The sequence below is a fragment of the Lactuca virosa genome, chromosome 4 (assembly GCF_052849685.1).
Source record: "Lactuca virosa cultivar CGN04683 chromosome 4, Lactuca_virosa_CGN04683_v6, whole genome shotgun sequence".
Lineage (NCBI taxonomy): Eukaryota > Viridiplantae > Streptophyta > Magnoliopsida > Asterales > Asteraceae > Lactuca > Lactuca virosa.
The window spans coordinates 285,018,151-285,090,239 of record NC_136429.1 but is presented as its reverse complement, the minus strand read 5'-3'; the positions used below and the strand labels follow the sequence as shown (position 1 = coordinate 285,090,239).

The 72,089-nt window shown below is 41.9% G+C and overlaps 3 protein-coding genes across 4 annotated transcripts; 1 reads left to right on the top strand and 2 right to left on the bottom strand.

Annotated features, from left to right (window-relative positions):
* Nucleotides 1–44,179: 44,179 nt before the first annotated feature.
* Nucleotides 44,180–45,062, bottom strand: LOC145168861 (thioredoxin H-type-like). 2 transcript variants are annotated; one of them, XM_079087532.1, is made up of 3 exons: nt 44,882–45,062; nt 44,527–44,649; nt 44,180–44,434 (listed from the first exon to the last, which is right to left on the bottom strand). In XM_079087532.1, exons 1-3 carry the CDS (start codon nt 44,966–44,968, stop codon nt 44,285–44,287), a joined length of 360 nt encoding a protein of 119 aa, XP_078943658.1. In that variant the 5' UTR covers nt 44,969–45,062; the 3' UTR covers nt 44,180–44,284. The 2 variants fall into 2 exon arrangements, with proteins under 2 accessions (XP_078943658.1, XP_078943659.1); XM_079087533.1 differs by having other exon boundaries at nt 44,548–44,649.
* A 16,046-nt stretch (nt 45,063–61,108) lies between these two features.
* On the bottom strand, nt 61,109–61,537 carry LOC145105944 (uncharacterized). Its single transcript, XM_079043003.1, has one exon. It carries the CDS (start codon nt 61,535–61,537, stop codon nt 61,109–61,111), a length of 429 nt encoding a protein of 142 aa, XP_078899129.1.
* Nucleotides 61,538–65,775: 4,238 nt separating this feature from the next.
* Nucleotides 65,776–66,761, top strand: LOC145105943 (uncharacterized). The gene is made up of 2 exons (XM_079043001.1): nt 65,776–66,156; nt 66,243–66,761. Exons 1-2 carry the CDS (start codon nt 65,776–65,778, stop codon nt 66,759–66,761), a joined length of 900 nt encoding a protein of 299 aa, XP_078899127.1.
* Nucleotides 66,762–72,089: the final 5,328 nt, after the last annotated feature.

Sequence of the window (72,089 nt, the reverse complement as noted above, 5' to 3'; positions counted from 1 at the left end):
CAAAGTGAATGTAATGGGAAAATGAAATAGTACTGTAGTGTTGTATTAAGTAACTACTGTTGTACTAACTACCTTAAACCAATTGTTATTTAAAGTACCATGTGATCGGCCTGTACCATACTACTGACTATAAACACGACGATGTAAGACGTCGGAAGAAATGAGGTTTGGTACCCGTAGACTTGTAAGTCCCACTGTAGCGAGCAGCAAGGTGTAGGATAGTCAATCCAGTATAGATCTATACACAAACTCAACGCTCTCCATTTAAGGAGATTCTGGATACAAAACAAGCCATGACAGGTGATGCCATGCCCCGTTACGTGGCTCACATAACTGTATTAGTGCATTTGTGAATGTATTGTATGTACTAGCTGTATTGTATGTTCTCTCTCTATCTAGTATGTGTGTATGTTCTCTCTGTATGGTATTGTTTGTTTCTCCTCATAGTATTCTCTATCTATATGTTATGTTCTCTCTGTATGGTATTGACTCATGTATGAACTGACTCATTGTATGTCTCACTGTTCTAGTAATAGTATTAGTATCTTCCTAAACTACACCTATTATAGTTTACTAGTAATGTTGTTTGAATGCATGAACATGTTTGTATACCTTTGCTACCCAAAGGTATTGAATAGAATAAAGGAACTTTTATATCTACATACATATACATAATATATGACTAGGATTCAAACAACCTTCAGATAAATAACCGATACCCTAAGTCCACAACCAAACAAGGAACAGGAGGCAAGGTGAGCTATCAGTCCTAAGTCCTTTCAATCCTACTTATATAACTATATCTACATAGATACACATTTAACATAATATAAGTTTAAAAGAGTTTAATAAAAGTATTTGACATGTAATTGAGTTTGTAAAACAGTTTAAAGTAGTTTGTTTGATAACACTGTTTGAAAAGTAAGAAATCCACTTGTTTGGTAGTTATTAATCACATGTGATTGACATAATAACTATAATAGTTCAACTTGTATCCCCCCTCCATAAAAGCATTTAAAATCATTTAAAAGGTTGATTAAGGGGTATGAACTCACCTGTAGTGAGTGGTTTGGATGAACGGATGGTATAGGATGCTAAGTGTCAAGTGAAGACTTGAACACACAAGGATCCTAGTTAACATATAATAACACATATATGTATCCAATTAGTCATTTAACAACTAATTAACCAAGTTAAGACATCCTAGGACATGAAAAACACTTGATTTAAGTGCTATAAGTACTAAGGATTGCATCTAAGGGTTGTAGGGCTTGGCTTTTGAGTTTAGGGTCCAAGGGTAAACTCTTTATGAGTTTACGGCTTTGGGACCAACTCCCTTGGAGTTTACGGTCGTAAACCCATGAGTTTACGGCCGTAAACTCATGGTACTTATACCATGTTGTGTTTTGAAGTCTTTATGGTCATAAGGAAGCATCCTAACTTCAAGTCTAAGCCTTAGGAAGTGATTAGGGCAACATTTCACCCCTTTGTAGAGTTTACGGCCCATGGACGACTTCTCCATGAGTTTACAGCCGTAAAATCTAATGGTCCTTGATGTTTTCGATGTTTAAGGTCCTATACACTTCAAGGATGTGATCTAGACTAGTATCCAAGGCTTGGTAAGGGACTAGGGCACACAATGGCCCTTTCATTAGGGTTTACGGTTCAAGAACATGCTTGGACCGTAAACACCTTTGATCTTGTGTTTCATTGTGTTTTCTAGTTGATTAATAAGTGTAACAAGCCTTATAACACACTAGGGTAAGAGTACTTACAATAAAGGAGCTTGAAGGGTGTTAAAAGTCCAAGAACACTAGTGTGTGTTCTTGGTGAAACTAAGAACACTTGAAGATCTACACAAATGGAATGATTTCACGGATGAAATCATGTAAGATCACTAGATTAAGTAAGATATCAACTAATTAGGGCAAGAAACACTTACAAAGTTGGAGATCAAGAAGGAAAATCGGATGATACTTGAGAGGATTTCGAGTTTTAGCTTTTGAAAGTGTGAAAAAAATGAATAAAATGACTAAGTGTCGTATTTATACTCTTTGGAGTTTACGGCCGTAAACTCCATGTTTAGGCCGTAAACTCCAAACTCTTGGATTTTTGAGACCTTACTGATGCACAATTAAACCCTAGAGCATCCTCTCTCGAGTTATCTCTTGAAGTACTAAGCTTTAAAACACTCAAACTGACTCTACACAGCTCAAAAGTTAGCAGAAACAGTTCTGACTTCTATTGAAGTGAATGGTTGTACAGAATAGAAATTTCAGGTTGTCACAGTTGGGACCTTGGATCCCACTGGAAAGGACTGAACACAAAAGGACTAAAGGAACTCGTCGAGTCCCTTAGTCGACTCGACGAGCCGGGTAGGGTTTACCTGTTTTTGAGATTCTAAATGAGTGTGGTGAAGGATTAGAGTTTTGGTCTGCATGAACTTTTGGTTTTTTGGACATTTGATGAACTTGACGAGTCACTTAGGTGACTCAGCGAGTTGACTCGGGATTCAGTGGAATCGACTCGGGAGGAACTCGACGAGTTGCTGGATGCACTCGACGAGTTGAGGTCAACATGGACTGTTGACCTTGACTGTTGACTTTGACTTTGACTTTGACCAGGGTTGAATTTGAGCGCATTTATGGTATTTCAGGATTTGTGACAAGTTAATCACATGATGATTATAGGCAGTTGAGTTGGAGCAGTGCGTGGGACTTATCCGATTTTATCTTGTCAGTTTAGCATTCGCGAGGGGTGAGTCTTCGCGCTATACCAATGGGTCTAAGGCACCATGGTCGGCCCATTTTATGATATGTGGATTATCGATTAATTATGTGTTATGTTATTATGACATTTTCATGGAAGACCCCGGGGGGTTCCCGTGGCAGTAGACTGAGACCACGTGGGGGTTCCCGTGGCATTTGGTGTAAGACCTTGGAGGGTTTCCATGGCATCCCAGTATATTTGCATGTTTAGTTTTTATGATAATTGCTTGGTAGTGAAGACCATGTGGGGGTTCCTATGGCAGTTAGTGAAGACCATGTGGGGGTTCCCATGGTAGGAAGACCGTGTGGGGATTCCTATGGCAGGTAGTTAAGACCATGTGGGGGTTATAGTGGCACTAGGTATAAGACCCTAAAGGGTTTCCATGGCTTCCTATATGTTTGTATGCATGGCTTATGTGGTATATGTAGCTTTTATAGCTAATATGATATATGTTTATGTGGATTGTATGTGGGGTATGCTTTGGAGAACTCACTAAGCATTAGCTTACAGTTTGTGGATTTGTTTCAGGTACATCGGAGCCCAAGGGCAAGGGCAAGGCTTGATAGCATGTCATGCACTCTTTCTCCGACATTTTTATGGGACACTCTGATGATTTGCAATAATATTGTTATTGTTAAGAATTTGAAAACAATTGTATTGATATTTTATGGTTTATGGAAAGTATTTTTGACTATTTAAAAATGAAAATTTTCTTTTGAAAATCGGGTCGTTACAAGTTGGCATCAGAGCCTTGGTTTGAGGGATTCAAGCACACTCTTGGGTGTGTCAGGACTCAGACTAAGGAAACGGTAAAATTGTTTTCAAAAATAAAAGTTAAAAACTTTTTAAGAATGGAAAAGAGGAGAGTGCAATGCGCGTGATCGGCTGAGCCAAGTAAGTAGTTCCGCAATATGTTAGCCATGTTATACTGATATTTGAGATATGATAATCGTATGGATCTTGTTGTGTGTATGCTTTTAAAATTGTATACGGTTAGGAGCTTATAGCCTTAGAATGATTGATTTAGCCTTGTTTCCTGTTCCTTGTTTGGTTGTGGTCCTAGGGTAGAATCACTTATTCGAAAGTCTATTTGATCCTTTTCTGTGTATAATTAGCATGCATAAAGGCAACCTGTTATGATTGGTCTGATTGTTGTGGGTTGAGCAAATCTTAGGATAACCAAGGATTTGAGTGATGATTGTAGCTTGTAGGATACATTGTTTTATGGGATGAATTGGAGTTATCGGATAGAGCCTTGGGGAAGGTAAAGGCATGTGTTGAAGGTAGTATTGGGCCCGTACTACTGAAAGCAGATGACCTGTAATGTTAGATCTGGAAGCTCTAAGGAGGACCGGTGTGGGAGGATCCCCTTTTTGGATATCCTGATCATTATGATTTATGACATTGAAGTTTAGTATGGTTGTGACATGACATGGAGTTGGGGGATCAGGATCGGGATCTGGATTTGGGTCGGGCGATGGTATCGAGCCCATTGACGAGAGGCTGCGTGAGTTCATCGCAACCGAGGTTACGAGGGGCATCCTTGACGGTACCCCGGTTATCTTGGGACAGTTAAGGAGGGTATGATGGAGATCATGGAGGAGAGGCTCAGGGCATTCAGAGCCGAGATTGCTGCGGGCCAGGTCGGGGCCCGAACTCCCTCGTTCCGGGAGTTCAAGGCGTGTAGGGCGCCAAAGTTTTTCAGGGGCAGGGACCCCATTGTTACCCGACGCTGGGTGGCGGATATAGAGAATGCCTAGCGTACGAGTTCTTGCCCTGATGCGGAAAAGGTGGGTTTTGCTTCATATATGCTGAGAGACAAAGCCCGAGACTAGTGGGGAGAGGTGACTAGTCATGTGGGAGCAGCCAGTGTAGCGCTGAAATGACATGGGCTGAGTTTATTCGACGATTTGATTTGAAGTTTGCACCAGCTCTTGAGGTGCAACGGTTGGTGAGGGAGTTCCAGGAGCTCCAGCAGACCACCGAGATTGTGGCGGAGATTACCGCCAAGTTTTAGGAATGAGCACTGTTGATCCCACAGTATGCTACAGACGAGGATATGAGGCGGACGAGGTATCATTCCATGCCGAGGGATGATATTCGGGAGTTTGTGAGCCTCACAGGGTGTAAAACCCTGAATGAGATGGTGGAGAAGGCCCGTGAGCGGGAGATGGAGTTGGACATCCGCACAAAGCTGAAGCCTGAGCAGGCACAAACAGCAGTAGGTCAGGCTAAAAAGCCTAAGACCTCGGATTCATCCATTAGGGGCCAGCAGGGTCGTGGCCGGTGTACCAAATGTGCGAGATCTCATGGTGGAGTTTGCCAGGGGACGGGCCCGGTATGTTATACGTGTCGTCAGTCGGGCCACGTGAGCAGGGAATGCCCCAAGAAGGACCTGATTTGTTTCCACTGCAACCAGACTGGGCATAACAAGGCCGATTTTCCGAGGTTGCAAGGAAGGGGAGGAGCAGTGGCGGTACCTGCACCCGCCACGTTGAGGATTACTGATGGCCGCCCTGCTAAGGCGGATGCTCCTATGGTGAAGAGCTGTGCATTTCAGTTGACCACCGAGGAGGCTCGGGCAACGCTAGACGTTGTGGCTGGTATGTATTTTATCTTCTTGCTCTATATTTATTGCATTGCTTATGTGTATATTGTGCTTATGTATAGGGACATTTTTGGTCAATGGTATGTTTCCCCACATTTTGTTCGATGTTTGTATCTCTAGCACTTACCAACAACTTTCGGGATGCGCCGGGGACTTTGCATTCCCCTCTTGAGGTGGAGATTGTGGACGACCGCACTGTGAGTGCTACGAGGGTGTATCGGGACTGTGTTCTGAATGTGCATGGGGAGAGGTTCTGTGTTGATCTAGTCCTGATACCGTTGCGAGGGCTGAAGGTGATTGTCGGGATGGACTGGTTGGGGGCCAATGGAGCCATGATAGATTGCGAGTCCCAGTTGGTGAGAGTTCGAACCCCAAGTGGGGGAGAACTGTTTATTCATGAGGAGAGGCCATCACCGGGGCCAACCCTCTGTTCAGCTGCGAGGGCTAAGAGATTTCTGCAGCAGGGTTGTATGGGATTTCTGGAGTATATATCGGATACGAGAATTGAGACCCCGAGGGATTTGGAAAGTGTACCGGTTATACAGGAGTTTCAGGATGTCTTTCCCGAGGAGTTACCCAGAGTGCCTTCGGAGAGGCAAGTGGAGTTTCGCATTGATTTGGTGTCGGGTGTCACTCCGTTAGCCAAGGCACCATATCGGCTAGCTCCGCTCGAGATGCAGGAGCTATCTACGCAGCTTCTGGAGCTGCTAGACCGAGGGTTTATCCGTCCGAGCAGTTTCCCGTGGGGAGCTCTGATCATGTTCGTGAAAAAGAAGGACGAGTCCCACAGGATGTACATTAATTATCGAGAGTTGAACAAATTAACGGTGAAGAACCGTTACCCACTACCGAGGATCGATAATTTGTTCGATCAGCTGCAGGGTGCGTCTTGGTTTTCCAAGATTGATCTTCGGTCAGGGTACCACCAGATGAGGATTCAGGATGAGGATATACCGACGACAACTTTCAGCACCCGGTGCGAGCACTATGAGTTTGTGGTGATGCCATTTGGGCTCACCAATGTCCCAACAGCATTCGTGGACCTCATAAACAGAGTGTGTAGACCGATGTTGGATCGGTCGGTGATCATATTTATTGATGATATCCTGGTCTATTCTAAGACCAAGGAGCAACATGAGCAACATCTGAGGGATGTATTGGAGACACTGAGAATGGAAAGGCTTTATGCCAAGTTCTCAAAGTGTGATTTTTGGTTGCGTGAGGTGCAGTTTTTGGGGCACATCATCAACCAGGATGACATTTCGGTTGATCCGGCCAAAATTGAGGCTGTGATGCGGTGAGAACTACCGAAGAACACATCTGAGATTCGTAGCTTATTGGGTTTAAAGGGGTATTATCGGAGATTCATCCAAGATTTCTCCAAGATCGGCGTGCCTTTGACCCGCTTAACCAAGAAGAATGTGACATTCCGATGGGGAACAGATTAGCAATTAGCTTTTGAGAACCTGAGACAAAGGTTATGTGAGGCTCTGATTCTAGTACTACCTGAGGGGTTGGATGATTTGGTAGTGTACTGTGATGCATCGATCTCAAGGTTAGGCGCGATACTGATGCATAGAGGACATGTGATCGCGTACGCTTCAAGGTAGTTGAAGCCACACGAGGCGAACTAACCCACTCACAACCTGGAGTTAGGGGCAGTAGTGTTTGCCCTCAAGATTTGGAGGCACTACTTGTATGGAGTGTGGTGCACTATTTATGCTGATCATAAGAGTTTAAAGGATCTGATGGATCAGAAGAACCTCAATATGTGGCAGGGAGGTGGTTGGACGTGCTGAAGGATTTTGATTGTGAGATCTTGTACCACCTAGGGAAGGCCCAACGTGGTGGCCGATGCTTTGAGCAGCAAGATGGCGGGTTCCCCGATTTGGAATGTTTGTTTGAGGATGAAGGTGATCTCTCTATTATTGGATATGAACAAGGAGGCTCAGGTCGAGGGTGTGAAGAAAGAGAATTGGAAGATAGAGCGGATATGGGGTCAGTATCCCTTGTTTCTTTGGGATAGTCGAGGTCTTCTGACACAATGTGGACGGGTGTGGGTACCGGTGATTGGAGGAGTGAGACATAAGATATTGGAGGAGGCACACAAATCCAAGTTCTCTATACATCCGGGGGCTACAAAAATGTATAGAGATATGAGACTGAGCTATTGGTGGCCCTGCATGAAGCGGGAGATCGCTTGGTTCGTGGAGCAGTGCTTGACCTGCAGGAAGGTCAAGGACAAGCATCAGCGGCCTCATGGAAAAGTTCATCCGCTAACCATTCCCATATGGAAGTGGGAGAAGATCACTATGGACTTCATCACGAAGTTACCGAGGATAGCGAGGGGTGTGGACGCCATATGGGTGATTGTGGACATATTGATGAAGAGTGCCCACTTTATTCCGATCTCTGAGAGTATATACGCTGAGAAGTTGGTGGATATTTATGTCCAAGAGGTGGCGGTGCGAGAGGTGGCAGCTAGACACGGGGTGCCAGTGTCGGTAGTCTCTGATAGAGATGTTCGATTTACATCTAGATTCAGGAAGAAGTTCCACGAGGAACTGGGCACTCAGTTGCATTTTAGCACGACGTACCACCCCCAGAAAGATGGCCAGAGTGAGAGGACGATCCAGACACTTGAGGATATGCTTCGGGCATGCGTGTTGGATTTTGGAGGGAGTTATGATATATACCTCCCGCGAGCAGAGTTTTCATTCAATAATAGTTTTCATGCTAGTATTGACCGACCAGCATTTGAGATGTTGTATGGTTGGAGGTGTAGGACCCCTGTTTGTTGGGGCGAGGTAGGGCACCGGGTCATGGGGAACACCGAGGTGGTGCTCAAGACGACCGTGATGATTCAGCAGGTGCGTGACAGGCTACGAGTCGCAAAGAGCCGTCAGAAAGCTATGCTGACCGACGGCGATCGGATCTTGAGTTCCAGGTGGGGGATTTTGTGTTACTGAAAGTGTCGCCATGGAAGCGAGTCATCAGATTTCGGAAGAGGGGCAATTTGGGGCCCCGATATATTGGACCGTTCAGAATTACGGTCCGGGTGGGCAAGGTGGCCTATCGCCTGGATCTGCCGGAGGAGCTTAGTCAGATTCACAACACCTTCCATGTGTCACAGCTTCAGAAATGTGTCACCGACGAGGCCTCGGTCGTTTCCCTGGATGACATTAGGGTGGACGAGAGCCTAAACTACATTGAGAGGCCTGATGCGATTCTAGATAGGAAGACTAAGGTTCTTCGGAACAAGGAGGTGAAGCTAGTGAAGGTGCAATGACAACACCGAAGGGGCTCTGAATGGACATGGGAGACAGAGGATGAGATGCGAGATCACTACCCGGACTTATTTGGGTCAGCAAACTTCGAGGACGAAGTCTAGTTCAAGCGGGTGAGATTTGTAACACTTGTTCCAGGTATTATTTAGTTTATGTAATTTTTTATGGTTTTGTGCTCCAACTCGTCAAGTAGAGGTTACTATGAGGACGTGGGACTTCAGACCTACTCGACGAGTCGTAGGACCCGACTAGACGAGTAGGCACTGTAAAGAGAAACCCTAATTTTCAGGGGTTTGTACCCTATTTAAAGAACTTATGGCTTATTTGCAGCCTCTTCTATCGTTCCTACATCCAGAGAAACCCTAGTTTGAGCCTTTCACCTTCTTGAGTGATAGAGAGAGAGAGAGAGAGAGAAAGAGAGAGCTTTTGAGAGTGATTTTGTTGTGGTTGTGAAGGATTTTGGAGCTTGAAGAAGAAGGAGCAAGGAGAGAAACAGTAGATCCGACATCTACTATGTATTAGCAACCATCTTGAGGTATACAATCACTATCTTGATCTTTAGTTGCTTAGATCCCTTTTCTTTGAAGTAAATGGTCACTTTTTCTGCCCAAAAGGATGTCATACTCGGATTTGGACTTATCACAAGGATATGGTTCCAGACCTGGACATCTCTAGGTCCTCAATGACATAAAGTTACTCACTTTATCCATCTTAGGCCCTTTTCATGCACTAAAACCTTGTAGGAACCTTAGTTTTGGTGTTCTAGCCTTGTGAGGCCTTGCATGCACGTAAAGTTTGCAACTTTACGTGGTAACTACACTAGGAGAAGTTGGATCTGAAGTTTGTGACCTTGGATCCCACTGGAAAGGACTGAAGGAACGCGTCAAGTCCCTTAGTCAACTCGGCGAGCCGGGTAGGGTTTACCCGTTTTCGAGATTTTGAATGAGTGCGGTGAAGGATTAGAGTTTTGGTCTGCATGAACTTTTGGTTTTCTGGACATTTGATGAACTCGACGAGTCAATTAGGTGACTCGGCGAGTTGACTCGGGATTCGGTGGAATGGACTCGGGAGGAACTCGATGAGTTGCTGGATGCACTCGAGGAGTTGAGGTCAACATGGACTGTTGACCTTGACTGTTGACTTTGAGTTTGACCAGGGTTGACTTTGAGGGTGTTTATGGTATTTTGGGATTTGTGACAAGTTAATCACATGATGATTATAGGAAGTTGAGTTGGAGCAGTGTGTGCGACTTATTTCATTTTATCTTGTCAGTTCAGTATTTGCGAGAGGTGAGTCTTCTCACCATACCAATGGGTCTAAGGCATCTAGGCCGACCCATTTTATGATATGTGGATTGTCCATTGATTATGTGTTATGTTAGTATGACATTTGCAGGGAAGACCCCATAGGTTCTCGTAGTAGTAGACTGATACCACGTGGGGGTTCCCGTGGAATTTGGTGTAAGACCTTGGAGGGTTTCCATGGAATCCCAGTATATTTGCATGTTTAGTCTGTATGATATTTGCTTGGTAGTGAAGACCATGTGGGGGTTCCTATGGCAGTTAGTGAAGACCATGTGGGGGTTCCCATGGCAGGAAGACCATGTGGGGATTCCCATGTAAGGTAGTTAAGACAACGTGGGGGTTCCTGTGGCACTAGGTGTAAGACCCTGGAGGGTTTCCATGGCTTCCTATACGTTTGTATGCTTGGCTTATGTGATATATGTAGCTTTTATAGCTAATATGATATATGTTTATGTGGATTGTATGGGGGGTATGCTCTCGGAGTTCACTAAGCATTAGCTTACAGTTTGTGGATTTGTTTCAGGTACATCGGAGCCTAAGGGCAAGGCTTGATGGCGCGACATGCACTCTCTCTCCGGCATTTTTATGGGACACTCTGATGATTTGCAATAATAGTGTTATTGTTAAGAATTTGAAAACAATTGTATTTAGATTTTATGGTTTATGGAAAGTGTTTTTGACTATTTAAAAATGAAAATTTTCTTTTGAAAATCGGGTCTTTACAGAATTTGGAGTTCTTGGATCATCTCGGGGCCTTTCGGGCCGAGGTTGTGCTGGGGCGGTTGGGGGCTCGTCTGGAGCCCAAAGCTTCTGGATCCCTAGAATCCTTCAGGAAAGAGGATCCTATTGTTAGTCCTTGTCATTTGAGGTCAGAGAAGAGTATTTCACCATATCCTCAGGGAGAGGAAGTCAGGATTCCTTCAGATGCTTTTGTGGGTATGGTATCTTCAGCTTCTTCAGGGTGGTTATCGGGAATTTGTATTGCTTTGGAATTTTGATGGGGTTTGAATAAGTTTTCTCTCGGGTCGGTTATCTGCGATTGTCTGGGTTATCGAGGATTTTTATATATATGCCTTTCTGCATGCCAAGAGTCTTCAATGAATCATCAGAGGGTCGTATCTTGTTGAGCGAGTTTCAGCGTGTTCAGTTGCGGATCTGGGTCTATGTCGATCAATTCAGGGGTATTGCTTGGAGGATTTTTGGTCAGGATTAGTGGATTAGTTCTCCAATGAAGTCGGGCTTAGTTGTTTTATCTTTTGATCTGGTGGGATTGGTAGTCGCCTCTGAAGGAACTTTTGGGTTCAAATCTTACCGTTGCCTGGGGAGGAGCGGTAGCAAGAATATAGTGGTGTCAGTTGCATGAGTTGTTGATCATTGGATGTGTCAAGGGAGTTGTATATTCGCATGGGTTGAAGTCGGTTGGAATTCAGTGACTCTTTAGGAATGGAAGTTGGGATAAAGATTTGTCGGTTCAGGGCAAAGGTTATTGTTGTTAGTCGCCATCATAAGAACTCAAGGAATTGGTAAGGTATCATGGGAGGTGATTTGGATTATCAGACTGGTTAAGATTTCAAGGGTATTCGTCAGGATTTTAGAAGTTGGGTAATCACTGAGTTTGGGTAGTAATGGAATGCTAGTTTTGGTAAGTGCAGGTCATAGGCGGTTCATGCTATAGGAGGTTTGATGGGTTGGGAATCCATCAGACTTATGGGAAGAAAGATCTTCGTCGAATACAAGTGGGGAAGAATCGACCCGAATTTTCAGGAGTTGGATCGGGTGTGGAACTAGGGCAAGTTTCACATCCTGGTCAGGAATAAAGACGACCTAAGTGGCCTTTTATATTGAGGTTTCATAAGTGGAGGTTCAGGAAATTTCCAACCATTGGTCGGCGTCTCCTTTACTATGCATAGTATGCTTGTGGTTGAGTCCCGGTTGGGGGCTTTGGAATTCGAGGGATAACTCGAACACCTGAATGGATGCAGTTGGATGCAGGTTTCAGGTCAGGATGCGTGGGGTTGTGATGGTTAGGATATGGTAAGGCCATGGGTGGTAACCATGGTTGGTAAGAAGTGTTGTAAGACTGCGATGGGATCGTAGCTTTCACTAGTCTGAGGTAGACTATCGATGGAGGTGGTCATGAGTGTAAGGGGGAATCAGTTTGCGCCTTGGGCACGCCAGTCAGGATTGTCGATGAGTATTTCAAAGTGTTAGATTGAGGACCATTAGGGTCTGAGACGGAGTCGGGCCTGTGTAGCTCTAGATGGGTGGGACCCGTGGGCAAGGCCCGTGTGATTATGGCAATACAGGTGGCATATGGTAGAGACCATTGGGTCAAGGTTTCGGATCTTGAGTTGCAGGATTAAGTGAGTATCAGTGTGTGATGCAGAGGGGTTATAGGTTGGGTAGCTTTGTTATTTGGACTCTTGGGAACCTAGTGGTTGGACCATGTAACGCCCGTAGATCAGGGCTAGTCAATTTAGAGACAATGAGCATCAAAATTGACTTTTTGATAGAAGATTATTTAGAATGAATAATCTTAACTAAGTTGTAGTGGTCGTCACAAGGATTCCGGATATATAAAGAATGCCGAAATCCGAGTTATAACAAAGAACGTATGACCTGTCGAAGTTTCGCGACAGAACCGGCACGACACATCGTGATGTAAATAGTGAATTTACGTTAGAGTAATATTTGGCCTTAGCGATCTAAATGAAAGTTGTAGAATACGTTAAACCGAGAGCGTGCATACAAAGAACGTCCAAATCTGACTTCGTATGAGGAAGTTATGATTTTTCTAAGTTTCAGCTTAGTAGTATGCAGTCCGAAGTTCGAATATGAGATCGAGGGATTTCTAGCCGAAACAATCTAAACGAGAATCGAAGATCTCGTCGATAGTAGTTGAACGGTAAAATGATAGACGAAAACGGACGTCGGATGAAGAAGTTATGAGTTTATAAATTAGTTTTCCTGTCCCGGCCTACTAAAATAATATAATAAAAATTAAATCAAAACTAGCCGACGACGTCTAAACGAGAGTTGTAGAGCAGAATCTCACCTACGCGTGGATATAAAGAATGTCGAAAACGGAGCTCGTATGCGAAAGTTTTGAATTTCTAAAGTTCGGGGCGCGAACCCCAACACGGTGTCAGACTTCACGACGTGAACTCAGTTCTGACGTCTTTCCAAGGCCACGACGTGAAATGATGGTTCACGACGTGAAAATTGAAAACTCAGCCCAATAAACAGAATCGAAGGGCAGCCGGTTTTGCTTGCTACTTTCTTACTCTCTCACTCTCTATACCCTTTCTAAGCCATCTGGAAGCACCCCCGAAGCCCTGATATCATCCCCGATACCCGAAGCGAGTCCCGATGCTTTGAAATTCCCGAGAAGAAAGGAGTTTCGAGCTGAAACTCTATCTGCGAGAATCCCGGTGTGTGAAGATATCCCGGTTTCACCAAAGAATAGTACTTGAAGAGCCGTAGTGCTGTCCGAGCATCGTCTAATCAAGTGAGTGTATAGTTACTTTCTTCTAACACATAAATATGAAGTGTTTGCCATGAAATACGTGCTATGTGTTATATATTGTTTGTGTATTTGAGATGGGTGTGGGTTTGATGTTTTATACAGGTTTTAAATGATTTAAACTGTATATGTATTTCATATCTACGAAAATGTTAGGTAGAACATGGGTAGATGAAATAGTTGGTGTGTGATGAAAGATGGTATGAGTAAACCCTGGCGATTATGCGACGTAGTGCCTATTGAGTAAACCCTGGCGACTATGCGACATAGTGCCTATTGAGTGAACCTTGGCGACTATGCGACGTAGTGTCTATTCAGTGAACCCCGACGACTATGCGTCGTAGTGCCTACTGAGTAAACTCTGTCGACTATGAGACGTAGTGCCTATTGTAAAAACCCTGGCGACTATGAGATGTTGTGCCTGTCGTGTGAACCTTGGTAGCAATGGACTATGGATAAATTCCTTAGGTCAATTCTTAGGAATGAATGGATGAAGGATAGTTGATTCTTAGGGTAAATCCTTAAGAAATAAAGGAGATATGGGGATGGGTAATTGGGTTGATTGTTTGATGATTGAATATAATAATTGTATTATTGTGGGGTGAAAACCCTATATGCTCACCAGGCTCCCATGCCTGACCCACTCAGTTTATTTGTAGCACAGGTATCGATACGAAGCTGCTTTGCACTGAGAGATTAAACGAGATGTAAATCACTAGTGTAAATGAGTGTATGTTCTATTTATGCTTTTGGTCTGTATTGATGTGTATATCCCGAGTTTTGTAATAAAGCGAAAATACATTTCTTTAAGAAATGCTTTGATAAATATTTATTATATTTTGTTTTGGGGACAAATTCCGCAACAGTTTTTGAAAGATTACTCTGATTTTATTTTAAAAAGCATAAACAAAATCGGTCTTTTTTGGCCGTGAAATGGGGGATGTCACAGTTGGTATCAGAGCATTAGTTTAAGCGAACTAGGAATTTGTAGGAAATTTCTAGACTTAAACTTAGAATGCTAAGTAATGATCGTGAGGAGTGTGTCTAAAATATGCTAGGTAGTACACCTAAATTGACACAAGCACTAGTTTATTTTAGGAATGATGCCTAAAATGCTTTTATGTGCTAAATGTTATATGTTTGCCATATATGGTATTATTTGTTCGGATCTATGGTCTGTTGCCGACCGGATCTGGAAACCTTATGTGTGTAGGATTCTAAGTGTATGACTACGATATTAGAACTAGCATGTAAACGTTTCGAAGTGATCAAGAGGAATCTAAATATCTATCGTGAACGAGGATCTAAATTTCACCTTATTCGGTGTATAGATCAAATATGGCAAGAACCAGAAGTGGAGTCGGAAATGCGAACGAAAACAAGAATCAACCACCTGTGATTGAGCAAGTAGCTGTTGCAGCAGCAGCACCTGAGCCAATGACAATGGCTGGGGTACAAGCGACGATTCAAATGATCTTGGATCGTCAGATGGAGGAAACTAGACGTCTGCTTCAGCAAAAACGTGAGGAACGTACAATACCAATTGAAGAGCCCGAAGTGAATGAAGGGCAGTCGGAAGGAGGAAACTTCAGTGGGACTATTGGTCAAGCCAACCCACCAATTGTTAGGCAAATCAACCAGGATGGAGGAAACGATGATCGCGGATGCAAGTATAAAGATTTCATGGCATCGAAACCACCGTTCCTATCTGGGAGCCCGACACCGGTGCAAGTTATTGACTGGTTCTCCGAAATGGAGACAATGTTTGAAAGTTGTGAATGCAGCAACAGACAGAAGACCGCACTCGCGACCCTCTGTTAAAATCAGGAGTATTGAGTTGGTGGAAGCTTCTAGCTGATTCAATGCCCAAGGGAGAAGCTAGCAAGATGTCTTGGGAAGACTTTGTGGTGCAACTAAAATTGCAATACTGCTCTGAGCAGGACCTTCTGGAAACCAATAACGAGTTTCAGAATTTGAACAAGGGAAGAATGAGCGTTACTGAATACGCCGATAGTTTTACAGAAAAGATGAAGCTTATTCCATATCTAGTTCCAACTGAACTCTCTAAGGTTAATAAGTTTGCCCTAGGATTACCAGCGGATTTTTGTCCAATGGTTAAGCAAGCAACCACATTGAAAGCCGCCATCTGGGCTTCTTAGAATGTTGAGACTCAGATAAGAGAGAAGGGTCTGCGGAGAGCTGAAGTTGGAGAGAAAAGGAAGCATGAGGGATCTTTAATGATCAACAAAGAAAGCAAATTCTCGAAATCTGGAGGAAGAGATGAAGCTAAGTGGTGCGAGAAGTGCAAAAAGAAACACTTCGGGAAGTGTAGTGAGGAGATGACTTGCTACAAATATGGGAAGACAGGGCATTACGCCAACAAATGCGCATTTAACAAGAAGGTGTGCTACGAATGTAACGAAGAAGGACATATTTCTAGAGACTGCCCAAAGAAAAACACACCGCCACAGCCAAGGGCATTCCAGATGATCCTCGACGAAGCAAAAAAAACAACGCGAGGATTCAAAGATGAAGACTTCATATCAATATATAAAGTCTGTATCAGAAAGTGTAGCCTATTATAGGCATAGAATAGGGTGAACTTGAACCCTTGTGTAATCGTTTCAAGAAATAATATAAACCCTGGTTTTGTTATCTGATGTGTTGAATGATTGTATGATTTATGTATGGGGACTTGGTCGACTGCGGGACAATACTTGGGACGAGTATGAGTAGGTGTGAATGGTAGTAGAGGCCTATACTACCGGAAGCACATGACTCGCACTTGGATCAGGGAAAGTCACAAGGTTACCAAGAAGCTAGTGATTGATTCCGTTTTATTCAGGTATGTCATTACCTTTGTTTCGGTAATGACTAGTAAGATGGCTGTTATTCTGACCCTAGTGGTCATATCAAATTGAGTCCGACTACGATGTATTTGTTACGTGGTTCCGAGAACCGAGTTCGATGTACCATTTGACTGAAGTCAGAAGATTGAAATCAATGCGATCATTGGTAACGTGCTCGTTATTAATGAAGTTTGTAGCTAGAAATGCTACATGTTAAAATGTGGTTATATCGCATTAGAATATGAAGGAAGGTATATTCCATTCTGGAATTTAACTCTAAAAGACCTGAGTTTAAGCGTTGCATCATGCGATGAGAGGTCATTAGAGCACGACCCATCGGTCTGTTACAATAGATAAAGGAAAGTATTTATCCTAATAAGAAGAAGGAGTCCACAATAAGGACTTATTTTGTAACTCGAAGGTTACGATTGAAATTCCAACATAATACGAAAAGCAGATGCAAGATTGAACATCGTCTGCAGTCAAGAAGCCCTAGAGTCAGATGCTCTTTCGAGGAAACATAGAAGTTACGGTTATTACCTAGGATGAAGAGATAACGTATGGAATCATGATGCAAGCCTTATTTCGTTGATGATTTCGGGACGTAATCATCCTAAGAGGGTGATAATTGTAATGCCCGTAGATCAGGGCTAGTCAATTTAGAGACAATGAGCATCAAAAATGACTTTTTGATAGAAGATTATTTAGAATGAATAATCTTAACTAAGTTGTAGTGGTCGTCACAAGGATTCCGGATATATAAAGAATGCCGAAATCCGAGTTATAACGAAGAAGTTATGACCTGTCGAAGTTTCGCGATAGAACCGGCACGACACAGCTCGTCGTAAATAGTGAATTTACATTAGGGCGATATTTGGCCTTAGCGATCTAAATGAAAGTCGTAGAATACGTTAAACCGAGAGCGTGCATAAAAAGAACGTCCAAATCTGACGTATGAGGAAGTTATGATTTTTCTAAGTTTCACCTTAGCAGTATGCCGCCTGAAGTTCGAATATGAGATCGAGGGATTTCTAGCTGAAACAATCTAAACGAGAATCAAAGATCTCGTCGATAGTAGTTCAACGGTAAAAGGACAGACGAAAACGGACATCGGATGAAGAAGTTATGAGTTTATAACAGAGTTTTCCTGTCCCGTCCTACTAAAAATAATATAATAAAAATTAAATTCAAAATTAGCCGACGGAGCCTAAACGAGAGTTGTAGAGCATAATCTCACCTACGCGTGGATATAAAGAACGTTGAAAACGGAGCTCGTATGCTAAAGTTATGAATTTCTGAAGTTCGGGGCGCGAACCCCAACTCTGTGTCAGAGTTCACGACGTGAAAAAGGTGTTCACGACGTGAACTCAGTGCTGACGTCTTTCCAAGGCCACGATGTGAAATGATGGTTCACGACGTGAAAATTGAAAAATCAGCCCAATAAATAGAATCGAAGGGCAGCCGGTTTTGGTTGCTACTTTCTTACTCTCTCACTCTCTATACCCTCTCTAAGCCATCTGGAAGCACCGTCGAAGCCCCGGTATCATCCCCGATACCCGAAGCGAGTCCCCATGCTCCGAAGATCCCGAGAAGAAAGGAGTTTCGAGCCGAAACTCTGTCCGTGAGAAGTCCGGTGTGTGAAGATATCCCGGTTTCACCAAAGAATAGTACTTGAAGAGCCGTAGTGATGTCCGCGCATCGTCTAATCAAGTGAGTGTATAGTTACTTTCTTCTAACACATAAATATGAATTCTTTGCCATGAAATATGTGCTATGTGTTATATATTGTTTGTGTATTTGAGATGGGTGTGGGTTTAAAGTTTAAACAGGTTTTAAATGATTTAAAATGTATATGTATTTTTTATCTACGAAAATGTTGGGTAGAACAGGGGTAGATGAAATAGTTGGTGTGTGATGAAAGATGGTATGAGTAAAACCTGGCGACTATGCGACGTAGTGCCTATTGAGTAAACCCTGGCGACTATGCGACGTAGTGCCTATTGAGTAAACCCTGGCGACTATGCGACGTAGTGCCTATTGAGTGAACCCTGGCGACTATGCCTCGTAGTGCCTATTGAGTAAACCCTGGCGACTATGAGACGTAGTGCCTATTGTAAAAACCCTGGCGACTATGAGACGTAGTGCCTGTTGTGTGAACCTTGGTAGCAATGGACTATGGATAAATTCCTTAGGTCAATTCTTAGGAATGAATGGATGAATGATAGTTGATTCTTAGGGTAAATCCTTAAGAAATAAAGGAGATATGGGGATGGGTAATTGGGTTGATTTTTTGATGATTGAATATAATAATTGTATTATTGTGGGGTGAAAACCCTATATGCTCACCAGGCTCCCATGCCTGACCCACTCAGTTTATTTGTATCACAGGTATCGATACGAAGCTGCTTTGCACTGAGAGATTAAAGGAGATGTAAATCACTAGTGTAAATGAGTGTATGTTCTATTTATGCTTTTGGTCTGTATCGATGTGGATATCCCGAGTTTTGTAATAAAGCGAAAATACATTTCTTTAAGAAATGCTTTGATAAATATTTATTATATTTTGTTTTGGGGACAAATTCCGCAACAGTTTTTGAAAGATTACTCTGATTTTATTTTAAAAAGCATAAACGAAATCGGTCTTTTCTGGCCGTGAAATGGGGGATGTCACAGACCATGTACGAGACTGGTAGTTTCAGCGATGGTTTGGGGAACCTTTATATCTCGGTTAGGTAAAGGGTGTTGGTAATCAGAAGTTTGTGGTGTAAAATGCTGGTGCAGATTCATGGATTTTGGGTAGTTATTGTCAGTAGAGGTTTTCTTTCGGAAGTCGCGTGGGGCGACTGTGGGATTGTCGTTTGGCTCAAAAGTCGGGCAGAAATTCGGTATTTCAGATAGTTGGTAGACAAGTTGGGACCAGGGAGGTCTCGGCTGCTTGTGGGAAGCAGCCAGGAGGCAGCGTGGTGCTTTAGGCAGTAGTTATGATTTGAGTTTTCGTGTGGAAGTGGGGTAGCTGGTTGAGTGGGAAATGCTAAGTCACTCGCAGTGGATTAGATAATCTCGTAGTAATTGATTTGACCCTGTTGCGCAACTCTCGTATGAGTCTAACCGTTACATGGATGAATCTTCTACTTGAAGGATTATCTGAGCCTTCTGGTCGAGTATAAGTGGTCTATATATGAATATGGTCAGTGACATTGTTCCCTTTGAAGCTTTTTGTTGGTACAAAACTCTATGAGGTTGGTATGGTGGTAGTTCGGTGTGGGAGTCAGACTATTGAGACTTTAGGTTCGAAATTCAGGCGATGTAGGATTGGTTTTGTGACAACTGTAAATTTTGAGTCAACAAAAGTCAATTAAGTCAAACAAAAGTCAATAGTTAAGACAAAACATTTTCTCACCTTGCATTTGGGGTTTTCGGTTTTGAAACCCAAAAGCATAGAGATTTCGGTTATAAAGAATCGAAATCACTTCTTGGCCGAAATCAAACTAGGCCGAAATCTCAACTTGGACCGAGAACATGCGAGACCGAAGTCACATACTTGGACTGAGAACCTGAGAGACCGAGATCACATTTGGACCGAAATCACATGTGATTTTAGTGGCTTAAAGGGAGTTCTCAGTTGGTGCTTAGGCTAAATTCACAAATCTAATCCAGTGGTGCTTCTTCCAATGTGATAAAATACACATATCAATGCAAACATCACATCACTCTTACACCTTATATATATGTGGCCGAAATCATCCCTCCCATTTCTCATTTTCATCTCCAAAAACTCCTTCACTTTCTATCAAAGAAACGAGTTCAACTTAGACATCTTCAAACCTTCATGCAGTTCCCCAAAAACTCCTTCAAACTTTCCTAGGAAAACTAGTTCTTAAATTGATTCTTAGGAATTCTTTGTAAGTATTCCTTATATAATCCATTGTTTTTATAACACTTTCACGTTAATTCAACTAATTTACACACAATATCGTGTATTAAATACTCGTAGGATACACATACCTTCATGTATTTTAACTTGAAGAACATCCCTATCACTCTGTTATACAGCCAAGAACACACTCGACATGAGTTCATACCCCCACATTTTCTGAGATTTTCAATGTTTTAGGGGGGGGGGGGGAATACAAGTAAAACACAAGAAAAGTTGTGTTAAAAATGAGAAATGGTTAAATACATTTTCTTACCGTTTATATAAAAATGCTAAATTTATGAAATAGCTTTATTTCCAAATTTGTGAAACATATACATACAGGTTTGACTAAAAATGCAACACTACGAAAAACAAAGTACAAATACACTATGTTATTCTACAAAAATATATATAAATATACGGTACATACAAAGGATTCATCATTTCAACAAAACAATTTTTATAAACTATAATAGGTATAGTTTATGGGGCATTCACACTATTTTACCCTTTTTGGGACAAATAAATAATTATTTAAAAGTATAATTATTATACACTCTGAAATTTCTATGGAAAAGTAATATTTTCATTTACTAAAGTATTTTTCATTACATTACACAAAAACTCATTGAATCGGTTATTTGGGAGACATGTCTTCAAGTACCAACAAAAATCCTAAATTATAACCAGAATCTCCCGTAAAAGAACGAGACACTTGTTTATAGATCTATATGGGACTGACATTCCCGCACCCTAGCTGTTAGCTACAGTTGGACCGGTAGGTCTGGGGTGACAAATGTCGTTAACATTCTGACGCCTGAAGAACGTCGCAGCAGGCATATCAGTCATAGTACGGTTATAAGAACTCACATGGGAAACAACGGCACGTTTGGTTTACGGAATAATATACCTTCAAATGGTTTTATTTAGATAAAACTTCATTACACTGTTTTCCAGTACAGAACAACTTTCATTTCTGAAATCATACATTCAAATGGTTTTATATAGATTAAAACTACATAATACTACTTTCAAGTACGACGATACTTATACATTTTGGTCTTAAGGATTTTAAGACTACAATACACTTTACAAGAAAATATTGGATTTTCTAGAACTAAATACTATCATTTTACAAGAAAAGGTTTCCAAATTTTCATACAAACTCTTATGAACTCACCAACTTAATTGTTGACACTTTTTCAAATCACTTGTATTCTCAGGAAACCACTAAGACATGTAACAATAAGCTTTTGAAGATGATACGCTAAAACGTCAGTCAAATCTTATATCATCATATTGTAATTTTTTTTAATCATGTAACTCGTACAACAATGTATCTATTTTCAAATCATAATTATGATGATTGTGTTTGCTTTGATCACTCTTATTCAATTGTTATGATAATGTACATGAAGTCATCTACCCAGACGTTTCTGCCGTTTTCTCGGTTTGGGGGTGTGCCAGTATTTTATACAAGAGATCGAGGACTCGTTCTTCATCAGGCTTGAAGAAATATTCTAAGGATGGTTTCAGTAGATTTGGATAGGTCGTTGTATGATCAGGGTTGGAAGTGTTATGTTTGGTCTGTTATTCGTTAAGAGTTTGGCATGGCGTTGTTTTAGGCGGTCTGTCAGGGAGGCAGACCATTATAGATTTCAGGTCTCAGAAAAGTAGAAGTGGTTTGTAGGGGCTAAAGGTTTGATTGTTGTCTTCAGGATGGAAGTTGGTTTGGGATTCGGTTGTCTTGGGAAGAGTGTCTTATGCGCAGAATGTCACACCCATGTGTACGACCACACACTCCTGTGTACGACCACACACTCCTGTGTGCGGCAGCACACTCCTGTGTGTGGTAGCACACTCCTGTGTACGACCACACACTCCTGTGTGCGGCAGCACACCCCTGTGTGCGGCAGCACACTCATTTGTGCGACCACACACACACCATAGGACCACAAACCTATTTCTAAGACCCTTAACTTGTACTACAACTAAGTGTGGACCTATAACACTTCATGGATGCAAGTATGGACCTTGAAAACACCTTAAAGACACTTACCAACATGAGTGTACGGCTGCACACCCCTTGGGCCGCACACCCATGGCCGTACACACCTTTAAGGTGGCCATACACCTCCCTCATGCAATCCTTTAAGGTTCTAACACTTAGTGCATGTAGTTCCAAGTTCCTAGAGTGGTTCTCCATCACATCTAGTGGTGAAATACCTTCGTTTGACATCCTTTATGTGTCATTACATGTTAATTAGGATCAAATCGTGTTCAAGGCTTCACTTGAACATCCAACATTCCGTATCGACCCTTCATTCAAACCACTTGCCCGAGGTGAGTTCATACCCCTACGTTTTTCCAAGTTTTTCATGTTTTCGGGGGGGGGGGGGGGGGATACAAGCAAAAGTACAAGGAAACTTGTGCTAAAAATATATTATTTTGTTTAAGATAATTATATTTTCAGCATGCTTTTAACATGGAAAACAGTTTTTACCAAACGATTAAGAAATCAACTCGTAAAAACAGTTTTCAAAACTAGGGTAACGAACTTGTGAATCATGTAGTAAAATGTATTATTTTATAAAGGATTCATGCAAATCATGAAAAGAATTTTCAATATTATTACTTGTAAATTTGTTAGTCTAAGTTGGAGACACGTCCTTGGTAACACTCCCACATAATCAGAGTGTAGGACTAGCACTTGTGGCCAGAATCTCTTGTAGGGAGAGCGTGACTGTTGTGTATAGATCTATACAGGACTGACAATCCCGCACCCTACTGCTAGCTACAGTCGGACCGGCAGGTCTACGAGTGACAAAGACATAAAGGATACTGGCCCCGTTACGTGCCATATCCAGTCAGTTATGGTCATGACCCTCACAACCAACAAGGATTTACTTTTGTAATAATGAATCAAGTGAACTAACCTCAAAGTAATAACCGATTTGATTACTGGAGGGTACTGACAGTACCTTCAGGATTTAGTTCACCACGTTTTCTTTTTATTAGTTTTATTTATGTAATAAGGCTAATATACCTCACTAGGAGTAACCAGGGTGAAAACTACGTATATCGATATAAGTATGGTAGATACTTGTACACCTCAGCTTAGAACGGATAACCAACCATCAACTTTTGGGGAAAATATAGGATTTTCTTGAGGAACACTTTTCAAAAGAATCAAAGAACATTTTTCCACCAAAACTAAATGCTTATGAACTCACCAGCTTTATGCTGATATTCTTTCAAACTGCTTGTATTCTCAGGGAATCAGTAGACATGTACTTCTTGGATTTAGAGGAGCCGGAGCAATAAGAGTCATGTTTTCTATATTTTACATACTTTTGATGTATTTAAAACAAGCTTCAAACTGATGTAAACACTTTTCATATTTGTATTCAATGTTTGGTTGTGTTTACTATGCTTGCTATACAAATGTTGTGATACTACGCATGACGTCCTCCACCCCGGAACGTTTCCGCCATTCCAGTTTCGGGGTGTGACACAGAATTTCCGATTGTGTTCCTTAGGTTGTTTGTTTTCGGGGTGTGACAGATTGGTATCAGAGCCCTTGTTTATAGCGAACTAATTATACCGAACCTTACATGGTATACAACTATAAATACTAAGGGGCCTAAGTGCTCTAAACTAAAAGTATACTTTCAAGAATATAAGTATTTTTATAAAAAGTATACAAGTATACCTAGGTACCTGAATCCGTGTCATAGGTAGAACAAAACAAAAGTATTTGGATGTTGGGACGCTGCGGTTAAGCCTGGGCAGTTATGTAATCATGTCTAGGGTGAATATCGCCTGATCAACTATATTCTGTCGAGACATGACCAACATGTGCTTAGGAGTGACAGTGGTGTTACAGCAAGCCTAAATCTTACAAATAACAAAAATATTTAACATAAAATACTATGGGAGTATTTTAGCTAGAGCCAAATTCAGTATAAATATTCATTCCGAGTGTTGCTACCTCTTCTTTCTTAAGCGATAATTTACTTGCATCAGTAACCTTTCTTTGCTTATCGCTTGGTAGAACACTTTCATTATCAGAATGAGATATATCTTGTTTCATATATCTTGAGGACTTACCATACTCTTCTTCCTGAATGTTTCTAGAACAAGATGCCTCCCCGAAGAAGATCAGACAGAAGAAACGACGACACCCCGCCACCACCACCACCTCCTCAGTTCGACCCCGTCATGTTCCAGGCAGCAGTTACAGCCGCCGTGACTGCAGCAATGGCACAAGTGAATGCTGGAGGGGATGGAGGTAGAACCGACCCTCAAAGACAAGACGGAAGTCAGGGATATCAAACGGAGTGTTCCTACAAAGACTTCATGACTGCAAAACCCAAGTCCTTCGACGGAAATGGAGGTGTCATCGCTCTGACTCGATGATTCGAGAAGATCGAATCCATCTTCGAAATTTTCGCATGTTCCGAAGCAAACAGGGTGAAGTTCGCCGCCTGCACTTTCACCGACAGAGCTTTGACCTGGTGGAATGGTCAAGTCAAATCCCTGGCTCTGCCAGTGGCTAACGCCATGGGTTTGGAAAGAATGAAGGAACTCATGCTTGTGGAATACTGCCCGAGGGGCAAAGTGCAAAAGTTGGAGCATGAACTCTGGAATTTGAAGATGAAGGGTTCCGACATTGCAACCTACACCGCTAGATTCTGTGATCTGGCTCTCCTCTGTCCGGGAATGGTCACCCCGGAAAGCAAAAAGATTGAGAGGTACATCTGGGGACTGACGGCCCCAACCAAAGGAAATGTCTTGACTGCTAGGCCGACTACATTTGATAGTGCCAAGTGCCTGGCGCAGACTCTGATCGATCATGGAGTCGATCTTGATGAGGTGGCATCCGTCCCCGAGTCACAAAAGGAGAGTGGTGGGAAGAAGAAGAAGCATTGGAACAAACGCAAGGGCCAGTCGTCTCAGGAGCCCTCCAAGAAACAACAAACAGTGGCAGTCCACGCTGCTACTACTCCTGGAGCAGTTCCCGTTGCTTCAACAACCCCCAGCCGCTATGCTGGAAAACTACCTCTGTGCAACAAGTGCAACTACCATCATCAGGGGCAGTGCCGGGATATGTCGTGGACCAGTTGTGGCAAAAAGGGACACACAGTTCGTTTCTGCAAGGGACCAGTCCAACCAACCAATCAGGCTCCTGGAGCGGGCGCCGGTCAAGCTTGTTATGGCTGTGGAGAGGTTGGACACTTCAACAGATATTGTCCCAAGGCAACAACAGGTGGAAATGCAGGGAGGGTGCTGGCGATCGGCCAGGAGGAAGCGGTCGCTGATCCTACCATTGTTACGGGTACGTTCCTCATTTACAACTCTTATGCATGCATTCTTTTCGATTCTGGTGCGGAAAGGAGTTTTGTTATTCATGCATTCAAACATCTTCTCAAGTGTGAATCCCAACCTTTAACTGAAACTTTTACCGTCGAGATGGCTAACGGAAAGAAAGAGACCACTAACGCCATATTAATGGGTTGTACCCTTACTCTAGACGGTCATTCCTTTCTTATCGACCTTATGCCAGTCTCCATTAAAAGCTTTGACGTCATAATCGGCATGGATTGGTTGATCCCCAATCGTGCTGATATCCTTTGCTTCGAGAAAGCGATCCGTCTCAATCTTCCTTCTAGTGAAGCCCTCCTGGTTTACAGTGATAAGCTCTGTTCGAATCTTCGTATCATTTCATACATCAAAGCCCAGAAATATCTGCGGAAGGAATGCCATGCATTTCTAGATCATGTTGTTAATGAGACGCAAAAAGTTAAAGACCTCGAGAGCATCCCCGAAGTCTGCAACTTTCCTGATGTCTTCTCCGAAGATCTTCCAGGAATTCCTCCCGAGCATCAAGTCGAGTTTCGTATCGACTTAATCCCCGGAGCTACTCTTGTAGCCAAATCTCCTTACCGTTTAGCGCCAGCAAAAATGCAAGAGTTATCCAGCCAGCTCAATGAGCTGATCAGCAAAGGATTCATAAGGCCGAGTTCCTCACCCTGGGGAGCTCCAATCTTATTCGTGAAAAAGAAAGATGGATCCTTTCGGATGTGCATTGACTACCAACAACTGAACAAGCTGACCATCAAGAACCGTTACCCCTTACCCAAAATCGATGATCTCTTCGACCAACTTCAGGGAGCCAGTTACTTTTCAAAGATAGACCTAAGATCAGGGTACCATCAGTTGCGGGTTCACGAGAATGATGTGCCCAAGACAGCATTCCGAACTCGCTATGGACACTACGAGTTTGTAGTGATGCCCTTTGGTCTGACCAACACACCGGCAGTATTCATGAACCTTATGAATAGGGTGTGCCGCCCTTTCCTGGACAAGTTTGTGATTGTGTTCATCAACTATATACTTGTTTATTCGCGGAGTGAGGACGGTCATAAACAACACTTGAGGCAGGTGCTGGAAACATTAAGGGCTGAGAAGCTATATGCAAAATTTTCAAAATGTGAGTTCTGGATCAGGAAGGTAACTTTCCTCGGTCACGTGGTTAGCGAGGAAGGCATATACGTGGACCCTTCCAAAATCAAAGCAATTGAGAATTGGTCTGCACCAAAGACACCCACAGAAATCCGGCAATTCTTGGGTCTCGCAGGCTATTATCGCAGATTTATCCAGAACTTCTCCAGAATCGCTAAGCCTTTAACTACCCTGACACAGAAAGGTGTAACCTTTAGTTGGGGAGTCAAGCAGGACACTGCATTTCAAAAATTGAAGCAGGCCTTATGCAGCGCACCCATCTTGTCCCTGCCCGAAGGGACGAAAGACTTTGTTGTCTATTGTGATGCATCCAATCAGGGCCTAGGCTGTGTGCTCATGTAGCGAGGAAAGGTTATCGACTATGCCTCGAGGCAGTTGAAAACACACGAAGTCAATTACACGACTCATGATCTGGAGTTGGGAGCAGTGGTCTTCGCGTTAAAGATCTGGAGACACTATCTCTACGAAACCAAGTGCACTATTTTCACTCATCATAAAATCCTGCAGCATATCCTTGATAAGAAGGAGTTAAACATGAGACAACGGCAATGGGTAGAGTTACTCAGTGACTACGAGTGCGAAAGTCGCTACCATCCCGGCAAGGCCAATGTGGTAGCGGATGCCCTCGGCCGAAAGGAGTATTCAGGGCGTAAGGTGAAGGCACTAACAATGACCATCCATTCCTATTTGTCCGCGCAAATCAGAAAGGCTCAACTGGAAGCCTTGAAACCAGAGAACATGGCAGATGAAGCACTACGGGGAATGGACAAGAACTTAGAGGTCAAGGGAGACGGAGTTTACTATTTCATGAACCGAATATGGACCCCAAAGTACGGCTGGTACAGGGAGGTTATCATGAATGAGGCTCACAAGACCAGATACTCCGTTCACCCAGGTTCAGATAAGATGTATCTGGATCTCAAACAACTCTATTGGTGGCCAAACATGAAAGAAGAAATTGCTACATTCGTGGGTAAGTGCTTGACTTGCGCCAAGGTGAAGGTAGAATATCAAAAGCCCTTAGGATTACTTCAGCAGCCAGAAATACCTGAGTGGAAGTAGGAAAGGATTACAATGGATTTTATCACGAAGTTACCCAGATCTACGAGTGGGCACGACGCTATCTGGGTAATTGTCGATCGATTGACAAAGTCCGCCCACTTCCTGCCAATCAAAGAGAACTTCAAGATGGAGAGGCTCACACGAATCTACATTCGAGATATAGTTCGCCTTCATGGGGTACCTGTATCCATTATCTCCGACCGAGATAGCAGGTTCACCTCGAGATTTTGGAAATCGCTACAAAACGCTCTTGGAACTAAATTGGATATGAGCACGGCTTATCATCCACAGACTGATGGACAGAGTGAGAGAACAATTCAGACATTGGAAGATATATTGAGATCCTGTGTCATCGACTTCGGCACGTCATGGGACACTCAGCTTCCTTTGGTTGAATTTTCCTACAACAACAGCTACCATACCAGCATCAAGGCTGCGCCGTTTGAAGCCCTCTATGTCCGTAAGTGCAGATCCCCTCTGTGCTGGGCTGAGGTGGGTGACACGCAGCTAGCCAGGGGTCAAGTCCCCGACAGCATTCTCACTGGTCCTGAAATCATCCGAGAGACAACAGAAAAAATCGTACAAATCGGGGAATGACTGAAACCCTCGCGAGATAGACAAAAGAGCTACGCCGATAAGAGACGAAAACCCTTGGAATTCCAGGTTGGTGACCGCGTCCTTTTGAAGGTCTCACCATGGAAAGGCATGATACGTTTCAGAAAACGTGGAAAGCTAAACCCAAGGTACATTGGGCCATTCGAGATCCTTGCTAGGATCGGTCCCGTAGCATACAAACTCCAGTTACCCCGAGAACTCAGCAACGTCCATCCCGTCTTCCAGGTGTCGAACCTAAAGAAGTGTCTGTCCGATGAGACACTTGTAATTCCCCTCGACAAGATCGAGCTAGACGAAAGTCTACGTTTCGTGGAAGAACTTGTCAAAATCATGGACCGAGAGGTCAAACGCACGAAGCAGAGCCGCATCCCGATAGTGAAGGTTCGCTGGAATGCCAAGCGGGGACCTGAATTCACTTGGGAGCGCAAGGATTCGATGAAGCAGAAGTGCCCTCATCTTTTTCCTAGTCCATGAATTGTATTCCATTCTTGAATTTCGGGACGAAATTCCCTCTAGCGGGGGGATGATGTGACAACCCGGAACTTTTATCTTGTACACTTAGTCAATTCAATCAATGTTAAACTTGTTCTGTTGACTTCTTGTACTGTTCAAGAGTTCGTTTAAGCATTCTAAGCTTGAGTATGGCCAAGGTTGAGGTTAGGAATGAGTCAGCAAGCCATAGAGTGACAAAACTGGGCCATACACACCCTTAGGGGGAGTGTACGGCCGTACACATGGGTGTGCGGCCACACACTCACCTCTTGGCCGCACACTCACCTCTAGGCAGCACACCCACCCTTATATAAAGGGTAGACCCATTTCCTTTCATCCCTTTAACACCTTGGCAGCACACAACACCATTTCTCTCAAGCTTCTTCAACCGTAAACCCTCTAAAGCTTCAAAAACGTTAGTAATCCATCCTTTAACTTGTTGTTCTTGAAGAACCACTTGATCTAAGCCTTGAATCATCAAAGTCCCGTCATGTTCTTCATCTCTTTGAAGGAGTGCGACCACACACCCACATAAGGTGGCCTCACACTCCTAAAAGACCCTCCAAAGTGAGAGTTTGACTTCCATATTTGAGTTGGACATGACCCTAGCTTTGCTACACCTTGGAATTGGCATTTTGGACACAAACTTGAAGGTTGTACAACCGTACACCCCTGTGTACGACCACACACTCCTGTGTGCGACAGCACACTCCTGTGTGTGGTAGCACACTCCTGTGTACGGCCACACACTCCTGTGTGCGGCAACACACTCCTGTGTGTGGTAGCACACTCCTTTGTGCGACCACACACACACCACAGGACCACAAACTCATTTTTAAGACCCTTAACTTGTACTACAACTAAGTGTGGACCTATAACACTTCATGGATGCAAGTATGGACCTTGAAAAGACCTCAAAGACACTTCCCAACATGAGTGTACGGCCACACACCCCTTGGGCCGCACACCCATGGCCGTACACACCTTTAAGGTGGCCATACACCTCCCTCATGCAATCCTTTAAGGTTCTAACACTTAGTGCATGTAGTACCAAGTTCCTAGAGTGGTTCTCCATCACATCTAGTGGTGAAATACCTTTGTTTGACATCCTTTATGTTTCATTACATGTTAATTAGGATCGAATCGTGTTCAAGGCTTCACTTGAACATCCAGCATTCCGTATCGATCCTTCATTCAAACCACTTGCCCGAGGTGAGTTCATACCCCTACGTTTTTTCAAGTTTTTCATGTTTTCGGGGGGGGGGGGGATACAAGCAAAAGTACAAGGAAACTTGTGCTAAAAATATATTATTTTGTTTAAGATAATTATATTTTTAGCATGCTTTTAACATGGAAAACAGTTTTTACCAAACGATTAAGAAATCAACTCGTAAAAACAGTTTTCAAAACTAGGGTAACGAACTTGTGAATCATGTAGTAAAATGTATTATTTTATAAAGGATTCATGCAAATCATGAAAAGAATTTTCAGTATTATTACTTGTAAATTTGTTAGTCTAAGTTGGAGACACGTCCTTGGTAACACTCCCACAGAATCAGAGTGTAGGACTAGCACTTGTGGCCAGAATCTCTTGTAGGGAGAGCGTGACTATTGTGTATAGATCTATACGGGACTGACAATCCCGCACCCTACTGCTAGCTACAGTCGGACCGGCAGGTCTACGAGTGACAAAGACATAAACGATACTGGCCCCGTTACGTGCCATATCCAGTCAGTTATGGTCCTGACCCTCACAACCAACATGGATTTACTTTTGTAATAATGAATCAAGTGAACTAACCTCAAAGTAATAACCGATTTGATTACTGGAGGGTACTGACAGTACCTTCAGGATTTAGTTCACCACGTTTTCTTTTTATTAGTTTTATTTATGTAATAAGGCTAATATACCTCACTGGGAGTAACCAGGATTTTTAAAAGAAAACTACGTATATCGATATAAGTATGGTAGATACTTGTACACCTCAGTTTAGAACGGATAACCAACCATCAACTTTTGGGGAAAATATAGGATTTTCTAGAGGAACACTTTTCAAAAGAATCAAAGAACATTTTTCCACCAAAACTAAATGCTTATGAACTCACCAGCTTTATGCTGATATTCTTTCAAACTGCTTGTATTCTTAGGGAATTAGTAGACAGGTACTTCTTGGATTTAGAGGAGCCGGAGCAATAAGAGTCATGTTTTCTATATTTTACATACTTTTGATGTATTTAAAACAAGCTTCAAACTGATGTAAACACTTTTCATATTTGTATTCAATGTTTGGTTATGTTTACTATGCTTGCTATACAATTGTTGTGATACTACGCATGACGTCCTCCACCCCGGAACGTTTCCGCCATTCCGGTTTCGGGGTGTGACACAGAATTTCCGATTGTGTTCCTTAGGTTGTTTGTTTTCATATGAGTATTAATAAGCAGCGATTTCGAGGATGAAATCTAATTTAAGTGGGGGAGAGTTGTAACACCCGGAATCTAGAATATTAATTGTAGGAATAAATCCCCTTCCTAAGGACTAACTCGGCGAGTTGATGGTGCGAAACTCGACTGAGTTGGAGGCTAATTGGGTCGTTCGTTTTTATGGAGCAACTCGACGAGTTGGTGAAGGGAACTCGGTGAGTTGGACGCTGATTGAGAAACCCTAATTTTAGGGTTTTGCACCCTATTTAAACACCTTAAGTTCCAGGTGTTGGACTCATTCCCAGCCTCAATAGCCCCTAACCCTAATCTCAAAACCCTAGAGCCTCTTTGAGTGTTGTGAGGTCATCGTGGTTGTGTTTTGGTGTGTTTGAAGCTAATTCAAGGAAGAAAAGTGTGGTGCTTGGTGGTGGTTCAAGTAGGAGCTTTCAGATCTTGATTCTCTGATAGATTTCCAGCACATTTAGGGTATAAAGTTATAACCTTTCTTAATTTTTGCTTAGATCTCTTCTTGGGTTAGATTGTATGCTTTTAGCCATAGATGGGTGGTTGTTGGGGAAATAGAAGTCCCAAGTGTTTATTCTTTAAGATTTATGATCTTCATGAGCTCTTTTGGCATAAAGGTGCCAAATTTATGGGTTTAAGGGTTTCATGCATTCATTAAGTCCTTCATTTAGCCCTTTTGAGCTTTTGAGCTCCTTCTAGTCATGCTTAAGCATAAAGATGGAACCTTTACACGACCATCTATCCTTATAGGGTCAGATCTGCATTTTCGGGTATTGTCTTTGATGACTAAGTGCTTAATGGTTAAGCCCTCACTCTTTCAAGTCTAGGGTTTGGGTTTGGACCCATTTAGGTAGTTCCTATGGGTAAAGTTGGAAACTTTACCCTTCTTGATCTCATTTTGGTCAAGATCTGAGCTTTGGAGCTCTTGGATTCGATGAAGCAGCTTAATGCATTAAGCTGTTGGGTCTTGGGCGAACTCGAAGAGTTTGTGGGTCAACTCGGTGAGTTATTTTGGTTTACCCCGTTTCTGAGTTGATGTGGGTCAACTTGGCGAGTTGATTAGCCAACTCGGCGAGTTGATATGGATTCTAATTAAGTAAAATATGTGCTTAGGACAAGGCCCATATTGGATTGGCCCCAATTTGGAAAATTAGACCATTAGTGGGCCTTTGTAGATCTTTTGGTTTTGGGCCTTCTTGGTTATTGGAATTGGGCCTCAGTTTTGGTTCATGTTAGGGTCAGGGGTAAAATGGTCATTTTACCCCAAATATGGTTGGTGGGCCTTGGGATGGAACCCAATTGTTAATTGGGTGTTGTTTTGATATGATAGTTTGGAGGTGTCGTCAGGGCAACAACTAGGGATTTCTTTCAGTATGATTCAGCATTCGAGGTGAGTTTCCTTACCGGGTTTAGCGGGTCGAAGGCACCAATGCCGGCCCATGTTTATGTTATGTTGATAGTATGCTAGCTGTCTTTGTGACTCTTGCGCGTGCCTGTGTTTATATGCTTTTCGGACTAAGGTCTGATGTTGGGCGGAGCCCGATGACTATTTGTATGCTATGTATATTGCATGTGTATGTGTTTATATGCTTTCCGAGCTCAGCTCAATGACCCGGCGAGGCCTGATGACTGGGCGAGGCCCATTATATGTTTTGTTATGTATGGTATCTGGTATTTGGGGAACTCACTAAGCTTTGTGCTTACGGTTTTCATTTTATGTTTCAGGTACTCCAGATTTCAAATGAAAAAGCTCGGGACGATCGCAGCACATACACCCGTGTTTTCCGCAATACGTGATCTCTAGGAATGAACTCTGATAATTGTTTTATTTGAAATGATTTTCCATGTTTGGACAAAACTTACAATAGTATTTTGATTATAATAAAAATGAGTTTTTTATCCTTGATTTTTGGGATGTTACACAGGTACTCTAACTTGCAATCCTGAGTAGATCCATAGCCTAACTTATAACATGCATATCATACTATAACACATATAACAACAAGTCAAATACGACATATAAAGCAAGTTTGAATATTTTGGGAAATCACTTTTTGAGTTCTGGCTGACTATACACATCATATTTTCTCTTGAAAGGAATATTCTTCGAAAGGTTTAGCAAAACTTTCAGCTCCATATTTTGAGTTTGGAATCCCACGAGTGTTCATCAAAATCCCTCAAACCAGGGCTCTGATACCAACTTGTAACATCCCAAAAACCCAGGCTAAAATTTTCATTTTTAAAATAGTGTGGCATCCATTTTCATAAAATTACATTCAGGATAAACCATTTGTTCATTAACCATTATTCAGAAATAAGAGTTATAATGAAGACAATGCAAAATCTCGAGTCATGAAGCTATTGATGTGTATGAACAGTCACGTCTTCACAATTTGATAATTACCTGCAAAATATTTAACCCACAATTGTAAGCACAAAGTTTAGTGAGTTCCCCAAAATATCTAATACAACACAACATAATAATCAACTATGGGATATCAACAACCTTGAGGACTATCAACAGTCCTAGTAGGCTAACAACATGCCCTGTGGATTAACAGCACACCTCACAGGTTATCATCAACCCTGGGGACTATCAGCAGTCCCATGGACTCACATCAGCGTAGGAGTTATCAGCAACTCAGTTCACATATAACAGTTATCAACAATTAAGACCCAGTTGGTCAACATGCACATACTACCACACATGCAAGTATAGTGAGAGGACTCACCTTTCAAGTAACAGCTAAACACCATAACTCTCAGACTGATCCTACGTGCACCTAACAGCAATAAATAGTACCCTCTCACTCTACACTCCAAAACCCTTAGTTTGACAAGAAGTCAACCGAGGTCAATAAGTCAACCGTCAAAGTCAAAGTCAACAACCACCAATGTCAACCAACGATCCTCACGTCGTGACCAACCCTTGGTCACGTAATGAGATTACACTCGAACCAATTCCAACTCGAATAACTATTACTGAGCCAACTCAGTCACAGACAATCCTTTGGGCTGACCTCATGATGTGAACAACCTCCTGTCACGTCGTGAGCCCCAAAAGACTCAGCATAAACGGGCTCTTTCATTCTCATCTCGTGAGATCTTATGTATCATGTCGTGACTACAGTTTGATGCCAAAATCCAAGGATTTAAGTCCTTAATCCATCAAGTCTTTCACCCCAACTCCTCCATAAGCTAAAGGGGACTCCAAATGTTCATAAAATGACCACTTTACGGACATGTATGCCTCATGCATGTCCTCTATCTACTATAGGTCAAAATGAAGAAATTAAACCAAAACTCACATGCATGGATCCAATAATCAACCAACTTCTAGATCTGAACATTATCATACGCAAGGGACCCTTAGAATGCATAAAGTTGCCAACTTTATGTGTTCTTTCCATTTAAACTTGCTTAAAAATGAAATACATGGGACAACAACTTAGATCTAACCACTTTAAGTAATAAAGTTTGAGTCTTTTCTACTACAAAGGTCCAGAAACAAAATGAGATGATGATGATGATGTTTCCTTGCAAGCTCCACTAATAGAACACCTTTTTCTCATTCTTCTCTTCTTCTTCAACCCAAGAAATGCTCCAAAAGGCCAAGAATCAACCAAGGAATTAGGGTTAGGGTTTTTCTGAGGTAAAAGGGTGTTGGAGGCTAGTAATGAACCCTAAAAATGACTTAGAGGGGTTTAAATACGAATGAAACCTTAAAAGATTATGGGCTTGGGTTGCAGCAGTTCTCATGTCATGAGCCCTTATGTCTCACGTCGTGAGAACGGTTCTGAGCGCATTTCTCATATTTTACTTGTCACATCGTGACCACCCAATGGTCACGTCGTGACACTCGATTTTCTCCAAAAATCAACATTTTTACTCCTTGAAACCCTAAATCGATCCATCCTGAAAAACGGGTGTTACATGGTGTTTAAGTATTACAATTAGGAATGGCAACAGGGCGGGTTAAGGGCAGGGCATGGTTTCCCAAACTCGCCCCGATATCTTTCGGGTATCTTATCGGGGCGCCCCATTGGGTTTCGGGTTTTCCCGTCGGGTTTCGGGTATCTTATTGGGTTTATAACAATTCATAACGAAATCTTTATTCCGTTTTAGGGAACCCCGATGTCTTATAAAAAATACATGTTCTAGCCTCCCTTTTAAATTAAAAATATGATGAATCACTTTAATAAAATAAACTAGACGTTATATTAAAAATTATTTGATTTAAGTTTATTGTAATACGTCAAAACCTAAAAAATGATCATTCACACCAGATTCTTAATAACTAAAAAGATTGTCCACGGTAAGTATTTTATCGTTGAATGCGTGCAATTAACATCAAAAGGATTCGAATATATATATATATATATATATATATATATATATATATATATATATATATATATATATATATATATATATATATATATAAACTTAGAGGCGATGATAACCCACTCCCTGCCCCGAACCCGATAAAAAACCCGATAACAACCCGTTACCCGACCCGAAATAATCAGGTTTCGGGTTTCCCCGTCGGGTTTGGAGTTTTTTTCCATCCATTGAAAATTTGAAAGAATTAGTATACAACATTACCAATTTGTACCAACCAAATTTATGGTAACCAAACAAGTTGATACCAAGTATACCCCATGTGATATGTACTAAAAGCAAGTTTTTTACACCGACCATAGTTAGTATGGTACACAATTTAAAGAAAAAAAATGAATATCGTATTGTGTTTAACCGTAATTAAAACATTTGATTTTAAGTATAAGCTTAGTAACAGATAAGTCGAGACTGCTGTGTTATTTATTACATGATTATATATATATATATATATATATATATATATATATATATATATATATATATATATATATATATATAAAAGAGGTTCACATGATTTAAGAAATATCCAACCGATCAAGACTCCCATGTTTGCTTCTAGACAGTGGCGGACGCAGAAGGTTTTAGTATGGATGACACTAAAAAAAATTTCCGAAAAAATCTAAATTAGTAGTGGTACTCGTATTTTTAAGCCGGTGCACCTAATAGAAAAAACATAAAAAAAAACATAATTTTTTTTACACTACGTGTCGTAATCGGCGTAGTGGCCCGGGACCCCCGGGCACCACTAAGGTCCGCCACTGCTTCTAGAAACAAGAATGATACCAGAAAACGGGCCAAGTTCAAATTTCACACAACTAAGAGTAAAAGGTTTTTTTTTTTTTTCATTTGTATATTTTGATAAATATAAATGTATCAATTATCCAACACATTAACATGTATTAATATTTACATCATAGTATTATTTTGTTTTATTTTAATTAAATTACAAAACATTAATAATAGGTGAGATAATTAGCAATGAAATATGTCTTGTTGGCTATACATTATAAACCATTTATAATAGATAAGATTATTAACAATCAACCATGTCTTGTTTCTCATTGGCTGATATCATAATATATGGTTCTTTTCCTTATCTTTGTTCATTGTTAACGTTGGAGTATTCATAACACAAACATTTGTAGGAAAATTTTGTAAAAGAAACGCAATTTGGTCAATTTTTTGTTTTTGTTTCGGTGATAAATTTGTTTTACAACAAGAGAAGGTATTATATTAAAAAAAATCTATTTAAATTCTTCTTTTACTATAAATGAACAAAGTCGGTGTTGTCACACGTTTATGATGAATTGATGATGATATAGCATCTACAGAATAAATAAATAATAATAAAAGACACAAGTTTCTCTTTTTGCAAAATTTAGAATAAAGAAAATTAATATTTATACCAAGACTTGTAAACTTATTCTCATCCTCATTCTCATTGTGATCCCAATCTCATCAACAATCTCCATCGCCACCTTCTTCACACGGCCCGGACGCAACGACCCAAGCATCAAACAAATTTAATGGGTGAATTTTTTAACCGGTATATTAACAATTAGGTGTAAAATTCATCTACTACACGGGTTGATTTAAGAAAAAAATATAAGTGTAACATTAAACATTTATTTACAAAACTTTTAATAAGCATTACAATTGAAATTTTTTGGAATTTATTATGACTAACAGTTTGTCGAGTAAGATGCGACAAAACTTTTAATTCATTCGGAACATAATTTATGAGTCATTTATAAAGAAATTTTAACGAAATTTATGAGTCTTAATCAAATTTATTTAGACTATATTTTTTACTTGATAAAAAGTTGTTAACAGTAAAACAAAAAAGCAATGTGTTAAATTTGGCTAATTAGTTGACTAAAAATGTCTTATAAATTGATGTATTTTCTATTTAATCATATTAGATTAACCACTTGCATTCCATTAACTTTTACTTTATAGATTATAAAGAAAATATGTCTACTTTTATTTTGTAAAATTATTAAAAGACTAAGATGAAAATTGATTCAAGAGAAAGAAAGAAAACAAAAGTCCACATAAAGAAAAAAACAGAGTCAACATCTTAAATAGGTCTACTTTTATAATAAAAATATAATTAGATTGCTGTTTTTATCTCTGTTATTAGATAAAAAGAAAAAAATATGTTGCTATTATTGGTTTAAAGGATAATTATATTTCTATTATTGGTCAAAAAAGATAAATAATGTTTCTATTATCGGTGAAAAAAGAAAAGTATGTTGCTTTTATTAGTTAAACGGATAAGTAGGTTGCTATTGTAGGTTAAAAAGACAAGTATATTGCTCTTAATCGTTATGAAGACATATATGTTGCTATTATTTGTTATAAAATATAATGTACTTCATATAACATTATACATACATCCTTTTTACAAAATCTATAGATTTTCATGAAAAATGTCATATTGGCATGTTAAGGGGCATTTGGATATGAAAACATACTTACAATTTTAGATCATTCAATTTTTGAGGTCTACACCATTTGAAAAAAAACATTAATTCCTAACCTTATTTGAATTAAGAATCAATTTATGCAAAACTTTCAATTTATATTTTATCCTGCTTCATGGAACCATGGAAATAGGAACTACCAAATATAAATTTCATAGGATACCAAGGTACCATAACCTCTTACATCATTAAAGGGGAAGCAAGTTTACCTGAGTTCATTCATAAAAATCTAACCAAGGTGATTTCCATTTCTAGCAAGGGAGGGTTGTGAATACTTAATTTAAAGCATTAAGAATTCCATATTGATAGCCCGGAAATCAAACACATGCCCAAAAACAGCACAAAGGCAAGGCCCATGCAACTCTACTGCGTAGTAACAAACTACTTGTAAAAATGAACACATATTTAACCAGAAATTCCATGGATATTTGATAACACAATCAAGCCCTATAGATCTTCTACTATTTCTGGATCAACACAATCAACAATTGGACTATGCATGTTGGGCATAACCATAAAAAATGTGTTGTTATTTTATCCAATTTTCCCGATAAGATTGGCAAAAGCAATGAAGAGGGTAGTAAAAACGATACCATAATCAATGAGGAGTGAGCTGTTTTTATAAAATGATCAATACTTTTAAAAGTACTATTTTATGCTTAAAAGTAATATTTTTCCCCAAACATCACAATTTTCCTGTTTAACGCATACTTTCAAACATTCAAACTCACTGTTTGATTAAAGTAGAGCTAAGATTAAATTTTTATTCACTATAATGGCAAAACAAAAGGAGTGTGTACCTTTCCTGATTCAAGAAATGGATCCAGTTCGAAAAAATATATTCATGTTTCCATCCATATTAGAGACGGAAACAACTTCTGATTAATCCCTTAGTGAAACAGCCACAAGTCATATGTGTCATGAAATGTCCACTCGTCTTGATTTCATTTCACCATATAACTTTAGTAACTAATCATATGATCACTTTAACTCAATCAAGCTAAAGTAGCAGCACAAGCATATAACACAACCAAGATCATGATACAAAGCCAAAATTAGAACCTACCTCGGGAAAAGAAAGAGCTACCAACTTCCTTTGACCATCAGACAATTTCTCACCTAATGTCAGAGTCGAGGATGATGCTGAATTTATTGCTTCCTGAAAATCACCAAAATATCAAATTTCAAAAGGTAACATATTAATAATGGTTAGAATAAATAAACAAAAAGAAATGTCAATATGAATGATTCTTTAGCCTTAAAGAAATTGCCAAAGGAGAATTTGTGGTCTTAATTTTCTATAGAGCTGTAGTTGCATGTTCCACCGTTCCCTTTTGAAACGAGGCGTCAACTTGATATAACGGATTCTTGCAAGACATCTCAAAAGTTGGGACAACTGAAGCATCTATACTTGACTTCGATGTTTCATGTAAGATAAAAAAGGGAATTAAACAATAAACAGAGTTCTAGTACAGGCAAAATCAAACTTGTTGTACCTGCTTCATACCACATTGGTAGTCCGCTTGTTCATGTTGCACAAAGCAACTGCAACACGTATAAGTTCAATACTATATGACATTTATATAAAGATTGTAATTTTCTGGGTTTCCAAACAAATTAGATATTAAACCAAAATACAAATTTCCAGATATACTACATTTGGTTTCCAGGTAATAAAATAAAGCAACAAATAAGACAAAAGATGCCTAAAAATCCTGGAAATCAAACACGGATGAACACAATCAATAGGTTATGGGTTTAAATTTGGGACCGAAAATCAATTATTCATCTGAAACCAAATTGATTTCGAGATTTGCTACGAACCCATTGACAACTGCAATCTAGGATGAAATTACGACCCTTTTTCACTTCAAATCACTATAAATTACATATTTCTACACGAAATCTGTCATACCCCCAAACTAGAATGACGGAAACGTATGGGGACGGATGGAGTGACTTCATGTACAGTGTCATAACAATTGAATAGTAATGAAACATAGCAACCCAAACATTCATACATTAATAACACAAGTTTACATTGTTTACAACACTTTGTTTGTTCAAAAGTTTAATATAAATAACTGAAAAGTAGAAAGACATGAGACGACGACGCCGACCCTCAAGGAGAGTTGAGTACTTGTCTGCTGGTTTCCTGAGAATACAAGTGATTTTGAAATGTGTCAACAATTAAGTTGGTGAGTTCATAAGCATTTTTTTTTGCATAAAAAGGGTTTGTAACTGTTTCGTAAAAGATGCTTCCGCATACTTCCAGAAATCCGATATTTTCTTAGTAAAAACTGAAGTTATAAGTAATTCCTTTGTATCATTTCCTTGTAAAGTAATAATCTATATTTCCAGAAAATCCGATATTTTCTTAATAAAAACTAAAGTTATAAGTACGTCCTTTGTACCCTTTTCTTGTAAAGTAATAACGTATATTTCCAGAAAATCCGATATTTTCTTAATAAAAACTGAAGTTATAAGTAAGTCCTTTGTACCCTTTTCTTGTAAAGTAATAACGTATATTTCCAGAAAATCTGATATTTTCTTAATAAAAACTGAAGTTTTAAGTAATTCCTTGGTATCCTTTCCTTGTAAAGTAATGACGTATATTTCCAGAAAATCCGATATTTTCTAAAAAAAAGACTGTGATCTTAAACCCTAAGACCAGGATGGAAGTGAATGTCGTATAGAAAGTAGTATATAGTTTCATTTCTTTTAATAAAACTAATGAAGTATAAGTTTCCCGTAAACCAAAAATAATTTCGTTAATCCCTATGTGAGTCGTTACAACCATGTTTGATACGACTAAATTGTCTGTCATGACGTTCTTCAGTCTTCGGTTTCGGTAGAATATTTGTCACCCTAGATTGGCCCCGTCTAGCTGTAGCGAACAACTCAAGTGTGGGGGTGTCAACCCCGTATAAATGTATACACAATTACCCCACTTTCCCTCCAGGAGACTCTGGTTATAACCACAAGACTTTCGATGTACGCTAGGTAGGTACGACGAAGGGAAGTCACACAAGAGCATTAACAGATTTACGTGAACTACGACTCCCTTTTTACTTGTAAAATAGGATAATTATACCTTTAAGTAATTATACGTATCTTCGAAAGGTGTGGTTTGTGGTTTCCAAACTATACTCATTTATAGTTTATCCTGTCAATTTGAGACTATTTATATAGTCTTTTATATAAATATGAAGGTGTATTCTACCATGAAAATATGAAATCAAAACATAATATTTTGGTGTTAAAACCCTTTATATTCGTAAGTGACTATAAGGTGCCATTTTGCTAACAAAGATATCTTTTAGTATAAGTTCCCAAAACCATGTAGTTTTACAAATCATACTTTTCTTATGATTTTACAACATAGATTATTTTTGTTCAAGACAATAAGTATATCACAAATATTTGTACCAATATAAACTATAACTTATGTAAATAATATTTTATCTTTAACAAAAGATTAAAAACATAAAATTATTTATGGGATAAACAAAGTTTTACTTGTATTCTCCCCCCCCCCTCCTCCCCCCGCCCCTTAAAACGTAGAAAAGCTTGAAAAATATGGGGGTATGAACTCACCTTGGTTTGTTTTGGTGGATGATATGAAGTGACGAAGTTAGGATTTCAAGCCTAAAACACCTGAAGTGCTTGTTGAACTCTTTGAAGCTTATGATACCCTAAGGATGTTAACACATAATATTATGTGTAAAATAGGATGATATGGACATGAAAATGTATTAAATCACTAGGGATTTACGAAATACTCACCAAAGATTAGAGTAAGCTTGAAGACTTTAACTCATTTGAAGCTTGGAGTTACTCTTGAGAGAGAATGGAAATGGACAGAAGGTAAAATGATAAGAGATGGTGGTGCTTTCTGGAAGGAAATCGTCCAAATATAGGGAGTAGGAAACTTGATGTGATACTTACTTGGGAATCCGTTGGTTAATTTCATGGATATATGTTGAATATTAAACTACATGGGAAAATGGTGGAACATCTTTTCATGAAGTCAAACCCTCTTATCTCCTTTATTGGCCAACATCACTTTATGATTTAAAATAATATCTTTATAAATCTTAAATATTATTTTATGTAAATATGTTTTAAATATTCAAATTTGGCATAAAATAAGGGTTTAAGGGGTCTGGGTTATAAAAAATACGAGTTTGGTGGGATTCCCGACGTCAAAATCTCTTAAAATGAAGAGAAGGTCCAAAATGGACAAAAATCCGGAGTGGAGTTCTGAATCTGCGAGGGTCCGAAGTGGGTCAGGAAGTTCCGGAGCCAAATCAGTAATTTCCGGAGTGGCTGGTGTTTCCGAGAGGGTTCGGTTCCGGAGTGCCGTCTTCCGAGATGCGAAGGAGTCCGGGTGCGAGATGGCTGATCCTTCCGGAGTGATGCGAAGCTTTCTGAAGTCAGAAGTTCCGGATCAGAAATTGTCCGGAGCGAGATTATCCGGGTGAGAGGGTCCGAAGCCAACTCAGGAGGTCCCGAAACAGGAGGTGTTACGGACCAAGAAGAGAGGCTCCAAGAATGAATAGTGTATTCAGGAATGGGTTTGTTCTTTTGAGTTTTCTCCTTCCTTTTTGAGCTGTTTTCGACTAAGGAAGGGATAGATGATGTTGGTGTTTATAAAAAAAGTTGAAAGAGATTTGAGAGAGATTGGGAGAGATTTTAGATACATAGAGAGATTTGGGAGATTTGAGATAGAGAGAGATATTTGGGAGGGATTTGAGATAGAGAGAGATTTGAGGTAGAGAGATATTGGAGAGAGAGATATATACTTTGTATTATAATTGTAAGACATACATCAGGAAACATAGTTATAAACCTTATTGTATTAGTACAAGTCGAGTTGAATGAGTTGACTTGTTGCCTTTGATCGACCTTAATTTTCCGGTTGTTGCATCATCCCCCGTTAAAAGGAATTTCGTCCTGAAATTTAGAATTTTTGAGTGGGACTCCAAGGGTTGTGGAAAAGATGTGGGTATTCTCTATCCATGATTTGTACAGGTTTTTCTACGCAGTACTGTCTCACGATTAATTTGATTACATCGAGTGAGATTACAAGAGTTTCGGCAGTCAGACACTTATTAGAGTTGGTTATGTGGGATGTACGATGCTGAGTTCTTGTGGTAACCGAAGTCTATAGGCTACCAGACCGATCTTGGCGAGGATCTCGAATAGTTTAATGATGTTTGTGTACTAGACGCCCTAGAGGTAGTGTTTCTAGATACACGACGAAACTAGCTCAAAATAACCACGAAACCAAAAAATCGAGGTTTGAACTAAACCTTAGAAAAAATGCATACCATAGGGACCATTTTGCAGTTTTGTCTTTTTTAGTGAAAAGACAAGGATATGTGATTTTTTCCAATGTTGGGTTGATTTTATTTAGTCTATTATGTAGTTTTCCTTTTATTTAAATCAATGTAACTTTTTTTTTTAATTATAAGTAATGTTTTTATTTGTTTCGTTTATCATTTAATTTATTGAATAATTGAAAATTAAATAAAAATTGGTGATGTATAGTGATGAGTACCCTAAAACGGTGGAGACATACAACACTTTTGATGTGATGTTGTGACTACTTCTATGGCCTTATAATCTTTTGTATAATGTATAGCATCTCAATCACATGTGATTAGATTCCGTAACTAACCGATGTTCCGGACAAGTCTCCGTTTATATTGCGTGTCATAATGTCATATAATATGCATGAAGTGTTACCGTTAATATATGTGTTACAACTAACAATATATTTAAGGCATTGTTCACATTACCAAAAGTATTGTCTTAAACATCAATTATAAGCATTAACTATCCTTTTATAATGACAAGTAAAAAACCCAACACCAACCATAAAAAAGCCATTTTCTGCGCATCACAATAACTTCCATTTATGCATAAAGATAAACCACAAGTCATAAACATGATTACACAAAACGTTGCTCATAATCATTCATATTTAGAATACATTAAGTAGATATAGTAGCATCTCCTGCATGTTTAGCGACACAGGCACTAAGTTCATCTTTCTTAGCACCCACAACTTTGTCCACTATCTTTCCTTCCTTAAGAAATACGAATGTTGGAATTGACTTCACTGAGTACTCCTGAGCAATGCTCTGTAACACCAAGAAACACAAATTCCTTATTTTTAAATACCCAAAATAGCCCTAAAACAATTTGAATTCCAAGATGATGGGAGTAAATTTACCCCAAGTTCATCAACATCAACCTTAAGGAAGGTAACATGGGGAATATTACTAGCAAGCTCAGCCAAGATTGGTGCAATCATACGGCAAGGACCACACCATGAGGCTGTGAAATCCACAACCACCTGTCATTAATAACTCATATGAATCAATAAACGATATTATATTGTTGAATCAATGTATTCTAAAACTAAACCAAAGCTTACAACCTGCATCCAGTCAAGCTACTACATACTCAAAAGGATAAATCCCCGATTTAAAGCAAAACCAAATAATCGAATGCATAACGAATAAACTCATATCATTAAACAAAAACAAATTCTAAGTAGATGAACATAACAAGGAAGTTGAGGTTACCAATTTGGTAGAGCCGACGTGCGTGTCAAACTGCTCCTTCCATTGGTCGACGGTGTGGCAGCCGATAACAACTCCTTCTGACGCCATTTTTACCCCAAACTTGTCTCTCAAGAAAACTTAATTCGAATTCGTGTAGCTTTCAAATATGTGTTTAAAGCTTGAAGTATGAATGAAGATTGTGTAGCACCGAACGCTGTTTATATAGGGGCATATCCCTTTCATGCCTGATCAAAATTACAGAAAATGCTCCGCAACTTGTTAAAGGTCAAAGGATCGCTGTTATTAAAAAAAGACGCATGAAATGTAAACGCATATAAATATTTCTTAATAATTCTAAATTTGTCGATGGGCATAAACAAAACGGGCGTCATAAAACCTGACGTAAGCGTTTGCGTGGGCCCGGAGCGGGAACAAACAAGGGTCGTCGTGGCTTTTAGAGCATACGGTATGGGCAACGAGAAGTGCTATTTTTGCTGATGTGGCACCTCATAACCTAGTCATAACAAGATGAACACTACCCCCTTTCTTGTTAAGAGGATGTTATGGCATATCTTGTTGTGACGAACACAAGATGCAACGGGAAGTTTAATTGGTTGTTGCCTTTATCAACCAATCAAATCATTTTCTTTCTTTCTCTCTCTAGTTCTTAACATGTTATAACATTGGATATACCATTTCCCCCTTGGTGTTATGGTGGTGTTATAGATGAGGTGGCATATGAACTTGGTGTTATAACGTGACCCATACCTAATGCTCTTAGCAATATATATCAAGCGTTTTCTAAATTTTTAAAAAAGTAAATTACTCAAATGGTCCCTATAGTTTAGGGTAATCTACGTGTTTGATCCTTAACTTTTTTTTTAACTCGGACTGTCCCTTTTGTATACTTTTATTGCACGCTTAGTCCCTCTCCGACCTAAAAATACTATTTTCCCTTCTTTATTTTCTTTCTTTATTTCTTTATTTTTTATTTATATTATTAAAAAAAATTAAGGTCCCACCCTACCCTCTTCCCTGCTACCCCTTGTCTCACTTATCGAAAGACCATCACCTCTTGCAATAATAACTACCATATTTACCACCAGAAATTTTATTTTACAAACACCTTTGTCATCGGTAAGAAAACACCGATCGATATTCAAATCCAAAAAGAAACACAACGTATAAATCTATTAACCAGAGGAATCAAAACCAATTCAAACCAATAAACTGATGCAATTTGAATCCAACTACATTTGATAATATACCAAAGTATCACCGTATAAAAAAATATGATGTAGGAAAATTGAAGATCTAAATGAAGAAATAAGGTGGAAGTGAAGATCTACAATAGATAATAGACTAAAGAACCAACGAACTACAGTGGATTATAGATTTACCATACCGATGACCACCAGGGTAACTGAAATTTCATTTCTGTATAGTAAAAAATTGAAAATCTAAATAGAGTGAGGGTGTTATGGAACAGAAAAAACAAAGATGACGATGTTCTTAAACATCTATGGTGGATCGAGCGGGGTGGTCGACATGGTGGTCCATAGGTCTCCTGCAGTGATGCTGGATTTTGGGAGGATTTTGAGAGAAGGAATCAGATCAAATGAAGGTCTCACCGTCTCGTTTTTTCTGGATTTGATTTACGAGAACTGAATTCACCGACTCTCCATTTCCCTCCATTTTAACCCACCAATGCCATCCTTTTTACACGGGACTTCAAACCGTCATCCGTCAATGACACTACCGATGACCACTCAGACAACAAGGTGAAGTAGGGAAATGGATCGATCGATGGGTTTACAGGTGCTAAAGGGAAGCTTCGATCGGAGATGACAGAATGAGGGGAAGACGACTCGTGTGTGGTGTTTCTAGAACGGATGGTGGAGACATGTGTGGCGCTTTTAGAACAGAGATATCAATGAACGTCGGGGGTAGTAAGGATGAGGTCGGCGATGAAGGTGATAAGAGTATCACTAGTGTTAGACTAGAGGGAGTGGGTGCGGCATGGACCGCACTCCCCTTGCCACATAAGCACAAACACCGCCCCCTGGGTGCGGTAGAGAGTGTAGTGCGGCCTTCCAAGGGAGCACTCCTTCAAACAACGTGATTGGTGTCTTTTTCTTACCTCCCTCTGATTGGTCCTTTTTATTTATTAAAAAAAATACCTAAGTGTGGCACCAATCCTTGGGTGTGGTATGAAACCACACTTTTGTGGTAACAGATGATGTGGCGCATACGTGTCACTGCGGTTTCAGGAGGGAGTGCAACACCACTCCCTCCAGCCTTAGGGTTCTCAGTTTTTGCTATGATACGAGATAGATAGAGAAAAATGAAGTTGGGTTTGGGAGAAGGGGTAGGCCCATTTATATTTTTAACAATAAATTAAAAAAGGAATACATAAATAATAAAATATTAAAAAAAAAAACTAAAAAGGGCATAATAGCCTTTTTAAGTCGGACAGGGACCAAATGCGTAACAAAAACATATAATAGGGATTGCCTGAGTTAAGAAAAAAATTAAATACTAAACGTGTAAATTACCCCAGACCTCAGGGACCATTCGTGTAATTTACTCTTTTAAAAACATCCTCGAACTTTGTTGTTTGAATTAATTTGAGGGATAATGACTTAAAAGGGTAATATATTTTTCGATTTCTACATATTTGGTCACTGAGTTTTTTTTTCGTCCATATTTACCCCTTCAACTTGTTAAACTGTACACATTTTTTCCTTATGACCGGTTACTCCAAGTTAGCTGGTAAAAATGACTTAATAGAGTAATATATTTCTCACTTTGTACACATTTAGTCCTTAATATTTTTGTACACATTTAGTCCTTAATATTTTTTTGTTGCAAAATAAGACATTTTTGTTTTTGTACTCATTGAGTACTTTTGAATGATTTATTTAGGTTTTTCTCACGACATTATACGTATGATAGCCATATGGTGGTGGGATAGGTTGAGGTGATCCTGCTATGTGTTGTAGGCCAATATACTTGGTGCGGGCCGACTGTAAGTCGTAGGTACGGAGGCTCGAGAAGAGCGGTTGGTTGAGGCGGCAGACCAACAAACCCTGGGTATTCAGTCCGATGACTGACTGGACCTGTTGCATGTTGGTATTCCAGTCTGATGACTGATTGAGCCAAGATATTCCAATTTGATGAGTGTGGGCCCATTATGCATGATAATACATTTGTTGTATGAAGTATTTTGGGGGAAACTCACTAAGCTTTGTGCTTATCTAGTTGTTTATGTTTTCAGGTTCTATCGTTCATCGTGGGAAGGCGAAGGCAGGACTGTACACACTCATCAGCAGTTTTGAGGATTCCGCATTTCTTATATTACTCTGATTTTCGATAAATGTATTTTGGAATAAACGTTTTTTCTTAATAATGAATTTATAATTAGAGAGTTTTGCCTTATTTAAAAATAAAAATTTTTGGTTGTGAAAAGGAGACGTTACACATAAACATCAACAACCCCACACACTTCATCAATGATTGTCCCACGTAAGATGTCGTGAGAAAAACCAAAAAAAGTCATTCATAAGTACTGAATGAATATAAAAACAAAAATGACTTATTTTGAAACAAAAATATATTAAAGACTAAATGTGTATAAAAATATTAAGGAATAAATGTGTATAAAAATATTAAGGACTAAATGTATACAAAATGAGAAATATATTACCCTATTAAGTCATTTTTTCCGGCTAACCTGGAATAACCGGTCATAAGGACCAAATGTGTACAGTTTAACAAGTTGAAGGGGTAAATGTGGACGGAAAAAAAACTCAGTGACCAAATGTGTATAAATTGAAAAATATATTACCCTTTTAAGTCATTATCCCTTAATTTGATTTCTTTCTAAAAATATATTTTAGTTATTAGAAAGATATCGATATATTTTTAGGGGTTGTTTAATTAAAAGTCTATAATTCATTCATATAACGTCTTGTTCTGTCCAAGACATAATCCATATTGGTTCAATCATACATTGACTTGATCTAATAATATGATTCGGTCACACACAATAAAAAAAAGCCACCCTGCTTTGGATGGACGTATCGTTCTCATAGATATTTGACTTAATAAAAAAAAAGTGTTATTTTAAGTATTTATATTATCTAGGTTTTTTTTTTTTTTTTTTGACATTCTGTATTTATTTTTAAATGGAGCATCAAGTGAAGTAATCTTTGTATAATGTTGGTCATCTTTCGGTTACATTTAGGTTACCTAGTTTTTTGGAGGAGATATGGCAAAAGCAAATGTACCAGCCTATGCGGATTCTTACTTGCCAGTTAACTTGGTATATAATATTTTTCATCTCCATTACGTCAAGAAAAAGGAACAACTTCTTCTCAAGTTTACAACGTATGAGAGCATCGGTTTTACAATCTCGATTTATTGGCTCAACATTGCAAAATGATGGTGGAACACAAAGAAATCATCCATATTAAAGGTGTTGTTGTGATATTGTTTATCGATATTATGTGTGGGAATTTTTTATATATAAAGGAATTACAAGTTGGTAATTTCCTTTTTATCCCATATTTGTAACACCTCAAATTTTAGACTAAAATTTTCACTTTTAAGACTTTCAAAAACATAGTTCACAACCAAACATCAAGTACAAGTCAATCCCAAAACCGCAAGTATCATAGTTATCAGAGTACATAAAAGATCATATCCCAGTAATAAAATCCCAGTGTGTGTGTACAATCAGACCTTCGCATTCCCGTGGTCCTGCGAAGTATCTGCCACATATAAATCAACAACTATAAGCACAAAGTTTAGTGAGTTCCCCAATATACGACATATAACTCAGCATAAATAAACAACTATCGGTTATCTACAACTCTGAGACTATCAGCAGTCCCATTGAGCTAACAGCATGCTCGGGAGCTTATCGGCAACCCCCGATTGTCTAACAGCAGCCCCAGCTAAACAATTATCATATCAGCACATAACATAGCATACACAACATAACATAACAATATGACCCAGCTGGTCATAATAATACAACTATCCTACCACACATGTAAGAGTGAGTGAGGAGACTCACCTGATACTGATGACACGAAAACCTAGCACCCAAACTGCCGGATCTAGCATCCGCCTATTCAACCAAATAAATTACCCTTAATTAATAATTAAGTCCCAAAACCATATCACGAGTCCAAATCCACAGCTAAGCCCACTAAGGGCAAAAAGGACCATATTACCCCTCCCTAGGTCCATACCCTAAATTTTGACCTAAAAGTCAAAATCAGCAAAGTCAACAAAAGTCAACCGAAGTCAACACCTAGCGAGTACGCTGGGCGTATAACTTCCTACGCTGGGCGTACTGCTGGCTAAGCATGCGACAGGGGTCTTCGGCTCTACGTTGCACGTAGATGGGAGTACGCACGACGTACTCCTCGGACTTCCATTCTTTACTTCTTTTGGTCTTAATCCATTAAGACATGTACTCCAACTATAGATCTGAGCTAAACAAGGTCTCTTAATCCATAAAGTCGTGGGCTTTAAGCCTTTGCATGGCTATGGGAAGCTAGAACATCATTTCACCCTTTTAAAACTATTTTAATCATGCATGGGACAGAAAGGAAGATCAAGCAAGCATTTTTATCCATCAAGATACCTTAAAATGCATGAAATGACAGCCTAAACTCTCTGGAGAGTCACAAACTCGAAAAGGTCTAAACTTGAGGACTTAAACTCATAAATCTTACACCAAAAGAGATCTAAGAGAATACTAACCAAGGTACAAGCTTTATACCTGGAAATGATGCACAAAGATGAATGGTTTCTGGATCTCTAAGCTGGATGACACCTTCTTCTTCTTCTTCTTCTAACTTCACTCTTTCACTACAAGGGTCAAGAATATCTTTAAGCTTGCAAAATCACACCCACAAGCCACTCGAGATTTAGGGTTTAGGAAAGGTTGGAGGCTGATAATGGTGGCTAGAAATGAGGTCATCATATTCCTTAGATAGGGACACAAGAAATATTAGGGTTTGCATACTGAGCCTAGTACGCCCAACATACCCTTTGGTACGCCCAGCGTACTAGGTAGCCTCCACGATCTTGCTTAGTGCATGAGTACGCTGCACATACTCATGCGTACGCCCCGCGTACTCACTTGCCACCTTTTACAAAATAAGGACTATATTTGACATAATAGAGAAAGGTTAAGGAAATATAATTATACCTCGATTCGGAATGTTAGAATTCTCCCCCATTAGGATCAGACTTCGTCTTCGAAGTCATCCTCCAGAAACAGCTCAGGATACTGCTCACGCATCTCGGACTCCGGTTTCCATGTCCACTCCGAACCTCTATGGTGTTGCCACTGAACTTTGACCAAGTTCACTACCTTGTTCCTCAAGGTCTTCACTTTACGATCCAAGATGGCTATAGGCTTCTCCACATAATTCAGGCGATCATCGACCTGAATGTCCTCTAAGGAAACCACAGCCACCTCATCGGCTATACACTTCCTCAGCTAGGATACATGGAAAGTATCATGGATCTGAATCAACTCCTCCGGTAGCTCCAACCGGTAAGCCACCTTGCCCACACATGGCAATACTCGAAAAAGGGCCAATGAATCTAGGGCCCAACTTTCCCCGCTTATTGAAGCGGATAACACCCTTTCAGGGGCGACACCTTCAGGAGCACAAAATCTCCTACTTGGAACTCTAGCTCTGAGCGCATCCGATCCGCATAACTCTTTTGACGGATTTGCGCAGTCAAAAACCGTTTCCGAACCTATTGTATGAGCTCTGTCGTCTTGAGCATGACTTTCGTGCTCCCCATGACCATCTGTCCCACTTCGCCCCAACAAATAGGAGTTCGGCACCTCCGACCATAAAGGAGCTCGAACGGGGGCATACCGATACTGGAAAGATGGTTGTTATTATACGAGAACTCAGCCAAAGGAAGGTAGGAGCCCCAACTCCCACCAAAATCAATAACGCACGCGTGCAACATGTCCTCGAGCGTCTGAATCATCCGCTCGCTCTGCCCATCCGTCTGCAGATGGTACGCGGTGCTAAAATGTAGCCAGGTACCCAACTCCTCATGGAACCTCTTCCAGAATCTGGAAGTAAAACGCACATCCCGGTCAGACACGATAGATGTCGGCACCCCATGTCGAGCCACCACCTCACTCACATAAATCTCGACAACTTCTCTACAGAAGAGTTCTCACTTATGGCTAAAAAGTGAGCACTCCTCGTCAAACGATCCACTATCAGCCAGATAGTGTCATCATCCCTCGCAGTCCTTGGCAACTTAGTAATGAAATCCATAGTAATCTGTTCCCACTTCCATATGGGAATCTCCATGGGCTGCAACTTTCCATGAGGGCGCTGGTGCTCTGCCTTGACCTTTCGGCAGGTCAAACATCTCTCTACAAACCATGCCACATATCTCTTCATGCTGGGCCACTAATAATTATGCTTCGGATCAAGATACATCTTTGTGGCACCCGGGTGGATAGAAAACCTCGACTTGTGGGCCTCCTCCATTAAAGTCCGCCAGGCTCCACCCGCATATGGCACCCATACTCGCCTATGGAGAGTCAAAATCCCTCTACTATCTATATCAAAAGCCGAAACCTTCCCGGTCACCCGCTCACTCTTATGATCTTCTTCTTTTATAGCCTCCAAGTGGGCTTCCTTGATGATATCTAAGATGGGAGTCATCACTGTCATCCTCATGCATACATCTCGTATCGGGATACTCGTTGTTCTTCGACTCTTGGCATCGGCCACCACATTGGCCTTGTCTGGATGATACAAGATCTCACAATCGTATTCCTTCACTATGTCCAACCACCTCCTTTGCCTCATATTCAGGTTGGGCTGATCCATAAGATACCTCAGGCTCTTATGGTCCGTGTAAATGGTACACCGGACACCATAGAGATAATAACATCAAATCTTGAGGGCGAATACCACCGCCCCCGACTCTAAATCATGGGTGGGATATCTCGTATCATGAGGCTTCAGCTGCCTCGACACATAAGCTATCACATGCTCTCTCTACATCAACACAACACCCAACCCTACAATGGATGCATCACAATAGACCATGAAATCCTCCACTCCCTCCGGGAGGGAAAGCACTAGAGCCTCACATAATCTCTGGCGAAGAGTCTCAAAAGATGCCTGCTGCTCAGGCCCCCAAATAAAAGCAACATCCTTCCTGGTCAACTTGGTGAGATGAACAACAATCTTGGAGAAATCTCTGATAAATCTCCGGTAATAACCTGCCAGGCCAAGGAAACTCCGAATCTCAAATGGAGATCTCGGCACCTCACACTGTGATGATATATGGTCCATTGGCATGGCCTAGACTGCTCCAGTGCGCCAGCCTGGCCTGGCGCGCTCCTGCCAGCCCTGCCTGGCGTTCCCTTGCGAGCCTTGCTGGGGACTCCCTTGCCAGCCCTGCTGGGGACTCTCCTTCCTGCCCAGCCAGGCGCTCCCTTGCCTGGCACTCCCTTGCCATCCCTTCCTGGTGCGCGCCCGCCAACCCTGCCTGGGGCGTGCCCGCCAGGCCCGCCCGACGCCTCCGGGCGGCCTTGCCCAGTTCCTTGCTAGTTGGGCCTGAATTGGACTGGCCCAAGGCCTGCCCCAATTCCCCTTGACCTAATTGTCCACTATAAATAGAATAGTGCCTCCTCCTTGGAGGAGGACTCTCTCTCTTTCCCAAGTGGTTCAGCCACCACTAAGACCCCTTTTCCCTAAGACCTTTTCCCTAGGGTTCTTCCCCCATGGCTCAGCCGCCACACTATACTCCGGCCTGGTGGCTCAGCCGCCACCCGCCGCCGTCAGCCACCATACACCACCACTAGCACCAAGATGGTCCTCTCTAGCTAAAGAGATCCATCTCAGATCTTCTAGCTGATCTAACTTTATCGTCGGAGTCTGCTCCCGGGGCACAGTCCCTGGGACGACTCTAACGACTTTGCACTGTGATATCCAGATCTCCGCCGCAGCAGAAGACCAGAAGACTCGCCGGAGGTCGATGTCGCATCATTTGGCGCCATCCCGGACTTGAACAAGCAGCCATCACCTTGTTCTTCCTAGATCTGTTCAGATTTGTTGAGTTCCACATTAGGTTTTCTCAGATCTGTCCATTCTTATCCCTCATTTGATCAGATCCGTTCAGATCTGATTAGCCATATTTTAGAACTCTCGATCTGATGTGTTTTCATTCAGATCCATAGATCTACTTCGTTTTTAGCTCAGATCTCCTGATCTACTTAGTGTTTTTGTTCAGATCTATGGATTTGCTTGGTTTCTTAGACCAGATCTTTGGATCTGTTCTAGTTTTGGTTCATTCAAAGATTTTTCGAGTTTACAAAGGCATTTCAGATCAGTTTCGTTTTTCTTTTCAGTGACCCATTCAGTAAGTTGGGGAGAAAAGAAATTTTTATCAAATTCATATTATTAGACAATCGTTTTTTAGTTAAGATTTTTTGTGTATAACCTTACTCCCAGCAACATTTGTTTGTAAACAAAGCTGGAATGCTTGTACATTTCAAAAAATCGAGTTCTTACTCACTTTTGTTCATATTTCTAGTGTTTTCCCTCACAAGCTTAAAGAAAAAAAAAATTCCAAATCTCTTCTTGTTCATATTTTGATGGTTTGATTGCACAAGCTAAAAAAAAGGAGGTTTTACAAGAAGAGATCCTTCTCAAATCCGTTTTTTCTTTTTTTTATATTCTGGTGTTTGTTTAGCGAGTCTAAGAAGAAGAGAAGTCTTTATCTCATTTTTAGTTTATGTGTTATAGAAAAAAGATTTTTGTTTAGACCTTCTGTAAAGAACTTCAATTCTTGAAACATTTATTTGTACATACAGGCATATGGCTTGTACATTTTACAAAACCTTCAAAAAAAAAGAGAGAAGGGAGGAGAACTTTTCATGGGTTTTACTCAAATCTCAGTCCATACACCATTATTTTTGTTCAGATTGAAAAGAAAATCCTTTTTGAGCTAAGGATTGTCGTATTTTTCTTACCAATGTTAACAGTTGCTTGTAAGCATAGCTGTCATAATTGTACACTCCACAAGAGATAGCATTTTTACCTTAAAGATTTACTTTACCCTCTCCAAAATTTACTGCTCAATATAAAAAAAAGAGTAGAGATGAAGTATTGAAAGAAAGTACCCAGTAAAAAAGAAGAAGAGAGGGGATGGAAAAATGTAAATGGTTTTCACAAAAAAAGAGGGGAAAGAAGAAGATAAAAAGAGAAAAGTCGCTTTACAGTTTTACAGTTCGCATATACAAAAGTTGTATAGAATAATTATTACAAAATGGTCTTCATGCTCTTTGTCTCTCCTAAACCGACATAAAGAAAAAAGGAGGGGGTAAAGGTGCACAGTGCACCAAACAAATGACAAGACAAATGACAGAGTTGTCTATACAAAAACAAAGTTGGACCCGACCTGGTCCAATCCCTTATGTACAGAAAAAACAAAAGAGTCGGGACCCACCGGGTCAACACATCTTCCGGGCAGTCAAAGCCTTCCCCGATCTCCACCAAACCTCGTCGGATCACCTGCAGCCGATAGGCAACTCCAAGCTCCAGAGTCGCGGATCACAGCCGCCATCATCGGTGTCTCTCGGCCAGCCGACAAAGGCATCTCTAACTTTAGTGACCATCGTCACCACCAGACAACCTGCAACCAAATCACCACCAATCGCCAATCACCATCGCGAGGCAGTCCTAGTAACAGGCGTCATCCACAGTACCAACATCTAGCAACGCATCATTGATCGAATCAGCTGCCTGCCACAACCCATCCATCGTTTGCTACCCAAAGGGACAACCTGATATCGCTGAACAACTTCAAGCGACGACCCAGCAAGTCGCCGCCGTTCCCCCAGCACACGGAACCCAAAAACAATCAATCGCCGGCCTGCTGTGTTCGAGTAGTCGCCACCTATCGGATCTAAGACATCACCAAAATATCACCGAAACCACCCATCAACCAAACTAGCCCCAGCGCCCGTCGCTGCCGGACTCACAACTCCATTCACCTCGATGACCCCCAGCAACCATCGCTTCACAGCAGTGCCGTCACCAGCAGCAGTCATCGGTCATCTTCAACGCCTCCAGTAACAACTGCTTTCCTCAACCCCGTTACCGGTGGTACTGACTGATCTGTTGGACTTGCTTCAAACATAACCACCGACTAGAGCCATATCATTTCCGATCGCCACCCGCTAAAAGCTTCTCTCCCATCACCGCCAAATCACATCCAGCCGGCGACTCAACTGATTAGCGCCGATGGCTAGATCGCCGCCGTTCCCTTTCTTCTTTGTGGCATTCTTGGAACAGATCGTGAGAGTAAGGGGGAAAAGCGGCTGTAAGATAAAAGTCAAACACACTTTTGATACCTATGGACGTTCAAACGCACATACACAGCGAAAAAGGGATTTGGGCCTCCAACTCCATAAACCCTAACATGCTGCATATGGGCTTTCATTTCTTTTTGGGCTCATCGTATATCAAATGGATCCATATATATATATATATATATATATATATATATATATATATATATATATATATATATATATATATATATATATATATATATATATATATATATATATATATATATATATATATATATATATATATAAAATTGTGAATTTGGGCCGATTATTAGCTGGCTCCAACAATAATAGTAATTTTGGGCTTTAACAAATCCGGACCCCATAAATTGATATTTAATGGGCCAATTTTACAAAGCCAAAATCAGTCATTTAACATTCGCGCACCGCAAGCCACGCTCAACAAAATGCACTCTCAAAATACGTTTTGTGGCCCAAATCACTCGATATTTTCAAAAAAAAAGGAAAAAAAAGAGGGAGGGGGAAGAGTAGTACATTACTACTACTACTCGTGAAGCATTCCGAAATAGCCATCAGTAACTGCGCTACGCGGCTATCAGCAGTCGTGTTGACCAATCCCGGGAAGTCTTGCTAATCTGATTTCACCATTCATGTTAACCGGTCCCCGCTAGTCTTACTGCCCAGCTCTCAGTAGCTGCACAGCTCGACCTTCAGCAGCGACACGACCTAGCTCAGCAGCTGCAAAGCCCAGCCATCAGCAGCTACTTTGTCTGACTCCCAGCAGTTGCGCTGCTTAGCCCTCGACAGCCGTGCTATCCGCTTTTTGTGAGCACTTGTGTCGCCTAGCTCTTTCCAGCAGCTATGTATCTAAGCTTCCAGCAGTTGTACATCCATATTTCCCTTTTCTTCGCCCCCTCTAAGAAAAAAAAAGGGGGGGGGAGTAGGGTCGGTACGACACCATGCATAAGTGACTCCGAAGGGGCAGAGTTAAAGTACATGAAGGGCTGATGTTATGCATGACAGTGCACTCCTGAGGTGCTATTAATATTCCGAGTCAGAAGCTCATCCCCGCTGTTCAACCCTCGGTAGTCTCGTTGCCCAGCTTTCAGCGGTCGTGCTGCTCATCTATCGCTAGCAGCTCGGTGCTTAGTTCTCAACGACCTTGATGACCAGCTCTCGACGGCGGTCTCGCTACACACCACTTGACGATAGCTACACTATCCAGCTCTAAGTAGCACCCCCGCATAGCCGTCGACAAACAGTCAAGACAGCGAGGCATCAGTTATTAGTACGACTAGCGATGCAGCAAAGCATCAGGTACCATTCCGCTTTAACCCAGACTTCTCACACGAGCTAGACACATAAATTGTAGAGCGCCAAGCTCCGCATGCGAGGTTCAGTACCCTCGCCTCGAGTCGCCTGGCTTCTCAGTCCGACTCCATTATAGCGGCAAGCTCCGCATGCGAGGTTCAGTACCCTCGCCTCGAGTCGCCTGGCTTCTCAGCCCGACTCCATTATAGCGGCATGCTCCGCATGCGAGGTTCAGTACCCTCGCCTCGAGTCGCCTGGCTTCTCAGCTCGACGCCATTATAGCGGCAAGCTCCGCATGCGAGGTTCAGTACCCTCGCCTCGAGTCGCCTGGCTTCTCAGCCCGACTCCATTATAGCGGCACGGTCCGCATGCGAGGTTCAGTACCCTCGCCTCGAGTCGCCTGGCTTCTCAGCCCGACTCCATTATAGCGGCAAGCTCCGCATGCGAGGTTCTGTACCCTCGCCTCGAGTCGCTTGGCTTCTCAGCCCGACTCCATTATAGCGGCACGCTCCGCATGCGAGGTTCAGTACCCTCGCCTCGAGTCGCCTGGCTTCTCAGCCCGACTCCATTATAGCGGCAAGCTCCGCATGCGAGGTTCAGTACCCTCGCCTCGAGTCGTCTGGCTTCTCAGCCCGACTCCATTGTAGCGGAACGCTCCGCATGCAAGGTTCAGTACCCTCGCCTCGAGTCGCCTGGCTTCTCAACCCGACTCCATTACAGCAACTTGCTCCGACCATTCCACGCGACGCTCTTCCGCGTGATTTACCTACGATCGCTGGCAGCTAAGCCCAATCCATTCCGCGTGTTGCTCTCCCGTGTAACATCTCCATGATCATTGGCTGCTAAGCCCAAGATACTCTCCTAAGTCGCGCAACATAAGTCGCGGATCACAAGCTTATTCCACACCATGATCTTGGTGCTTCCTCTCTCACAGTCATCATGGTTCTCTTGTGCTCGGACGATCGATGAAGTGTTATCTACATTAAACCATGCTATAGTGAGGATACTCTCCAGCAAGAAGGTCATCCCGACAGCGGCCCTGCTACCTACAACCCCACAGCATCTCTGTTTCCTGGCTCTCGGAAACTGTCTTGCTGCGTAACCCGACCTGTAGCCTAGCCGCGTACCCCACAACATCTCTGTTTCCTGGTTCTCGGAAACGGTCTTGCTGCGTAACCCGACCTGTAGCCTCACCGCGTACCCCACATCACCTCTGTTTCCTGGCTCTCGGGAACGGTCTTGCTATGCAACCCCAACCTATAGCCTCACTGCCTATCCCTCAACAATTCTATTGTCTGGCTATCGGCAATAGTCTCACTGCGTGACCCTCGCTAGCAACCTAGTCGCCCAGCTCTCGGAATCTATTCCTCGCCTCCTCTAAGAAAAGGGGGGGGGGAGTAGGGTTGGTACGCCGCAATCCAGCTAGGTGTAGCCCGAGCAAGAAAGACCCTCAAGACGGTTATTGATGCAGACTATGTAGATGGTTACTGGTGACATCCCATCTCGCATGGCTACCACAACAATCACGTCGGATAACTGTCTCAGGGACTGTATGGCGAGGTTACGCTTCTTAGCTACCCCGACCAGACATTTTATCGACATCAGTGTCACGTAACACTCTTTATCAGCCTCGGTCCGCATGATCGCAGCAACAGTTACGTTGCATCACACTGATCAGCTCACACTCCTCTCAGTGAAGGAGTATCAAGTCATCTCAAGCTACATAAGCAATGCTTGGCTAATCGCACAACCCCATGGCTCTCGTGGGCGAGGTTCGGTCATTCTCTTTATTATTTAATGCTTTGGTGCTTTATCTAGTCCGATCCGATTGTCAGCAACCCAATCGCATCAGACTAGGGGGACTTGACGACGCACAGTTTATATGACTAGTTCCAGTCCGATGTCATTGGCCGCGTACCAATAACACCAGACTGGGGGGACTTGATGATATATGGTCCGTTAGCATGGCCTAGACTGCTCTAGCGCGCCAGCCTGGCCTGGCGCGCTCCTGCCAACCTTGTCGGGGACTCCCGAGCCAGCCTCGCTAGGGACTCTCCTGTTGGTTTATATGACTAGTTCCAGTCCGATGTCATTGGCCGCGTACCAATAACCCCAGACTGGGGGGACTTGATGATATATGGTCCATTCGCATGGCCTAGACTGCTCCAGCGCGCCAGCCTGGCCTGGCGCGCTCCTGCCAGCCCTGCATGGCGTTCCCTTGCGAGCCTTGCTGGGGACTCCCTTGCCAGCCCTGCTGGGGACTCTCCTTCCTGCCCAGCCAGACACTCCCTCGCCTGGCACTCCCTTGCCATCCCTCCTGGTGCGCGCCCGCCAGCCCTGCCTGGGGCGCGCCCGCCAGCCCCGCCCGGCGCCTCCGGGCGGCCTTGCCCAGCTCCTTGCTAGTTGGGCCTGAATTGGGCTGGCCCAAGGCCTGCCCCAATTCCCCTTGACCTAATTGTCCACTATAAATAGAATAGTGCCTCCTCCTTGGAGGAGGACTCTCTCTCTTTCCCAAGTGGTTCAGCCACCACTAAGACCCCTTTTCCCTAAGACCTTTTCCCTAGGGTTCTTCCCCCATGGCTCAGCCGCCACACTATACTCCGGCCGGGTGGCTCAGCTGCCACCCACCGCCGTCAGCCACCATACACCACCACTAGCACCAAGATGGTCCTCTCTAGCTAAAGAGATTTATCTCAGATCTTCTAGCTGATCTAACTTTATCGTCGGAGTCCGCTCCCGGGGCACAGTCCCTGGGACGGCTCTAACGACTTTGCACTGTGATATCCAGATCTCCGCCGCAGCAGAAGACCAGAAGACACGTCGGAGGTCGATGTCGCATCACACTGCATTACCGCCTCAATTTTGGCTGGGTTAACCAAAATACCGTTCTGATTGACGAGGTGTCCCAAGAACTGGACCTCTCATAACCAGAAATCACACTTGGAGAATTTGGCATAAAGCCTCTCCACCCTCAACACCCCAAGAATATCTCGAAGATGCTCTTGATGATGTTCCATAGTCTTCAAATATACCAGAATATCATCAATAAAAATTATCACTAATCGATCCAACATAGGCCTACACACCCGGTTCATGAGGTCCATGGACGCTACCGGTGCATTGGTGAGCCCGAAAGGCATCACCACAAACTTGTAATGCCCATAACGAGTTCGAAAGGCCGTCTTCTGAATATTCTCCTCCTAAACCCTCATCTGATGATAGCCGGACCTCAAATCAATTTTGGAAAACCAAGACGCCCCATGTAGCTGGTCAAATAGATCATCAATCCTCGACAAAGGGTAATGGTTCTTCACTGTCAGCTTGTTCAACTCTTGATAATCAATGCACATACAATGCGAACCGTCCTTCTTCTTGACGAAAAGGATCGGAGCTCCCCACGAAGAACTGATCAGCCTAATGAACCCTTTCCCCAACAGCTCCTGCAGCTAAGAGGATAACTCATGCATCTCGGGAGGTGTAAGATGGTACAGTGCCTTGGCGATCGGTGCCGCACCCGAATTCAGATCAATCCGGAACTCCACCTGCCTCTAAGGAGGCACTCCCGGTAACTCCTTGGGGAATACATCAGGAAAATCGCATACGACCGGAAAATCTAAAACAGAAGTCGACCCTTTTTCGTCAACTCGAGTATCGACCACATAATCCAGAAAACCCATACACCCATGCTGCAAACTCTGCCTTTCCCCGGCGGCAGAATAGAAGGTTGATCCTGATCTAGTACCCTCGCTATAGATAGTCAGAACTCCCCCACTAGGATCCCGGACTGTCCCTAACTGGCGCTCACAATCGATAAGAGCCCCAAACCGGCTTAACCAATCCATACCCACGATCACACAAACATCCCCCATCGAAATAGGAATGAGATCAATCGGGTATCCTACACCGAAAATCTCCAGCAAACAGCCTCGATAGACATCCGAAGCTGATATAGGACGCTCATCCGGTATCGAGACCATGTAGATTTGGGTCGGCTTGAGTCTCCAGCTCGATCTTTCTCCTCTCCTTACCTTGGGCCTCCCTCTCCTCCCTAGCCTGAGTCTCCAGCTCGATCTTTCTCCTCCTGGCATTGGTCTGCAACTCAGGCAATGTCCTATACGTGGTGTTCGCCACAAACGCTCTGATATACTTCCTCATAGCACTCAAATAATGTGCAAAACGATCCTGCTCCGTCGATACATGCTCAAGGCAAAACAAAGCCCTCTCATGAAACATCTTGGTGATCTCCGTTACCGTCTCTATCTTCTGCTTGAGAGACAGGAACTCCTGGGATAACCTTTCCCGCTCAACCGCGGGCACAAACGCATCCCTGAACATCACAGTGAACCTCTGCCAAGTCATCACAACATGCTCTGTAGGTGTGTAGTCAGCGGTCACAATTTTCCACTAGTCCTTTGCTCTTAAGCGAAGCAGGTTCAAAGCGAACCGAACCCTCAGATTCTCCGGACAGGAGCAGGTATAGAAACATCCTTCGACATCATAGACCCATCTCATAGCGGCAATCGGATCCTGGGTCCCATCAAACTCGGGTGGCTTCATATTGATGAACTCCCTGTAGCACAACGAATCACCCCCTGTGGCCTCGCAGCAGTGAGTGTTGCGGTGGCTACGGAAGCAGCACCCTCGGAGACAGCGGCATAGCGCTCATCAAAGGTCTCAATCAACGTGGTCTTGATAGACCCAAACATCTCTGGAATAGCCTATCGAATTGCTGCGGCCACCTCCGCTGCAATCATCCTGTGAATATCATCATCACCAGCACTCGATCTCCCAGGGTCGCTGGAGCCTGAACCTCGGGTAACCACCATACTGAAAAGAAAAAGAAAACATCAGCACAAGCTAAGCACATATATCAACTCTCACCCCCTATAGGCTCCCTAGTACCTCGAGGTTATTTCTCGAGATGCGTATGGATCCGATGTTTTCAGTAGTACGGGCCCAATACTACCTTCCACACCAATCTGTATTCGTCGTGGGTCGCACCCTCGAGACCCAATAACTCTACCTCTTCATAGCAGCTATGGACTCGTTCTACTGGTTCCTGAGAACATCACCATACGTCTAGATACTAGTTCTAGACCACTCCCGACATTGCTCTACCTCACGGGATCTCTGCTGCATTAGCCATTTGCCTCGCCTATGCAAATTGTACATAATACGAGACTCGATAGACATTCGAATAAATGATCCTACCTCAAATCCACAACCAAACAAGGAACAGAAAGAATGGCCAAATAAGACATTCTAAGGCTATAAAATCCTAACTATGTACAATTTATAAGACATACGCCACACAAATAATTAAGGCAGATTCGATCTCAAAAGGAATGAATTCCTAGGAAAAGACATCATTAATCAGGCAACATACATACTGTTTCAACAAGATTCCTTAGCCTACACTTAGCTAGCTTGCAATTCTAACTGCTCATAATACAACACTTCTGCATAAAAATAACAATGAGGTATTTTGGGAAATTGCCGCTCAACCGCTGGTCGATTGTACACACTGCTTCTCTGGGTTTTTCCTTCAGTAAAAAGTCTTCATTTCAAGTTATGTTCTTAAAAATGTTTAAAAACTCAGTTTGAGTTTGGAATCAACCAGAGGTTCATCCAAATCCCTCAAACCAGGGCTCTGATACCAAATTGTAACACCTCAAATTTTAGACCAAAATTTTCATTTTTAAGACTTCCAAAAACATATTTCACAACCAAACATCAAGTACAATTCAATCCCAAAACCACAAGTATCATATTTATCAGAGTACATAAAAGATCATATCCCCGTAATAAAATCCTAGTGCGTGTGTACAATCAGACATTCGCCTTCCCGCGGTCTTGCGAAGTACCCGCCACATATAAATCAATAATTGTAAGCACAAAGCTTAGTGAGTTCCCCAAGATACCCCATATAAATCAACATTAATAAACAACTATGGGTTATCTGCAACCCTGGGACTATCAGCAGTCCCGTTGAGCTAACAGCATGCTCGGTAGGTTATCCGCAACCCCCGGTTGGCTAACAGTAGCCCCGACTAAACAGTTATCATATCAACACATATCATAACATACACAACATAACCTAACAGCAAGACCCATCTGGTCATAATAATACAACTATGCTACTACACAGGTAAGAGTGAATGAGGAGACTCACCTAATACTGATGACACGAAAACCTAGCACCCGAACTGCCAGATTTAGACTCCACCCATTCAACCAAATAAATTACCCTTTATTAGTAATTAAGGCCCAAAACCATATCACGATTTCAAGTCCACATCTAAGCCCACTAAGGGAAATAGGACCACATTGCCCCTCCCTAGGTCCATACCCTAAATTTTGACGTAAAAGTCAAAATCAGCAAAGTCAACAAAAGTCAACTGAAGTCAACACTCAGCGAGTACGCTGGGCGTACTGCTGGCTAAGCATGCGACGGGGGTATTCGGCTCTACGTTGCGCGTAGATGGGAGTACGCACGACGTACTCCTCGGACTTCCATTTTTTTACTTATTTTGGTCTTAACCCATTAAGACATGTACTCCAACTATAGATTTAAGCTAATCAAGGTCTCTTAATCCATAAAGTTGTGGGCTTTAAGCCTTTGCATCGCTATGGGAAGCTAGAACATCATTTCACCCTTTTCAAACTACTTTACTCATGCATGGGACACAAAGGAAGATCAAGCAATCATTTTTATCCATCAAGATACCCTAAAATGCATGAAATGACAGCCCAAACTCGCTGGAGAGTCACAAACTCGAAAAGGTGTAAACTTGAGGACTTAAACTCATAAATATTGCACCAAAAGAGAACTAAGAGAATACTAACCAAGGTGCAAGCTTTATACCTGGAAATGATGCACAAAGATGGATGGTTTCTGGATCTCTAAGCTGGATGACACCTTCCTCTTCTTTTTCTACCTTCACTCTTTCACTTTAAGGGTTACGAATCTATTTAAGCTTGAAAAATCACACGCACAAACACACACTCGATATTTAGGGTTTTGGAAAGGTTGGAGGCTGATAATGGTGGCTAGAAATGAGGCCATCATATTCCTTAAATAGGGACACAAGAAATATTTGGATTTGCATACTGAGCCTAGTACGCCGAGCGTACCCTTTGGTACGCCCAATATACTAGGTAGCCTCCGCGATCTTGCTTAGTGCATGAGTACATTGCGCGTACTCACTTGCCACCTTTTACACAATAAGGACTAGTTTTGACATAATATAGAAAGGTTAAGGAAATATAATTATACCTCGATTCGGGATGTTACAATATTGGTGGGTGGAAGAAATCTTTGTGGTTTTATAAGCTTATTCCCTTGATAGGCCATCAAAGGTTTGTAGTGGATCAAAGGAATGGGCCAAGCTCACGCGCTCGCCCAGCCCAGCCTAGTACTAGCCGACGCCGCGAGTGCGCAATCTAGGCGCACTTTTCATGACGCATCGGTCGTTGGGAGCTGAGGGGATTTTATTTTTGACAAGTTCGGGTCTAGCTGGTTTGACTGATCTGGTCAATGGTTGACTGTTGTTGACTTCATGTAGGACAGGTCGGGATATACTAGAAGGATCAGGAAACGGATTGCTTGGTGAGCAAGTCTTCACCCTAGGGTTTCTAGGGGCTGACCTATGAGGGCCCGTTTCATGCCTTCTAGGGTTACGACACCTATAACTACTGCTCCCTAGGAGCCGTATTCGACACTCAAGAAAATTTGAAGCTCTCTCCCTCTCTCTGTAGTTTTCTTCCAGTTTTTGTGTATTCACTTTGTGTTTATCGATTTCCAGTGTTGTTGGAGAATCGATAGATCTGCATTAAATACTGTGGTTGTACTCTGTTGCTTAAAACAAATAAAAGCGAAGTAAAAATGTTTAAGGACAAGTGTCCGATCCATGCAGTTATTCCACGTTTAAGTTCAATCGTCAACAGGTCGGTTTTACATTATTGTTTTGTTTTTTAATTTCGTCCAATAACAGGACACTTTCATTCTACCTTTCTTATAATCAGATCTAATCGAGAAGGATTAATCGGGTTTCTGGACAAAACTTGGCAATCATATTAATAGTAATTGGATCTATTATTTGCAACTAATCGACATATAATTTTTAATATTATTTGTCGGTTTCCTTGATTGTCTATTAGTTTGATTTACAACAATCTTAAAGGTTTTTATTTGTGTTTATATTTCAACAGACTAATGGACACTCAAATCCCAACTGCTAGTCTCCACTACATGAACCAAGAATTTGCCAAGCTTGACCGATTTTATGGTCAGAACTACACCCACTGGGCTGACAAAGTCAACTTCATGCTTCATGTGCTGAAGCTCGCCTATGTTTTGGACCCAAAACTGACCCTAATTCCTGCTAATCCAATTCCCGAGGCGAGGAAAACTATGGATCCAACGATCATCTCTGATATGGAAAAGCAAAGGGATCTGCGTAGAGAGTCTGAGGAATTATGTGTGGGTCACATCAAGAACTCACTGTCTGATCGGCCCTATGATATTTACGCGCCGGTCAAAGATCCGAGAGAGATATGGAGTGCTTTGGAGCTCAAGTACAAGGACATGAGGAAGGTACCAACAAGTACCTAGTGTCAAAGTACCTAGAGTTTCAAATGTCTAATGACAAACCTATCATGGAGCATGTGCATGAACTCCAGATCATGGTCAACAAGTTGAACGCGCTCTTCATCTCGATACCAGAACTCTTTCAGGTTGGTGCGATCATCGCAAAACTACCACCCTCGTGGAAAGACATATCTAAGAGAATGATTCAAAAATCTGAGGACTACTCCTTGGATGATATGATGAAACTCCTTCGCATTGAGGAGGAAACTCGCATCAGGGACAAGCATGGTAAAGTCGGATCGAGTGTGCATCATGTCTCAATTGGGGGTTCTGGTCATAAGACCAAGTCTGGGGGACAAAACAAAAGGAAATTGGGACCCAAGAAACAATGCTTCAAGAAACCAAGTCATCAGAATCCTAACTCAAAGTCGAAGAGGACCGGACCTTGCCACGTCTGCGGAGAGATTGGGTACTATGTGAGAGAATGCAAGGATCGCAAATCAGGACCGGTAACACATGCAGTCGAGCAGGTGACTGACATGGTGGAAAGTGTGAACATTGGAGAGATTTACATGATCTATTCACTTACCCGAGCAATCTTTGCTCAATGATGGTTCATAGACACTGGAGCCACTTTGCATGTTTGTGGGCAATGAGAGACCTTCCACACTTACCGTCCAATGCCACCATGAATGGTAGTTGTATGTGCTAATGGTCACAGAGTTGAAGTTCAAGGGAGAGGTGATGTTCGTCTGAAATTCACGCGTGGTGAATAGGTTACCCTTCGAGATGTTCTTCATGTTCCTACTATCTATAAAGGGTAGGTTTATGCTGACAAGTTTCACAAGGGTGGGTTCAAGATGGTGCTTGAGAATGGAAAAATTGCGATCACTAAGGGCGGAGGATATGTTGGAAAGGCGAACAATTGTTTTGGGATGTATCGCTTGTGCCTTAGTGATGAGGGTACTTTGAGTGGGCCAAGTGTTGAGAGTAATAGTGCTAGTGCGAGTGTGTCTTGTGTTGCTAGTAATGATGTAATTGGTAGATTGGTTGCTAATGTGAATGAAATCAACTTTTCTGGTTATTTTTGTAACACCCGTTCCAAGTATCATCTAATGTTTCCAAGTTTTAGGGTTTTATGCTAGGACTTGACGAGTTGGGGAGCTCCAACTCGTCGAGTAGAGACCAGTTATGAGGACGTGAGATTTAGATCCTACTCGACGAGTCGGAAGGCCCCGACTCGACGAGTAAGCGCTGTAAAGGAAATTGGGTTGTTACAAGTTGGTATCAGAGCCTTGGTTTGAGGGATTCAGGCACACTCTTGGGTGTGTGAGGACTCAAACTAAGGAAATGGTAACAATTGTTTTAAAAAAATAGAAGTTCAAAACTTTTAAGAATGGAAAAGAGGAAAGTTCAACGCGCGTGATCGGCCGAGCCAAGTAAGTAGTTCCCCAATATGTTAGCCATGTTATACTGATATTTGAGTTATAATAATTGTATGGATCTTGCTATGTGTATGCTTTTAAATTTTATACGGTTTGGAGCTTATAGCCTTAGAATGATTGATTTGGCCTTATTTCCTGTTCCTTGTCTGGTTGTGGTCCTAGGGTAGAATCTATTATTCGAAAGTCTATTTGATCCTTTTCTGTGTATAATTTGCATGCGTAAAGGCAACCTGTTATGATTGGTTTGATGTGGGTAGAGCAAATCTTAGGATAGCCTATGATTTGAGCTATGCAGTAGCCTGTGAGATATGATTTGTTTTGGGACGAATTAGAGTTATCAGGTAGAGCGTTGGGGAAGGTACATGTAGGTGTGGAACGTAGTATTGGGCCCGTACTACTGAAAGCACAAGACCTGTACCCGAACCAATGTTAGATCTAGAAGCTCTAAGGAGGACCGGTGTGGGAGGATCCCCTATTTGGATATCCTGATCATTATGATTTACGACATTGCAGTTCAGTATGGTGGTGACACGACATGGAGCTAGGGGATCAGGATCAGGATCTGGATCTGGGTCGGGCGATGGTACCGAGCCCATTAATGAGAAGATGCGCGAGCTCATTGCAGCCGAGGTGACGAGGGGCATCCTTGACGCTACCCCAGTGATTTTTGGGACAGTCAAGGAGGGTATGATGGAGATCATGGAGGAGAGGCTCGGGGCATTCAGAGTCGAGATTGTTGCAGGCCAGATCGGGGCCTGAACTCCCTCGTTCCGAGAGTTCAAGGCGTGCGGGGAACCAAAGTTTTTCAGGGTCAGGGACCCCTTTGTTAGCCGACCTTGGGTGGCGGACATAGAGAACGTCGAGCGCACGAGTTCTTGCCCTGATGCAAGGTGGGTTTTGCTTCATGTATGCTGAGAGATCGAGCTCGAGACTGGTGGGGAGAGGTGACTAGCCAGGTGGGGACAGTCGGTGTGGCTGAGATGACATGGGCCGAGTTTGTCAGGCTATTTGATTTGGAGTTTGCACTAGCTATTGAGGTGCAGCGGTTAGTGAGGGAGTTTCAGGAGCTCCAGCAGACCACCGAGACTGTGAGGGAGATTAACGCCAAGTTTCGGGATAGAGCATTTTTGATTCCATAGTATGCTACAGACGAAGATATGAGGAGGACGAGATATCATTTCATGCTGAGGGATGATATCTGAGAGTTTGTGAGCTTTACAGGGTGCCAAAACCCTGAACGAGATGGTGGAGAAGGCCTGTGAGCGGGAGATGGAGTTGGAGTTCCGCACCAAGCGGAAACCCGAGCAAACACAGACAGTAGTAGGTCAGGCTAAAAAGCCTAAGACCTCATATTCTTCCAGTAGGGGTCAGCAGGGCCGTGGCCGGTGTGCCAAGTGCGGTAAACCGCACAGTGGGGTTTTTCGGATAGCGGGCTCAGGATGTTATGCATGTGGCCATCCGGGTCACTTGAGCAGGGATTGCCCCAAGATGGGCTTGATTTATTTTCACTACAACCAGACCGACCATAAGCGGGCCGATTGTCCGAGGTTCCAGGGAGGGGGAGCAGCAGTGGCGGCGCCTGCGCTCACCACAATGAGGATCACCGATGGCCGCCCTTCTAAGGCAGAATCTCCTGCGGCGAAGAGCCGCGCATTTCAATTGACCACTGACGAGGCTCGGGCAGCGCCAGACATTGTGGCTGGTACGTATTTTATCTTACTACTCTATATTGATTTGTATTGCTTATATGTATATATGTGCTCATGTATAGGGACCTTTTTGGCCAATGGTATTTCTGCTCACGTTTTGTTCGATTCGGGAGCTACCCGATCATTTGTATCTCTTGCACTTAGCAAGAAGTTTCGGGATGCGCCGGGAACTTTGGATTCCCCACTTGAGGTTGAGATTGCAGATGACCGCACTGTGAGTGCTGCGAGGGTGTATCGGGACTGTGTCCTGAATGTGCTTGGGGAGAGGTTTTATGTTAATCTAGTCCCGATACCGTTGCGAGGGCTGAAGGTGATTGTCGGGATGGACTGGTTGGGGCCAATGGGGCCATGATAGATTGAGAGCCCCAGTTGGTGAGGGTTCGAACCCCAAGTGGGGGAGAACTGGTTATTCATGGAGAGAGGGCCTCGCAGGGGCCAACACTCTGTTCAGCTGCGAGAGCTAGGAGATTTCTGCAGTAGGGTTGTACGAGATTTTTAGCATATATCTCTGATACAAGGGTTGAGACCCCAATAGATTTGGGCAGTGTACCGGTTGTACAGGAGTTTCGAGATGTCTTTCCCGAGGAGTTACCTATAGTGCCTCCGGAGAGGCAAGTGCATTTTCGCATTGATTTGGTGTCGGGTGCCACTTCGATAGCTAAGGCAGCATACCGGCTAGCTCCGCCCGAGATGCAGGAGCTATCTACGCAGCTTCAGGAGCTGCTAGACCGAGGGTTTATCCGTCTAAGCAGTTCCCCGTGGGGAGCTCCGATCCTATTCGTGAAAAAGAAGGACGGGTCCCACAAGATGTGCATTGTATATCGAAAGCTGAACAAACTAACGGTGAAGAACCGTTATCTGCTACCGAGGATCGACGATTTGTTCGGTCAGCTGCAGGGTGCGTCTTGGTTTTCCAAGATTGATCTCCGGTCGGGATACCATCAGATGAGGATTCGGGATGAGGATATAACGAAGACAGCTTTTAGGACCCGGTACAGGCACTATGAGTTTGTGGTAATGCCATTTCAGCTCACCAATGCCCTATCGACGTTCATGGATCTCATGAACAAAGTGTGTAGACCGATGCAGGATCGGTCGGTGATCATTTTTATTGATGATATCCTGGTCTATTATAAGACCAAGGAGCAGCATGAACAACATCTGAGGGAGGTATTGGAGACACTGAGAATGGAAAGGCTTTATGCCAAGTTCTCCAAGTGTGATTTCTGGCTGCGAGAGGTACAATTTTTGGGGCACATCATCAACCAGGAGGGTATTTCGGTGGATCCAGCCAAGGTTGAGGCAGTTATGCGGTGGGAAGTGTCGAAGAACGCATCCAAGATTCATAGCTTCTTGGGTCTAGCGGGGTATTTGTCACACCCCCAAACCAGAACGGCGGAAACGTTCGGGGGCGGAGGACTTTAGGTAAGTATCACAACACATGCAATATAGTAATCAAAGTACAAACAACCATTGCATTAATATGTATAAGTTTTACATAAGTGTTTAAACATTACATATTCAAACACTAAAGTAGGTACAGTAGAAAAGAAGAGTCGCGATACGGTACAAAGTAGTCTTCTCAAAAGCTTCGGGAGTGTACCTGTCTACTGGATTCCTGAGAATACAAGTTATTTGGAAAGAGTAGATCAGCATTTAAGCTGGTGAGTTCATAAGTATTTTAGTTCTGTTAAGTATACCCTAAGTTCTTTGGATAAGTTCACTGGTTTCTCCAGGAAATCCTATATTTCCTGAGGTGATTTAACTGATAACCTCAATAGTTTCCCTCTATAATTACTTAGTTGATACTGATTATATATAACCTAATACCGAATGGACGGTTAAATGGGTGTATCTGCCCTAAGCCCGCAACCAAACAAGGAACAGGAAGTAAGGCGGAAGTCACACATTTCACTGTCAATCGGACATTAATTATGTATAACTCTGATGTAAAAACTAAGGAATTATAGAATTAACCACTAAAGGTCCTTTATGTTATACTAGTTTACCGAAAGTGAATGACTAGGTTCCCATTTGTAAAAGTGGTTTAATCCCATAAACCGTTTCATTTGTAAAAGTGTTCTTAGTTATATCTGTTCTATTGTGAAAACCTTAGCATTAATCCTGGAAAATAGTGTATTATCCATAATACTGCCTTGTGGTTTTAAATGTTCAAAACCAGAAGTACAATACTTGATTTCATGATACGTAGCTTTTACTGTAAGTAAAAACTACAGAAGGTATATTTGGTCGGGATGTAATTATTTTTTCTTACTGTTATAAGAGAAGTATATTACTTTGTAATTCACTCGTTGTCTTATTCATGTGAGTTCTATTAGCCATACTAATATGACTGATATGCCTGCTGCGACGTTCTTCAGGCGTCGGAATGGTATGATATTTGACACCCTAGGCCTGCCGGCCAAACTGTAGCGAACAATAGAGGTGCGGGATTGTCAGACCCATATAGATCTATACACAAATTAACGCTCTCCCTACAAGAGATTCTGGTTAATAGGTCAGGACTTAAAAGTCGTACTTAGATAAGTACACTGTGAAGGGTCTCACAAATTTATTGTTTCAACGAGATTTACGATGTATTATTATTACCCTGTGATTGCTAACTCTGGTACTTTGTATCGTACCCTTGGTTAATGTAAACCCGATATGATGTATTATTACCTCGTGGTTGCTAACTCTGGTACTCTGTATAGTACCTTTGCTAATGCAAACCCGGTATGATGTATTATTACCTCGTGTTTGCTAACACTGGTACTCTGTATAG

What these genes read in the sequence shown, in the direction of transcription:
- LOC145168861 (XM_079087532.1), bottom strand. Translation starts at nt 44,968, where the DNA reads ATGGCGTCAGAAGGAGTTGTTATCGGCTGCCACACCGTCGACCAATGG. An exon ending in ACGTCGGCTCTACCAAATTG is followed by an intron (nt 44,650 to 44,881) that starts GTAACCTCAACT and finishes TATTAATGACAG; the next exon opens with GTGGTTGTGGATTTCACAGC. An exon ending in TTGATGTTGATGAACTTGGG is followed by an intron (nt 44,435 to 44,526) that starts GTAAATTTACTC and finishes TTGGTGTTACAG; the next exon opens with AGCATTGCTCAGGAGTACTC.
- LOC145105944 (XM_079043003.1), bottom strand. Translation starts at nt 61,537, where the DNA reads ATGGTCTCGATACCGGATGAGCGTCCTATATCAGCTTCGGATGTCTAT.
- LOC145105943 (XM_079043001.1), top strand. Translation starts at nt 65,776, where the DNA reads ATGGACACTCAAATCCCAACTGCTAGTCTCCACTACATGAACCAAGAA. An exon ending in AGTACAAGGACATGAGGAAG is followed by an intron (nt 66,157 to 66,242) that starts GTACCAACAAGT and finishes CATGAACTCCAG; the next exon opens with ATCATGGTCAACAAGTTGAA.